This window comes from Aythya fuligula, chromosome 4 (genome assembly GCF_009819795.1).
Source record: "Aythya fuligula isolate bAytFul2 chromosome 4, bAytFul2.pri, whole genome shotgun sequence".
In the NCBI taxonomy this organism is placed as follows: domain Eukaryota; kingdom Metazoa; phylum Chordata; class Aves; order Anseriformes; family Anatidae; genus Aythya; species Aythya fuligula.
The window spans coordinates 48,744,143-48,816,019 of NC_045562.1; the positions used below are offsets into that span (position 1 = coordinate 48,744,143).

Consider the following 71,877-nt stretch of genomic DNA (forward strand, 5'->3'; position numbering starts at 1 on the left):
GATTTGTCTCTGCTCTTTTCCTGCCTCTTCTAATTAGCCTAAAACATACATTTTTTTCTTCCCATATCTCTATTCCCCTCTCTCTCTTCTCTCTCCCCCTCTCTCTCTCTTTTTTTTTTTTATTTTTTTTTTATTTTTTATTTTCCACCCTCTAAGAAGCAAATAGTGAAAGCAACCATACATTTCAAATTCCTGAAAGTACCACTTTTAAACCAGGGTGGCGACTTGTGTCCTGGAAAGAGTTTGAGGTCCCACTCCTCTGCTGCTCCTCATTTTTGAAGACCCCCGCAGCCTTGCTGACAGCTTCCATGCACAGACATGGGGTTGCTGTAGGGAAAAAAATAAATAAAAAAAGGACAAACCACCCCCCTTCCCAGCTGTGTATTCACATACACAGGCAAATCCTGCTGGGAAGTAACAAGGAGCAGCGAGAGGAAATGGATCTCTGAGATACTAAACGCTCATTGCCGCCTCCCCAGGAATGGATGGGATGGAAGAGGAAGTGTCAAATCCCAAACAGACCCCGCGTGTACACCTGTGGCTGTGTACACATGGCCGTTTGAACCTGCAGGAGACAAAAAGCAGGCGAACAGCTCAACTTGATAAGGCAATCTGGATATTTACGTTACTGCATGCTAATGACTGCACATAAGCCAGAGCACAAACCTGGCCTCTGTGAAAATGGAGGAGATAAATAGGAGTTAATCATAGTTTTCCTGCAGTTGTGTTTTAGGAATGTGAATGCTTGAAGGCAGTGTCTGGATATCTTATTTAGCATAGTCCTTGAGCTTCAGTTTAAGTCAAATTACTGCTAATTATTAAAGCTCATCGAGGCAAACTGCAGTATTGTTTAGCAACACCTCTCAAGGAGATACTACTAAACTGAAAAAAAAGATGAGAGGAAGGAATATTTTTTCCTGTCAAAACAAGTAGCCATGCACAAAATACCACAAAGTCAGCAGAATATTGGTGCTTTTCCCAGAGAACTATGTTCTGGAGAAGGAGCCCCAAAATCTTCAGTGAACCCCTGTGGCGCTCCTGTGCTGTCAGCAGAGCCAGGCTGGTGACATGCTGGGCTGCCAGGGCAGAGTGCTGGATCAGGCTGCTCTGCCATGACTTTAAGATGGATGGTGTGGCCCCAGCTGCTGGAATCACACCTTTTCCACTGTCATTTGTGCACAGTGCATTGCTCACTCTTGTAGATTCAGATACACGTCATACTGTGAAGCAAGAACAACTCGAAAGTTCACCAGATGGAAGTGAAACAACCCATCATGGTTTGCCTCATCGTTAAACCATGCCTTGTACAGCAGTACTTCATTTTTTACCTGAGTACCTTAATCTTTTGCCCCCCTAGACAGCTACAAGGGCATACCTTCAGCCAGCAAGGAGTACGTTGCACACTATGTAAACAAGACAGGCTCTGAGTCAAAATCTTTCTCCTCCAGCAGGAATCTTTCCAAACTTGTACCAGAAGATATATAGGGATGAAACAGTGCAACGACATTTTTCATAACTCTTTGGTAATATACTAGAAGCAGAGACAGGAGCAGACCTTCATTTACAAAGGGCTGAGGAGTCATGGATTCAAGATCTGCAGATGGTAGCATGGAGCTTGTGCATCTTTCCTGTTTATTGTTCATACACTACTATTTTTTCCTGATTTTTATTTCTCTTCTTCAATGGCAGCCTTTACATATATATACAAATATTTATTTTTTTTAAGAGTGGACATATCTATGATCCCGGACAGTCACTTACATGCATGTCCCTTCAAAATCCATAGGTTTAAAACCTAAGACCAAGCTGTGATTCAAAGTTTTGCAGTGAGCATAGAGCAAAACATCTGTGTCCTCCAGAGCAACGTGAATGAGTCACAGCACCTGCAGGGAGGGAAGAAGGAGTCAAACTGATTTTCCAAAGTACTGACCACTGACATATCATAGGGGCGATGTGGCCTTCAGTGAGGGGAAAGACAAGAAAGGAGAATGGCATAGCTTTTCTGTGTCTTCCTTAATGAGATGTTTGCAGAATAAAGAGTGAGGGAAGTAGGAAATGCAAGTATTTATCATCTGCCATTTTCAGTTTGTTGCATGCTATAGGACTTTTCTGCTACTCTCTTTACCAAATAAATAAATAAATAAATAAATAAATAAATAAATAAATCTTAAGGCTTGTACTGGAAACAGAACACACTGATGGCAGAGCACAGACAAGCACAGTCACTCCACAGATAGTTCTGCTCCCTCTGCTCCCCCTTGGACCCTTTTATTTCCTAGTACCCCTTGCTTCTACTAATCCATCTAAAGCAATAATTTATTCTCATTTCCATGAGAAGTTTTCTCTCCAGAGAGAAACTGTGGCCCTTTCAGAAGGAGTTGAGCAGATGTATAGTTGCACATCTATGCATTTAGCAGAACCCGTTCTACAGAACTACATACAACAGAGGTTGCATGCAAAGGGTGATATGCTGACTAAGTCTAGATTTTAGACAAAATTTCAACAAATCTTTTTGATGTAGTCATGTTAACATACTGAAAAGTTCAGAATGTGTATAACTTTTGCAATAAGGAAATATTCTTTCATGATTTCAAGTATTAGTACTAAAGTTCAGTCTTTGAGCACTTCCAATCACAGAACTACTAAAACCAGAAGAATTCAGATGGTTAGCAAAAATGGTATGTCTTCAAGATGTGTCTCCTGTACTAAAATGATTTGATCTCAGCTTTGGCTCTGAGTCAGATAAGATAGGTAATATTTGTTTTCCAATTGCTGTTGTTAAAATGTTTTATGTAAAGCATTTTTTCACTAAATTAAACTTCTTCTTCCATCTTTTCACACTGTTTTTCCAGATTCATTTAAAACAAACAAAATTTCTGAACATTTCAAAAACTTTTTGGTAGGTATTTTAATGGGGAAAAAAAGGCAAAAAGATGCAGAGTGTATATTTCAATGTACAAGATGCCCAATATCTGGAGTGCTTGATCATTCAAAGACAGGAGAAGATACAGTTCTGTACATGTTTTCAGAAATATAAACAACTTAATCTCATGTCACCACATCAGTTTCAACAAGGTAAGAATATAACAACTCCATAATTTGTCAGGATTTTAGCTCCTGCTTGGCTTCTTGACATAAAACTCAAGCTAAATGGAAGAATGGGTAGGTTTGGGTGTTGATAGGAAGATCACTTTTCAGCTGCTCAAGTTCAGCCCAGGTGGCCAAGAGAAACAATGACAGTAATGGAACCACCATCACTATTACACCTGACAGCTGCTTGGCTTATGTGAAATGAGGCAGTGGACTAATTTGAAATTTTTAGGTTAACCGTCACTCCGGTATCCAGGCAGTATCCTTACCGTACCGTACCGTACCGTACCGTACCATACCATACCATACCATACCATACCATACCATACCATACCATACCATACCATACCATCCCCTAAAAGAGAGGGGTCAATGCACAGATACCAGTGAGGGTGTCTTTAGTGATGGTGAACACACCTCACACTCAGAAACATCTAAGACAGAACCAAAAAACCCTCTGAGCTCCAGAGGAGCCTCTTTCTGAGCAGGCCTGGGACAAAGTGGCTGCTTTTACAGTTTTCTGGAGTTCTGGTGATTTCCTCAAGGCCCAATGCTCAGTTGTCCCTGGGTTCCTCTAGGTGGTCCAGAAACATCACATTTTGGCCAGATCCTTCTGCTGTGCTCCCATGTGAATGAGAACAGAGCTGTTTTGTCCTAGATCATAGTGACAGGGTCTGGTTCTTGCTGGGACGTAGAATGTGTTATAGGATGACATTTATCCCATGACAGTGCTTATTCCCACGGTCTATTTCCCCTCCCACCACATTCACCCATACGGGGGTTTATCTTCCATCCCTTGCCCACCCCCAGGTCCAAACTGCTCCCCCTCGCCTCCCCATAGAGACATCAACATTTTTTTGGGAAGCTGTCAGGATAACGTATCCTGATCAATATTCCCTGTGGCTGAGCCTCTAGCAGCTGTGCCTGTGACAGGTTCCTGTAGCAGCGCAGTCTCGGTCTCAGCGCAAGGTGTCGAAACAGGCGAACAGCTCAGCACAGGAGGTGGGAAGGGGGCCTCTTCTGGAGGGAGGGGGGAAGAGTGGATTACAACGGGGGAAAAAAAAAAGGCAAGCTTTCTGTCTACGCTTTCCATAGCAAGCATGGCATTTTCAGGAGAAAATCTGAATACCAAAATACTCGAGCCAAAATATAAAGTTTTTGAATTTTGGCAGCTCAGGACAGGTTTGGGCTGCTCAGTTTTTGACAGTAAAGCAACATATATTCGCACCATTTTTTTTCTTCTTCTTTTACAGAATGCTGACATTTCCAAACCCATTTTCTCTCGAAACGCATCTTCACTGAACATTTTCAACAACGCTCCTCATGGTATTTAGTTCTGAGGGTTTCTCACTCCTGGGAGTGACTTCGAGCAGTGTTTGGCCTCCTGTGGACCCTGCCTCTGCCAAACAGCAGAAAAAGCAGAATAAGCCATGGCCCAGCATCTTCTCGGCAGCAGAGCCAAGGCTTAAGCCAGACACCTTGCAGCTCTCCCATCCAGCCTGTGGGGTGACAATAGCCCCCGTGCTTGCAGCCAAAGGCAGAGGTGCAAACCTCTCTGCTGCTACAAACCTATGTTGTAGCTGGGATTGGTGTAACAAGTGCCCTCTGTCCAGTCCTGCTGTTCCATATGTAAAGGACAAAGGCAGGCAGCTGTCACCAAAGCCCTGTGCATACATAGACCAGACACAGAGCTCTGCCCTGTGCCTCCTGCGTGGGCTCACCAGCAGCATCCCTCCTGCTCTGCTCAGAGAAGCACAGCTCAGAAAAGCCTGAGAAGCTCCTGGGAAAGAGAGAGAAAACCTTCATGTTTAACTGACTTCACCTATGACAAAAACACCACACCGTTTTTATTTTTGGCTACAGGCACCCTTCTTTTTTCAGGCCAGCCTGCCTCCTTTAACTTCCAGCCAGAGGAGCTCCTGTTGCGTACACAGAGCATCAGAGTACACACATAGCCAAAACAGCCAAAGACAGAAATGAGGAACTAAACTGAAAGTGATGGAAATGTGTTGACGAAATCCCACTCCCTGGCTCACCCAGCCGATCAGGCTTGGGATGGTGGCTAACGGCTTCCTGAGCTCCTCTGAGCAAACAGCACAGAAATGTAAGTCGTGGTTTGGTGCATGCCCAGCGTGCTGAACTAATAACATTTGTCTCACATGTAAGCAGCTGCAAAACCTGATATTTACACAAGGATTCACAGAGATGAGAAAAGACTGTTTTTTTTTGCCTTTTTTTTTTTTTTTTTTTTTTATATTCTTTTTTTAGTCTCTGGTTCAGATGGGAATTAATTTGGGAAAACCCTCTGGTCTGTGTCATACAGCATGCCAGGTTAAATGACGACAGCAGACTTTTTTTTATCATTGAAGATTGGCTTTAAATCATTGCCATCATTCCCACATCTATACAGCAGTGTTTTTACCTACCAAAGCACCCAGCATTTTGCATGCCAAATAGATTGTGAGCAAAACAAAATTCTACCTTTTAAAGCAACCAGCCAAAGACCTCACAAAAGGCACTTTGTATAAATACAAACACACATAAATGTGAAAAGAAAATGCTGTGAAGGTCTGGGAATGTCTTTTGTTAGCCCAATTAGCAGAGCTGGAAAATACGTTCCAGCTTTAGATGGTCAGGCCCTACCTCAGGTCCTGACACAAGTTACTTCTCTCTTTTTTTTTTTTTTTTTTTTTTTTTTTTCCAGCTCTATCAGCTGGTCTAATAAATCACATCCCTCTTTTTACAAACCTTGTGTCATTTCCATGGAGAAATGATAGAGCAGGTGAAGCTCCTGCTGGCAGACCGCAGCAGTGCTAATGGCAGGGTGGAGATTGAAATGTGTGATACATGAGATTGCTGCAGGATTTAAAATTGTTTGCAAACTCAAAACACTTGAACATGGATGCCTGCTGAGGGGTTAGACCCTGGGGGTTCTGGCTCTGTGCATTAGACTGGTTCCACCAGTTTGTTTTAATTTCATTTAATTTAATTATTATTTTTTGAAGTAAAAATCAGAGTGCCCAACAAAGCCATCAGGGCAACAGGTTAGCATGGCAGTTGACAAAGAAGTTTCCAGCTTTGCAGAGAACTGTGGTTATATGTTCTAACACAAAGTGTATAATTTTGGCCCAAATACATCCCGTGCAATTCCTTCTCTTCCATAATGCTGTTTCAGTTTTTCCTTTGGTATGAATAGACTTGAGTACATGTATTACTCTTAGACAGGAACTTCTTCCACAGTTCTTACCCTATAGAAAAATACGGCTATCATACCCAGGTTAAAAGTCCTTCAAAACAAAACATTTGGAGCTGAGGGACAACAAATGTGTTCCTTTACCTCCTATTTCTCTAAAGGCTCCAGCTGCTCTGCCTCTCTAGTGGCAGCACATCTGTGCTGCTGTTGAAACCAACCAAAAGGGAAAAAAAAGATGAGGAAAAGAGGAACTATTTAACAGATTTTTGTCTGATGCTTCCATCTTGTGGCCAACTCAGAAAAGAAAACTTTTGCTCATTATTTCAGTAAAGGTAAAGCTAATGCAAGGAAACATCAGAACTTTTAAAGGTGTCTCCTCCAGTTATGTGGATGGGGATGAACTTAAATTAAGTTCTCCATTTGGAGGGCACCAACAATAAATACTGTCAGAGGAAGGGACGGGGTGCCTCCTTTATCACCCACTGTGTTTTGGACTAATGAAGGCTGGCCGTGCTGAAGGGTGAGGGACAGAGGGCTGATGAGCCCATGGGTGCTAAGCCTTTGCCTTGCTGTGGTCATCAGTGCCAGGACTCCTGTCATGTATGGGCTTTTTTTCACCTCATGTCTTTATGGGATAGCCCAATTCCGCAATATGGCTTTCCTTCTTCATCATGTATGAGCATATGAAAGGCTAACCTTTCATTTTCTCTGATCTCTCCCAGGGGTAACCCCAACACACAGCTCCCACACCACCAGGTGATGGGATGTGGCCACCTCACTGGGACAGCTGCGAGCTCACCCTGCCTCAGTTGCCACCAGGAGCTTTCCAGGATGGCTGGGTGACCGCTGTTCCTCAAGGAACTGCTGTTCCCTTTTAGCACAGCAAGCCAGAAGGTTAGCCAAATGCCTTTTCACCTGCATACACTGAAGTCTCCCACCTAGGGTCCATGTAAAAGGCTTCTCCCTACCTTTCCCATCCCATTCTGGCCAGGAACCCACTCTTCTTCTGTCTCCAGGAGCCCACCCAGCTCCTGTCTCCTTGGCAAACATCTCTTCCGCAGGCCAGCAAGCTCCCTTGGTGGATTTTCAGCCAAATACATGCAGAGATCTTGAGAGAGGGAGTGGGAACATTAGCATAACTGCTGGAGAAACCTTGGCTGTGGTCTCCAGTGCAGCAAGAGTCTGGGCTTTTGTGCAGGATGGGTCTACTTCAGCAGGAGTGCTCCCAGCGTGAACACAAGAATGCAGTCATACTTGACACAGTGGTGAGTGTGTTCCTGCTCTGCAATGGGAAAGAAGGGGGCAGAAAGGGATTTGTGCATCACCCCCTTAATGGGGCATCAGGATTAATAAGTGTGTCACTCCCCATGCCTCACACAGATGCTGGCGTTGCAGACCAGCAAGCACACAGCTGAGAAGGACAGAAGATGTAAGGTCACAGCACTGCCATGACTCTCTCCCCATCCCCTGATGTGGTGACAACTGTTGTGTGTCCACACAGTGCTGTGGGATAAAGAATCCTCTTTGGCAAGAGTGCAAAAAAGAAGTAATCTGCTGAGCCTAAGGCAAGGGCTCAGGCTGCTGCACCCTGCTTGATGTGAGGAGGAGCTTTGCTTTGTGAGGAACTGGTGAAGGAGGAGATATTAGATGGAGGGTTCACCTCAAAGAGTGTTTGAACAAAAGTGACTGCTCCCTGGACAGGAGGCTGCTAATGTGCCCCTTCTCAGGGCTTCCCCACTGCAAGCCTTTCCCAGCTCCTGCTGGCAAACAGGGACAGTTTCCAGAGCAGGGAGCTCATCAGATGAGTTTAATTCTGTTTTCAAGCTGATATCATGTGATTCTTCCCAAATTCTCATTCAGTTATATTAATTCCTGTGGTAGCTCACCATCACAGAGCAAAATTTGTTTGGATTCGTAAGGAAGATTTGCTCAGGTTTAAAAAAATATGTACATCCATGGCTAGAGGAAGAGAAACCATGGCCATGTAAAAACAGGATCATCTAATCCTCTACATTCATCAAGAGCTTCAGACAAAAGAAAAAACAAACAAACAAAAAAAGAAAGACTGACTCCTTATAACCACCTTTCAATAAGTGAATATAGACCCCTCACATATCCTTAAATTATATATCATTTATTGAAATATAGAGATCTTAATTTACAGGATTTTTTTTTTTTTCAAAGACAAAATATCAACAGGGGCATTTTGTAATACATTTTGTGCCTACCATCACTCAGGCCAGTTTGCCCTTTTTCAAACATTTCACAACAGCCACCATTTTGGAAACACTTCCTTTTTTATTATTCTAAAATATAACTTTTGGACATTCAAAGTGCAACAGTTAACGTGCCTGTGGAATATATCACAGTAAAAAAAAAATATAAACAAAGGCAGTGATATAGCTGTCATAAATGTTTTGGCAGTATTCTAAAAGTCTATATAAAAATACTTATATACATATTGATGTATAACATCACCATATCTCACGTCCTTCATCATGAAATAGGACCTTTTTGTACAAGTTGAAGACCACACTGTAAGGAATTGGTTGGCCATTCCAAATCAAAAGCTGTGTTTCATAGGCTAACGCTGATTGTCATTATACAATTACCCTAGAAAAAGGTTTGGGAATATCTCTTCCAGTGGCTTCTCAAAAATTAAGCCATAAAAGAAAAAGTCGGTAGTACTGAAAATGTTGTAAAACTAAAGGAATCATCCTTCACGTCTCATTCTAGTTTCCAGGCCAGCTTATCTGATTCCACTCTGAAGTGAGCTGGGTTTGGCTAGACCTCTGCCACAGATGAAATTAATGTACACAATATTCATGAGAGAATGGAAAATTGTCATTCCCAGGCATTGGAAAGTGAGCTGGCTCTGGTTCGCATCCACCGTTTGGGTCTAGCCCCAAGATGTGTTGTGTGGTACGGAATGAAACCAGTGAGGGGAAGGGGAGACTACTTGAAAATGTCCTTTGTATTCCAGTAACTGGTAAATAAAACGTGCTGGGCCTGATTTTCAAACCCTGAAGATCACTAGGCCATGTGCAAAAATGCAGGTGAAATTGCTTGCCTAATTTGAGCATGTAGTTGTAACGATTACACATGCAAATTAAGGCACTTGTGTGGTCTCAAGTGGCCATTCAGATATCTGGGATATCCAATAGACAATTTGTGTTTCCTCAATTCATAGTTCATAGCTGGAGGGGGGCTTTACATCACCTTGTGTGTCCTGGCTATATTAAGAGTCTTTATATTTCACAGTTGTCCCCATACAGAGCTCAGTGGCGTGTTTGGCTAAAGCACAGCTCCCAGAAAGATGCTCGGTCTTGATCTGTTGACTGCAGGAAATGGAAGATGCACCATTGCTCTTGGTTCACTCTGATTGTCAGCCATCACCACGGCTGGAAATGCAGGTGCCTTGCTTCAGGTTGTGTTTCCACATTTGCAGAGCATTTGTATGTGGCCTCAGCCAGGTGACATTTTGAAACCCAGATCCAGAATTATTTTCCTGTAACACTGACAATATTAAATTTGCTTTCATTTGATCCACAACCATTCACTAGTGAAGCCAAGGGGAGTAGTGTAGCTTTCCTTAGAGCCATTTCAAGTTAAACTTTAGTTGTTCAGATCCAGGTAGCATGTGCTGTAGTTACTGCTGGTCCATCTTCATACTTCCTAGGAAAAATACTGCAACACAGGGATGAACTTACACCACGTTTGCATTGATTGTGTAATGCCAGATGCTGAGCGCTCCTGCGAGGTGCTCATCACACTGAATTAGGGTTAAGTTTGAAAGCTGAGCACCAGAAAGTATGGGGCCCTTTGCAGTGATGTACCTTTTTTCACATGTAAGTCTTCCAAAACATCATATATCAATAACACATTGTATAGTGATAGCAGTAATCATAATACTTTGTTCATATAAGTGGTGTCAAAAATAACTATTGGAGGCTGAGATCAGGTTCATTTTCATGCACCTTCTTCCAAAAAGCACACTTGGAAGCAATTACCATTTGTAATTAGTCTGCAAAGATAATAAGTCAGAGATTTCTGCTCTTGTTTAAACCTGAAAACTAAGACAAGGATACTTGTTGCAGAATTATTTCTGCTTATTTAATCTGAAGCTTGAGGCTGGGAGAGATGTCTTTGTTCCTTGAGCAGTTCAAATATCAAATTGATTCTTCACAGCTAAACCCAGGGTAAGATTTCTTTTGAGTCCAAATGAAATACTAAACAATGTGATGTTGCTGGTGGTTTACGATAATTTCCATCCTAGAAATCTGACATAAATTTAAATTAAAAAAAAAAAAATAACTTCACTTAATTGCAGGACAATAACTGCTTCTAGTACATCTGATTAGAAAAGCTACTCTGTCCGTGATAAAAAACTAAATCTTAGTGTATTATAAGATCCAAATTTTTCTCCGTATTAAAGTAGTTTTAGCTAATCAGAGCAATTACCATACTCTGCACAGCCAGATAAAAGGATTATTTCTTAAAATTTTTCAGGTCAGATTTTTTTTATCGCACTTTATATAATTTCTTGAGACTGTGCTTTTACTGAAGGACAATGAATTATAAAATATACACTTAGTGTTACTGAAAACAGTAGTAGTATTATCATGAAAACAGCTATCTTCTATAGTTAATAAAGACTTGCTAGGTTTCTAACACCTATTATAGACTGTTTTTTATTAATTATTATTATTATTATTATTCCCCTTGCATTAATGGTTAAAAGTAACATGTTTTTTTAGTACCGGTCAGTTTTTTTGTGGTTTCAGACCCTTTTGGTCCAAAAGTGGTTTTTGCATGTTCTTCAATTCACATGATAGTTCAACAGCAGCTGACATTGAGATTGAGGGAGGAAGTACACAAAATTCATGAGCAATCTCTTCTAAAATCCATGGAGTGTGTTCAATGTGCACCTCAGAAGATCCTTGAGTAGACAGTTATTTACATAATTACAATGGTGAAGTATTGCTGCAGTGGAAATTCTATACATCAAAGTCATAGGAATGCCCTTGAAACACGAAACTGGTCTGTTTGTGGCCTTTTCTTTCTCCCTCCTATCAGTTTGAATGGCAAACAACACTGAGATGCTAATGAAGTACTGCAAGAAGCAACACTAAAAAAATCCATCTTCAACACGTCTCTCTCATTCACACTCAGGTTGATTCCCGTGCCCATCACTGGGATTTCTCTGTACAAATCCATCTTCTCTTCACATCCTTGACATTGCAATAAAGTGGTTTTCTCTGTGGAGCAGAAGTCTGTAGACAGCACGGCAAGCTTCCCCATGTGCAGAACTAGAAGGTGTCCGTGGGGTTACAGGAAGCTGTCCTCTACCAGGTCTGAGGAGTCAATCCCGATGTCATCCATCATGTCAATGTCCTCAATGGTTTCATCCTCTCTCTTGATAAAAGTAGAGCTACTGGAACCAGTTTCAATGGCACTTTCTTCAGATGTCTGGGAACTGGAAGAGACAAACATCTCAGAGTTAAAACGTGCAACAAATGTGGCCAGGTAAGTGCCCCAATTTCTAGCAGAATTGAACACTACCTCCCCATGTGCTTTCTGATGCATGACACAATCTTAGGTGGTTCTGACCACCTGTTTCCTAGGTTGTGACACACCTTATATCTCAAGAGTAATGAACCACCTTGGTATTCAATGGAGGAGGTTGTTAGTATGCTCCTCCAAGCACTTTCTCTCTCGTTATGAAAATATCATTATGATGGTGCTGGGACAGTTAGGTAAATCTAGAGAGGCTGAGTGAGAATGAGATAATAATAATAATAAATAGATTAATACAGAGTATAAATGATGGACTTAATAAATCTTAATCTCATTGGCACTTATTAGAGACTTCATTTGCCCTGTTACTGAAAACAGTGCAAAGATGTCTAAAAAATAAGTTTCTAGGTTGCTAATTCTGTATGCAATGCTGCTGAAAAGGCAGTGGTGCATTAAGTTACTGCCATTCACAGTAGGGGTTAGACAATGCTGTGCTTTAGTGGAGTCATTCGTATACATGCGTTAGGAAGCAGTAAAAGGTCCTGGACAGACTGCTGTCAATGAAAAAATATTGTAAAAAAAAAAAAAAAAAAAAGACAAAAAAATCTGAATTTTGGAGTTGGTCTCACAGAGAACTAACCAGTCCCTTGAGACCTGAAAGGCAGCTCCAAAACATTGAGTTGTAAGGACAAAAATGTGCCCACAGAGCACTCAGACAGCTGCTGTGACTTGGCCAAGCTAACAAGAGAGTCCCAGTGACACACAGGAGCACCCTGTGTCCCTGGCAATCACAAAAGCATCAAAATAAGGTATTTCCCATTGAAGATATTGTGGCTAGTCATATTGCCATAGTTACAAGGGACATTCCTAGACAGTAACTCCAACAGAGCCAATGAAACTATTTATGGAACAGGTTGCTAAAAAGCATTAATGCACATCACCAAAGAGGACCCAGAATGGTGACAATGGGCCACCTGATCTGAAAATCACACCCACCTGTGCCGGTTCCTCTTGCCAAGCTCATCTTCAGAAACAGGGTCAATATCAGGCAGGGGGATGATGTACCCGCTGTCAGCACTCAGCCTCTGCTCATCAAATCCACTCTCCCTGTCCTTTAACTTGTCTTCGTTCTTGTAGGTGACACCGATGTAAGCATTGTCACAGTCCCCTCTCATGCGTGTGACAGCTGGGTGATCACTTTTCAGGAAGTCCAGGTGAATCTTCTCATAGCTCTGAAAATATTCATTTCAAACCCCTCATTAGATGTTATTCACTAAGACTGCTTTTCTTCAGCTGGGTAACAGTGATTCATTAACCCATTCATTAATTCATTATTTGCACTTTGAGCCTGCAACACCATATGGAGAAGCCCAGCCTCTTTAAGTGACTGGGATTTTGAAGTGACAATTTGGCTTTAGAAGATGCCGGAGTGAGTGTGGCAGAACAAAGCAGTCAAGTAGGTGTGACAGAGGGGTAGGGAGAGAGGGAACGTTTGGGAAATGAAATTAGGAAATGAAGCACTAAATGATGGAGGAGGAAAAGCTTTTACAGAGGTGTTAGGAGATTGAGAGGAAAACCTGGTGGTGAATGGAGGCAGGGTCCAAAGAGGGAGAGAGTAAGATTGTACATATGAGCCAAGTAATTCCTTTTCTGGAATACTTTCACTGCCTGGAAAATCCCATGAAAATACGTGAAAAAAATCCTCCACTAAAAACCTTGAGTCAGTAGGATTTCATTGGAAATAGAGAGTTCTGCTTCCCACCTAAAACTGTAGAATTGCTTCTTTTGGTAACCTCAGCTTCACGTCCCCAGGACATGCAATGCCCCTGCCTGATTCATGTAATTCGTGCAGGTTAGGATGTGTCAGTCCAGTGGTTCTGATGGCTGAACAACAGTCACAACTCCCTCTAAAAATGTATGCAGAAAAAAAAAAAAAACAAACCTTTTTGTACTCTCCAGGCAACAAGCTCTCCACGATTTCACTCAAGTGGTAAAAAGAGGGTCTTTTCTCTGGTTCACTGTTCCAGCATTTCACCATGATCTCATACCTGCAGATAAGATGGAAAACAAATTAACTGGGAGGGAAAATGAGTTATCAAGTGAAAACTGAAACCAAAACTGTCCAGTCTGTCCAGGCATGGGAAAGCCAAACACACACTTACACTTCATTGGTAGCATGATCTGGTTTTGCCATTCGGTAGCCACTCTTTATCTTATTGTAGAAAGTAGAATCAACCATCATGCCCGGATATGGTGTGCCACCTGCAGATAAAACAGAAGAAACAATACTATTCTACATTGTGCTAATACTTGCAACCTTGCAATAAATCGCAGCTTATGATATTAAAAATGTTCACAAATCCACAAATACCAATTAGCGGGTGTTTGCTGAACTATATAAAGATGCTGACTTGGGGAAAACCACACAATTCATTTGTCTGGTTAATACTCCACTAGGGTGTATTTTAAATTTTAGAGAGTTCTGAGGACACACAAGAGTTTAGATGAGTGAGAGCAGCTTGGTTTTAAAGGCTTTTTAAGAACTGCTCAGAGGCCAATATATCTATTCCAGTTATTGATCATTTTATGTTTTGTGATGTGAGATCAGAACTGTTAATAAAAATTATAGTTAACAAGCCTGGAAGCTGTGTGCAGGCTTGTGTGCCTACATGTGCAAAATATTCTTTCCTCTCTGCAAGGGTGTGATTGCATAGAACTGAAGCTTTTTAATTCATTACTTGCAATGTTAAGTGGCTCTAAAGTGGAACCTGCTTATAGAACTGAAACATTGACCTTTTCTCTAAATACTGACTTGCTGCTCAGGCCAAAAAGTGTTAATGCCATGGTTTGACGTGCCATTAAAATTAATGAAAGTAAACTGAAGTAGACAAAAAAAGAATAACTGAAGTACATTGTGTTGCATCAGCTGCAATTTCTTTCTGAAATGGTCTGATGTGAAACATTGGCTGGGAAATTTTGAAGTGGGAACCACTTTAAAAAAATACCTTTGCAGTGTTTCTAAAGTGTATTGACTGGGCATAGAGTCTGGATGACACCCAGATTGGGTCATCAGCCTGCATTTGACAGACCTAAGGTCACTGCTCTGCTCTGCTGCTGGCTTTCTGTGTGACTTTGGACAAGTCCCTTGCCTGTGACTGTGTTTTGCTTTCCAAGAAAGAACAACTTTCTTGGGTGCAGGCATGCATGCTGTAATATTTCCTCCAAAGACCTCATCCCTTTCAAAAGCAAGGTTTTTACCTCAAACTAGGCTTCAGACCCTACCTTACAAGCAGGACAATGAAGCACAGACAAATGTGCCTCAGTTCCCCATCTATACAGTGGCACTTCTGTGTTTCCTAGGGATGCTGGTGAATGGATAGTACAATGCCCAGAGATTACAGTAATTAATACCATAAGTAGTGGTGCAATTGCTGTGTTGTTTTGTTATTTTTTGTTGGTGGTGTTTGTTTGCTTTTTTTTGAGAAGCAGCTACATGACAGCTTATTCTAGAAAATAGCATTAAGCTTGGGGTTGCCATGGGGCAGTAGTAGATACCATACAGGCATGATTAATTCTGCTCTGAGTAAATCTGGGCAAAGCACACTTGCTGAAGCAGGCCAGCCACCCACCCGGGAGGCTAATTAATCAGCCTGAGTCAAGAGCCAGGCTGTTCCCAGCTGGGAACTGTACATTGTCTCTAACTGCTATATGTTGTCATAACCACTTTACACTGCCATAAACCAACTGTGTGAACAGTGCTGACCTGGAAATGAGAAATCAGTGTCCCAGAAGATTGACATTTGTTTTTGTTCAGTAATGGGGCTAAGACAGGATCTTTTGAAACATATATGAAGAGACTGCTTCAAAACAGCCACTCGGCTGGGATGCAGCCGAGTCTCCCCGACACATGGGGAAAGCTTGTTCCTCTGTGTTTTGGCCGGAAATTTCATCTTGGCCTGGAGACACCAATATTTTTCCACAAAAGCTTTCCAGTCAGTGCTTTCAGTTTTCTAGCAAAAAATGTTAAAATGTATCTTGAAAAAAAAAATAATAGAGAAAGCACTTCTTACTTCACACCTAATTCTGGGACCTGAAACCCCATATAGAAGAATAATTAAAAGTTGATTTCATGCATATATTTCTACTGTAGAATTGGAAGTGTTTTATGTGGAACAGCTTGGACTGAAAAAACTTAATTATGGCACAAAAGAAAGTGTTCACAGTACATACCAAGAGAAAATATTTCCCACAGCAGAATGCCATAAGACCAGACATCACTTAATGTTGTGTACAGATTGTCAAAAATGCTTTCAGGTGCCATCCATTTTACTGGGAGAAAAGTCTGTAGCAAAAAGAAATAGACCCCAAAGCACACAGGTTAGTTATTAAAGAAATACTTCCCATTACAGTTGTTGTTTGATAGCCAGGATTAGTTCATTGTTTTTAAGAAAATTTGTGTTAACATGGCTAGTATTTATTTTTAATTCCATGTCACACAGAGGTGCTAGGATTAGAAGCAATTAGAGCTACTCTTTGCTCCCCAAAAGAACTGATTAAGCTGTAACTGTATTCATGTTACTAGCAAATGACTAGGCTGATTGGAGATACAGTGCATAGGGTGGCACTGATGATCTAGATTTGATATGTCATTGACTGATGTATTACTACTTTACATATCACAGTAACAGTTCCTTAATCTACTCAGTCACAAAACTTGCCAGTTAAAATTTAAGCCTGTGAAGCACTAAGTGTGGCCAAGAGCTTTCCAGCTTTCAAGCAGACTTAGGAAAATTCTGTGAATTAATGAACTGAAGAAAAATTGTTCTCAGGAGTGCTCATCGCAACAGTCAATTAGTGTAACCACCACTGCTAACCAACATTTAAGGCTGACACTTCGCATTGCCATTAAAACAGAGCTCAGGAGATTAAGAAGTACATACGCTGCCCTTGGAGACATAGTTGGAATCATGCATGATGTCTCTAGCCAACCCAAAGTCACAGATCTTCACGATTTTTCCTTGAGCCAGAAGGACATTACGAGCTGCCAAGTCACGGTGTACGCACTGCATGGAGAGAAATTAAGTAGTTGAAGGACGTGATAATTCCAGGAGGGCCACTTCCCCTGCAGAGCCCTCTGAAAACATCCAGTTCTGTTGGCTTTCTGGGCACAGTCTTTACAAGATCTTCTAATGTACAGCCACCAGTCCTGCCCTCTAACAGGGGCATGGAGGCACGAGTCCCCAGAGACAGCAGGGGCTCGAAGTGGGGTTACTGCAGTGAGGAGGATGCCACTGTTTCCCCCTCCACCCATCATGTGCTAGTGATATGTCTGTGCTTCTAAGCATGCTGGCCTGTGGCTGGACGGACCCTCCACCCAGTCTCTACCTAGGTCCCCCACCTTCTCCAGGACTCTGACTCCACAAATGCCACAGGCTACAAAGGAGAAAGAAGATGCTGCTTTGATTTTTCTAACCATGGTGATCTCAATTTCCAGGTGAGTGAGAGAGCTGCCCAGAACCCCAGAAGAATATTATACTGTGTCATGTTTTCAGAATCTAAACTGAAACTCACAGCTGAAGACATTTTGACACTTTCTTACATGTTTTATTTACTTACATTTTTAGAAGCCAAGAATTCCATTCCCCGTGCGACCTGGTAGGTGAAGCTCAGCAAATCCAGTAGGCTGAGGCCCTCCGAACTGTCATCTGAAAGAAGGTTTTTGACTTCTGATTCTATTGAAAAAGAGAGAAAAAAATATGTTTGTGCTGTAGAGTGTGAAAGCAACATTCATTTTCCCCTACCTATCATGATTCTGAGCTGATGACTTTAACAGAGTACCATGACCAAAGGCTTTTTATAATAACTAAACACTTTTAACATCTTCATCAGCCACTCACACACTGCACTGTGTTAAATATAGGGTTTGTTTTTTCTCCTGTCTGCATTTTTTCCACCACAGAATGGCAGAAAAGGGAGAAATTAAAAAGGCCCAACAAAGTGTTATACAAGTTGTTTGCAATACTGAGTGTGTGGTTCAAAAATATTTATTTAGAGGTGGTACCTCTGTCAGGTTTTTGTGTATGCACGTACTTTCTTATCCATGTACTGTCGCTGAACACTGTTATGTTTTCCAGAAAGTATTCACTGGGACAAATCCAATACCAGCAAAATGGGTCAGGAATTTTATGGCAACAAATTTATTTTTTTATGAAAGATGTCAGCAAAAAAAAACAGTCAAAACTTAGTGATTCATTTATCCCTACTGTCCGAGAGCACAATATGAGTGCATTAGTCTGCCCGGTAAATCTGGGACTGGATATGCTTCAGTTCCTAAGGCCTAGGGCCAGAAGTGACTGTGCCTATTTTTAAAGCAAAGCATATTTAGTTTCTGAGAACAGGGACAGGGAATGGGATGCATTCATTATCTTCATTACATAATTCAGGAAAATATTTGGGAGTGTTCTGCATTCAGTAAGTGTCAGCTAATGTGAAATGTAAGTGGAAACAGAGCGATATAAATTACTATTATTATTGTTCATTCCTATTGCTCAAAATCTTTCAGACTAATGAAATCATTGCCTCCAAAGACTGTCTATAGCCCTGCTGCAGAACACGTCCCCTCTGCAATTCAGCACAGAAGGAAATTTGCAGCTCTACCCTTCTGCCCCAGGAGCATGCGCTCCTGCCACCAACACTGACAGTCTTACCACCAGCTTTTAGCTTACAGCTGATACTCACATGCTTACAGAACACAGCTGAGTGCTTTACGTCCATATCATAAATGGCAAAAATAAGACACGTTTATGCAAAAGTTGTTTAACAGTGCATTCAGAAGGAACAATTCTACATTACCTGACAAAGATTTCTTCTTATACGAAGCTGGTCGATCATACACAGATCTCTGAATATCAGAATATTTAGACCCCTCCTTCCTTTCCAGCATTGGCACATACTGGGTAGTATCAGCTTGTTTCATGTCCATGTATTCTCCAGTGTTTTCAAATGATAAAATCACATAACTGAAATTTAAATAATAATAATAATAATAATAATAATAATAATAATAATAATAATAATAATAATAATAATAATACAGTTGTAACAGTTAGTATTGCCCAGTCTTCCCACCAGATCCTATCCATCTGACAGTTCTTATGGCATACACTTTATTGCTGTGAAATACAAGGGTGTAAGAGCTGACTTCTTGATAGATAATACGTAGGGATCCTGTATTACAACACAGCCATGTATTGCCACACATGCATTACCATATATTACTTATCACGTTACCATGGATTACAGTAGTGAAACAAAAGTGCCTCAAACTTATCCTTTTGTCAACAGTCAGGTATGCAAACATATATTGTCTAACTTCCAAAAATCCCACTGAATTCATCTATTACTGCCTCAGTTGTTTAGTTCAAGGATTTCCAAAGGATAGATGTAGTTAATTCACTCAGTTTGCATCAAATCCAATCCAGCTGAGCAACCCCATGCTCAGATTAATGTTTCTGGCTACATTTGGCTACCAAGTCAGTTGGTCTATTTGCCTGCATGATTTTTTGAGGGAATCTTCTACACCTTCTAAATCTTCTACACCTTCTAAATCCTGGCTAATGTTATGACATTGCTTGATTGTTGAAAGTACAATGACAAGCTTCCTCCACCGTCGTCTGGAAAAATCTATTGGAAATTATTGAGACTAGCTGGGCCTTTGGTAGGTAAAGGATAATACCTGGAGAGCAAACTCTGCCAGGTTGTTTGAAGGGAAGGAGTTTTAGACAGTGGAAATTCCACAAACAAGGAAACAAACCAAGTAGTGGTGCTTTACTTCAAAAACTTGGATGTGTAGAGGCAAAAGAACATCTATAGGGAAAGAAGGAACACTGGACCATGCTTTCTTAATGGAGATGTTCTTTGGGACCTCAGGATCAGGTAGGGAAGAGAGAATGGGTCTTGAGGAGACAGGAGACTGACTGCGATACTCCAGAGACAATGCTGTAACAAGGCAGGTATGAGACTGCTGGGGACTTGTAAGGATGTTGGCTGTTTCTCTAGATCCATATATCTCTCACACTACCTTGGGCACAGCAGAACTTGTTTAAAAGGTTTGCAAAATCTGTACGTTGTGCTCTCCCTTGAGTATATGGAAGGCTCTAAGTTGCTGGTGTCTGTGGAGAACCCACAGCAAATATGAATCTCGGATGCATGTCAGGGAAGCCAAAGAAAAGGTGCTGAAACCTTCCCAGATCTATGAAAACTGATAAATGAAAATCCATTGAGAAGAATTAGGGAGAACACTGAGTCATGAAATAAGAGGAAAGGAATAAGGGTTAGTAATCACATTCCCTTATGTTGCAGGTCATACATTTCTCCCCCTTTTTCCTACCTTCTTGTGCTTTCATCAGCTGGATTCATCCCAAAGATATCCAAATCTTTCTTGGGCTTCTCTGGATGGCGGCTCAGGAAGTTGTCCCTGTTCTTGTGCAGATAGTTCACCAAATCACCATAAAAGCAGTATTCAGTGATGATATAAATAGGACCTGATGAAATAAGGCAAATTAATGCATTTGGGGTCTTTCAAAAATGAAAGATTTCAAAGACAGCAAAAAATCCATTTTAACATAAAAAGTACTGGGAGTTAAGGCATTTCAATTTACTAAGTTATGATGTAACTTCTGCCAAATAACAAGTAGGTTTATGAAAATTTTCATTTATTTATATTTTATGTTAAAGTCCTTTACTTGACATTGGTGCATTTTTTTTACAGAGCAGAAAAACCTCTGCTCTGTCAGCCAAACTCACCTGATTTTGTACAAGCTCCAAGCAGGTTCACAATATTCAGGTGGGGCCCGAGATGTGTCATTATCTTCAGTTCAGACATGAGCGCCTGTTTTTCACTGGATCTAGCTGTAGCTGTTGAAAGAGCACACCAACCCCTTAGCAAGAACAGTCACCTTCTTCACAATAACAACCCATCTTTCTTTGCTTGCCTTAGTAGGGCATTTCTCCCATGGTGTCTTGAAGAAGACTGTGTACTTTGCTTGACAAGGAGATCCCTTAAGACTTGGAGAAGAGTCATAAATCACTAATAAAGGATTCATTTGATCCATCTCAAGAGCTGACCCAGTCTGTTTGCCCTTTTCCAGGGGTACAGTGGATTGCCTGGGTGGCACAGAGGCACTTTACAAGCTGCTCTTTTCAACACAAGAAAGCTCCTCCTGGTTCCTGGGCAAGTTATCGAAACCATCTCTACCCACACTGTAGGTAGATTTGCAGCTTCAGATGTGGAGGAACTATTTATATACAAGCAGCGTTTAAATAACCCCATAGGAACATGCACTGCCTAGCATGGGAAATGAAACAGTGATAACTTACGTTTCAGCATTTTCACAGCTACTTTCATCACCGGTTGAGAACGGCTCAATCCATATGCAGTCCCTTCAACCACTTTTCCAAATGCACCGGAACCAAGGATTCGACCTGAACACAAGGGAAACAATTATTTATTCCAGAGCAAAACAGCAATTAGCCTCTTTTCCTGCTGCCGTTCCACTTTGGGCTGTGATTCTTATGTGGAATGAGCACACTCACTTAGCCAGACCACTGGCATTATTATTATCAGCCTTGTTAAGCAGAAAAGGCAAAAGTATTTTTAAAGAAATGTTGTAATTAAGAACAATTCCTAAATGAAAGCAAGCAAGCAAGCATCAGGACCACATCTGTACATGGGCACTTTTAGGAAAGGAACTCTGAGGAATTTCATTTCATTCAAACTTGTCTCCTAACCTGCCCTGCCACCCTCACTTTACCCTTTCTAAACATTGAACTTCCAATGTCTAAGCTGACTTCCTTGCCTCAGTCAGTATCTGACTACAATACAATTGTGCTTTTTACTTCAAATCTGAACTAGACTCTCTAGCTGTAGTTTCAGGCTGCTATATCAGTGCTGAATACATCTAGCAGCAAGACAGGCTGAAGAGAATCAGCAGCACATTTAGGAATAGACATGCAGGGCCATCAGTGATCTGAAAGAAACTGAAATACATGTTGATCACATATGAGGGGAAACTCCTCTGAAGTTTAATGTACAAGTGTGCTTCACATGTTTGAATAAATTTTATTGCAAATTTCCAAATGCTATAATGAAACAGCTAATGTTTATACACACTTTACTCTTCCCGCAAATCATTTTAGACCAAAATTTTGGATTATCATATCCTGTCTTCTGTTATGGATATAGTGTGCAGAAGAATTGTGTACAGATTGAGCAAGATTTTAGAGAAATATAAACTGCACAAACATGATCCAAAATACTATATTTCATAGCTTCCATATTGGACAGCAAGCTCATTAAGGCAACGTTTATTCAGTGAACAAACCCGTATATGAACTCCAGATGACAGGACATTTTAATATTCCCAGTGAGCTTGCTGTTTCATTTCATGTTATTTTTTAACTTCCAACACTGGCAGACTAAGTAGTGGCTTTTACTATGGAGATATATGGCATCTTGTCTTTGACGTTCACTTGCAGTTTGAACTTGCCGCCTTTTACACTTCTGAAGGTGTTATCTGGCATGCAATACCATATGTTTCTGTTATCCTGTGGCTACAGCCCACACTTTTATTGTATACACACTTTTAGAAGAAAGTTTTTGGCCAAAAATAACATTAAATATCAACATCATTAACAAGCAGGAGAAATGGTTAAAGCATGAGTTACCACTGAAGAACTTCTCCAAGATCATGACAGTGTAGTTTGTCATGCACACAAAAACTATCCAATTTCTTTTCAAAATTCCTGTGCTCCAAAGGTTATTTTTCCCAGTCAGGATGTGAGAAAGCTTCCCACTAAATTTCAAACTAATTCAAACAACCTGAGTCTGAAATTTGGCCCCTGAAATTTTTCAGCCCAAAGGTCTGGGAGCCACATGGCAGGATGCAGCCCTTCAGAAAGTGATGGCACTCACTGATGCTCCTTGATCTTCTTGTCTTCACAAGCCAATTCCTCCCCAGACCATATTGTCGACTGAGCACGAGACACACATCTCCCTCCCCTGCACCTCGGCTGAGCCTGAGCACATGTGGAGTCAGTGAGAGCGCTTCTGGAGCGGCAGGGAGCTATTGCTGTTATTTCCCCTTTTCACCCCTTTCCATATACGTCCCATGTGTCTTACACTTGGAACTTGGAGCCAGGTGGGATCTGACTGCTTACGAGTTGGCAGCATCTGTAATGCAACCAGCCCCGTCACTTTCTGGATGCCAAGGCCTGCACTGGAGCCCAAAATTATATCGTGGATTTATTTTCTTAGTATAAAGGCATGACAGGGATCTGCCCACTGGAGGAACAGGAATACTTCCCTGCAACAGAGGAATTGTGCAGACAGCAGCAGCTCAAGGCTCTGCAGACTGGTGGAGGAACAGTACTTGGGGGTGAGAGCTAACTTCAGTTCAACCTCTGCACCCACTCACAGAGCTCATCTGCTGAGACCAGTGGAGAGGTGCCACGTTCTGCTCTAGGGGACACGACTACAAAGGTGAAGTCCCAGACACAGCCCTGGGCTCCCCTTTGGCTGAAATTGGACTGGAAGGATCATCTCACCCCAAATTGAACCATTACTTTCTTGGCATATACAAAAAGCCAAAGGACAAGCTTTATAATCTATATCCAGCTTCTAGACTCATAAGAAACTAGGTACCACATCCCTAAGTGCTGAAAAACTTGAGCCTTAACTTGTTTTTTGCAAGCTGCAAGTGGGGATGGGTCTGATTCTACATGTCAGACCAGCATTCCATTTATTAACTCCCCAGCGTCAAATGGGTGGGCTTTGGGGAAGCAATGGGAGCAACTCTGCAACCTCTACAGCCATCCCAAAATCCTGAGATCCAGCAGCACTCAAAGCACTCTCTTTTAAGGACCCTGCCCTCTACCATCTCAGGATGTCCTGCAAGGACAGCTTCTCAGCAGTGCCAAGAGAAAACTGGCGCACAAGCAGCTCACTGTGTTATCCAATTTCTCATTCTGTTGCTCATCCCCTAGTCTTGTGCTGGCTGCTGGCTGCTTTAAACAGAACACTACCCATACTGTGGAGAGGGGATCACAAAGGGAAATGTGCAGTGTAACCCAAATTTATCAATTGAAACTCCAGCCAGCAAACGTTCAGAGTTGGCATTTAACATAGTTCTGCACTCCAGGCATTACTAGCTCAGGAAAAAAAAAGAAAAAAAAAAAGAGAGAGAGAGAAAAAAAAATGAATGCCAGCTGGCTTACTCAGCTAGGGCGGGAAGTGCTCATCTGAATGAGCCAAAAAGTTTTTGCATCCTCTTTCAGAGCCTCCCTGAGCTAAAGGTGCAATTCCTTTGCTGCCATCTCCTACTTCAATAAGAGAAAACACACAGACTGGAATTATCAGGCCCAGGAACAAAACGGTCCATGTCAGCCGGAGAGGAAGCATTTAATATGGCAAAACGGCCAGCAGGGAAACGTTAACTGTGTCAAGAAGAATGCTTTGCGCAATCCTGTTTGCTAAAAGAACATGTAGCACCCGTGTTTAAAGCGCTGACTGTCGTGAATGTACTTGTAAACAGGAAAGCACTGAAGTAGACTGGCGCTCATGAGTCAGAGGGAGACAAAGTCACAGTGGTGGTCTGTTAACTCAGATCTGACAAATCCTATTTGGGCATATAATTAGAGTCGGGGCTGTTATAAAATAATTCCATTAAATATCCACCCTCGCCTAATTTTCAATTAGCAAGATGAATTTAATTAAAGGATATCATTCCTGAACCAGAAATTTTTTGTGCCTCTTCTTTCAAGAATTAGTATCAATTCTTTTCCCACAGTGGGGGTAGAAGAACTACACCGGGGAATGCATTCCTTGAACAGTATCAAACAAAACAAAACAAAACAAAACACCTTTCAGTTTTCTTCTGAATTTTTGTATACAGCTTGGTGCACTGATACATCCAAGAAAGGGATGCCTTGTGCATTTAAAGCAGTACCTGGGCAGAATATTAAAGTTGTTTATAATCACTACAATTTCAACTGATATAAATGACAAATTGGGCCAGCCCTGAAGAAGTAATTGCTAATTGAATTCTGTATGAATGCCAATGCAGGGAAAACACAGCAAGAAAGCAAAGGGGGAAGGAAGAAGGGCAGTAGCCACAAAAATAAGTTATGCAGTTACTCAGCAATGATATATGCACATCATGGATTAATAATTTGAAAAATATTTTAATAAAACTACATAACTACTTGCAGGTTTCCCTTGGCCTCTCCACATAAATATATAAATGTCTTGCAAATTAAAACTGCTGATTTGCTCCTTGTGAATGCCTTAGCAGAAGTGACTGTTGGAACTGGAATTTAATGCTGGCGGGGACCACTTAAGCCACACTGAGGTGGGCATTGCACACAGAAGATGCAGAGCTGGAATGAAGGCGTGGGAGACACTAACATGAGTTGCTTGAGGCTAACACCACTGCAGGAGAAGAGGATGTGGAAGGAGAATTAAAGAGAGCAGATAAAGAAAGATTCTGGAGTTCATGGCCATGAATTACATCACAAATGCTGGTATTAGAGACCTTAAAGTTGTCCTTAATTGTCCTTTTCCCAGGAGAAGGACTGGGTTAGCCCCATAGAGGAAACTTACCAAGCACTAACCCGTCTCGAGGAAACTCCCATCTGGAGTCATAAGGCAGTTGCATTGGGTCCACGTAAATGTATTCATGGCCATCGGGGCTGATAGACTCAATGACTCTCCATCTTATCTCATACCTTGGCTTCTGCAGAACATATTGAAGGCAAAACCAATCATTAGTCCTGTGCCTGACTTGAGATCAAAACCCAGCAGGGCTTAGCGTCCAAAGTGAAATATTTCTTTCTAGGTTACCTGTTTCCAGATGATGACCAGAACAATCAGTGAAATTATCACAATCACTAGCAGTACTAGGACTGCAGCAGCCACCGTCAGTTCTGATCGCAAGGCTGTGGAGTAACAAAACAGACCATATTTTCCTCCTGAGACATGAGGAACATGACACATGCACAAGACAACCATCTCCCGCACCGCCACAGTTCCCATGTCCTGCAGATGTGGCAGGAGCACTCCCTGGGGCTGGTGACTGTAAAGCCTTTCCAAGCCCAGAGCTACACTGCCTTCCTGTTTCAAGACCAAATGTGAAGATTGTCTGGAATAACATCCCATAACCAGTGGTAATAAAATGATTAAATGAATCGCGGAACCATGTAATAAGTGAAAAACAGATGCACCATAAAGACCTGTAAAATGCCTCATCCTCAGATGTCCCAGGGTGAATAAAATCTATTTTCATTTATCTTTATTTGCAGTCATTTATGTTTTTATCTGTTAAGCATTTTTCCAAACTGAACTGATGTGTGTTAGAGTTCAGACTGGCTGCTGTAATCTCTCAGAAGGACAAAGCAAACTCACTGGGAGCCACAAGTTTCAGTTCCCGAGTAACAGCACCGAGGTCATTTCTTGCCACGCATCGCACAGCCAGGGTTTCCTCTACTTTCTGGAAGGTCACCTGGCTTTCCACCATGTTCTTCTCATCCAGATGGGCTTCCATGTGTATATCGGAGATATTGTTAGTCAGAAGAGTCCATGAAGTGTCATTGCTGCATCTGCAGAGAAGAATAACAGTGGAAACGGGGGCTGGGTGTAGGTGTGGATAAAGAAGAGTGAACACAACAGGAATCACCTTTCCCTATAATCTTCTTCTGGCAATGATCATTTTAAAGACCAGAAGTACTTAAGACCACCTCAGTGAAAAGCCTGCATCTTTCCTCCATCAGAATAATTGGCCTTCTGATCCTCATTACTGCTGCAACTTTGAAGGCCTGATAATGCAGCCCAGCAGGTCCGGTGTAGATAGATCCTGGTGCTGCTAAGTATCATGCATAGTTATAGTAGTGGATGGATCTCTACTTCTCCCCGAATCCTTCATGGCTTACAAGGCTTCTTGGGGCAGGGCTGAGAGGACAACCATCCCATGAGGCAGGAGGAGACTTTACCACAAGGAGAGCAGAGCACAGCTGGGCTGTGCCCAGTGCTCCTAGCCTCCTTCCACGTGTGGTCTCCTTCTGCCTGGTGTACAACCTCCCAGGAACAGCCTGGGAGGAACAACACTTATTGAACACAAAGATTTTATCAGAGCTAATTCAAGGCATCACGTATTCTACAGGATATGATCACTAGGAAAGATATGGACAACCTGTCAAAATATAAGCAATATGTCTCTGAAAAGATAAATCAGATTTACAGCTTACTGGGCCTTGATGAGGAAAGTGTGGTATAGTAACTAGCAATGTTAAGCTAGTCAGCGAGAAAAACAGACATATTTTAGATCACAAAGCACCCCTTCTTACTTTTTAATGTCCTTGCAAACCAGCCATTCCACATCAGGAAGTGGGGTCCCCTCTGCCAAGCACCTCACTGTCTGTCCCCCTGCAGAGCCATGGTGGTCATCCACAAGGTCTAAGATCAAGGCTGGAACTAGAAAGGAGTCATGAGTTTGTTAAAATATTAAGCAAGGTCTAGAAAACAGTTTAAAATCTCAAATAAAGCAGGACAGGTATTATTTGGCCAACAGTTTAGTGGCAGCTAGAGACTAGGACTTGGCCAGGAGTTCCTTGTCTCCTGAAGAGCAGAAGGGATCCTAGGCTAAAGCCACGAAAAGGAAGTGCAGTGGGTATGCCACGTCCTCATGTCATGCTAAATGAGCTATCGTCCCTGCTGTCAGCTGGAATAACTTAGGAGGGAGGATAAAGTTTCTTTCTGGCACAATGCCAGTGCAGAAGTCAAAGCCAGGATCAGTGTACAAGAGCTCCAAGGACTCGGCATGCACGCACTCCTCTGGACACCCTAATTCATGCTTTTCTTATCTCAATAGTCCAGGCAATCCAGTGCTCAGTTTTGACCCTGTGTGTAAGTGGATCAAATCTTTGCTGTGGGTCACCAGTTGCGGTAAGCTAGGTTTTGGGACTCCTTACCTTGTATTAGCAGTGAGAAGGTGTATCTTTTAATCTCATCTTCATTTTCAGCAACCAGAGTATAATATCCACTATCTTCTTCCTTGGCCCGGATCAATTTTAGTATACTTTGAAACCTGCAGAAATGGGAGGTGTGGTTTGTAATTTTCTGTTTGTATTTTGTTTGTATTTTTAAAGGAGGCATAAAAAAAAATGTGCTTCTATGCAACATGTAATCTCGGTATATGGAGATTATAATGTGCTGACATTTGGCATGTCTAGCATGCCTTTGCACTAAAATCATTTTTCAAACAACAAATATCTACCAAAATACAACTGAGTAACATGTGGACATTATTATATTCTGCATGGCTCTGACAAAGACTCTGATATTATTGGAAGTAGCTAGAGATTACTGGAGTGAAGATTTCCTGGAGGGACTGAAGAGGGCTAGTGCCCAGAAACCAAGGTTTGTATGTTTTGGAGATATTAATGTTATCAAGGGAACAAAAAAAGGCAGACTAGGCATCACCCTTTAGAGTAGATAATAAAGGCTTTTTAAACATTACTTTAGAAGAAGCAACAAACTGAAGTAGATAGAGCAGGAGTAGTTCTCAAGTTTCTAAGGGAGATGGCAAAGTAAGATTCATGAGAGTATTTTTACCTTGTTTCCTGGACTCTGCTTGAACTAGTAACAATTTCAGTAAGGTTTTCAATCAGAGTCACATTATCCTTTAACCAGTACATTTTTGGAGCTGGGTACGCCTGTACATCTACGACAAAATTTTTGACTTCATGTAGATTGACAGCTTCCAAAGGGCTGAACTGAGGCTCTAGATGAATGAACCCTTTGTCTGCAAATGAAAAAGCCATGCGTGAACAATGCTGTGCAGCATTTTTCAAGAGTAGTGTTTTTGAACACATTAATAATTTTTGGACACTGAAATCAGACTATACCATGAACTGTAATGACTACTTTCTTATTTTCCTTAACCTCCTTGGTTGCATGCCGAGCAGTACATTCATAATCCCCTGTGTCTTTCACTGATGCCTCAGGAATGGTCAAGGTGTAAACCAGCTTCTGCGATGGGACTTTGATATCATCAAGTTTTATCACACCTTTTTCTTTCTGTAGTTTGGAGAAGGAAAAAAAAACCTTACTTAAGTAACTAAGCTGAAAGTAGACCGTTGAGGATTTATGATGCCACTGGAATGAGAGTAACCATCTAAACCCTGTATGGCAGAAGACTTGTTTATTCAGTTAAGGATATATTTTCAAGCCACAGGCACAAAAGATGTGTCTATAAAAATACATCCTTCTGGGGGCAGTCACAGAAGGGTGAGGAGATTTAGAGCTCATATTTTGTTCACTTGAAACAAAATGCCATTCAAAACTTGGGTAAGCAGTCTGAAAGTGCATTTCACTGCTTATACTACCTTCTCCTCAGACAGAAAACCTCTGGGGTTTTATTTTGAATTTTCTTTGTTTAGTTCCCATGAAGTATAGGGTGAATTTTTATCCCCTCCACCAAAGAAAAAGTAACCGGTTACTACATGATTTGTTCTGTGTGCTCTAAAACAAGAATAATTTATCAGCAAGGAGAAGACTCTTGCAAAAGTAAGGATGGTGAGAATGGTCAACCATGTTATAAGAAGCTGGAATAAAAAATACGTTGGAGATAGTTTGGAAAGATGGCATATAGCAGGGGCTTTAATGCATAAAATGGAAAATAGAACAAAATCTCAAATCATTTTTTCTCTTGGGGTCTTAATTTACTTAAATAAAAGCTGCAATATGGGGTCACAATTGGGCAGTCATTTAACTACTCCATGCCCTCAGTTACCAGGCATTTTAGATGGGATATTCTGAAATTCTGTTTTGTCAGGATGCTAACTTATTTTCACTGATTTTATTTTATTTTATTTTATTTTATTTTATTTTATTTTATTTTATTTTATTTTATTTTATTTTATTTTATTTTATTTTATTTTATTTTATTTTATTTTATTTTATTTTTACTGCAGAAGGATGTTATGCAGGTTTGAAAAGTTCTGAGGTTCTCTGAAAGTTTTAAGGTTTTCTTACAACTTTTTTTTTTTCTTATATGTTCTTTTTTTTTTTTGCTTTCATGTTCTCATTAGTGAATAATTATACTGACTGCAAGAGTCACTTTAATTTACACCTGCACATCTAGGAACAACTAAGACTCTGAACCTCATTCTCCATCATCCTTTATTATACCCAAGAAGCCAGGGTTTGAGAGCCATCTTTGAGGTTCATACCCTCAGCAGTAGCTATGCTGAGCACTATGCGCAGATGTCCAACACATTCCTAGATCTTTCTATTTCCACAGCATTTCTTTTTTTGAACTGGCACAAGACCTGAGAGGCAGCATTCCTCCCTCAGTGCATGGACTCCCAGTCACACCTCACCTTCCTCTCATGCTTTGCATACTTACTAACAACAAAGTCTAACTTTTGGTACTGACTTTCTTTTGTGATACCTTAGAAGTAAAAGAAATTACTTTGTTTTCTCTCCTCAGCTGTCCTCATTCAGAGAAGAGATGAATATTTCACAACCCCACCTTCTTCCCCAACAAATAACTACAAACATGCAGACTGAGAAAAAGAGAGAGAGATTTACCACTTTCCCAGGATAATTCCACTGTAAATTAACCACCTCGTTGTCAAAGACCACACAAGTTACTACGATGGTCTCGCCTGTTTTGTAGACAGTTTTAAGAGCTTCAATTTCAACTGGCAGCTGTGAAGTAGCTAAAGAGAGAGAGAGAGAGAGAGAGAAAGAGTACAGATTTAGTTTAAAACTGTATGCGATTTTCACATTGTGTAATTTCAGGGGGAGATTTCTATTTCATTTCCTTTGTTGAGGAATTACCTGGAAAATTCAGTGAAAGTATTGCTGATTTATAGTGATGTAAACATTATGTATTTAAAGGATGAAGTGTGCAGGCATTGAGTTTAATCAATTCAATTAAGAAAAGATCCAACCATAAAATTTCAATTAACAGTTCCTAACTCAAATGCCCCTATGAGATATTTTACTCACTGCACTTGGGATAAAAGTAATTATCCATTTTGCTAATCAGTGGCTGTCTTTGAAAATCCACTAGTGGTCAATACAACTTTGTTCTCAAAATATTTGAATTGTGTTGTTTTTTCCAACTAACCAAAGTTCTATCATTTGAGTCCACTGGGGAACACCAGGCTTTTAAGTTCTGTTTCAACAAACAGGATGAAAACAAATGGATTACAAAAGACTTTTGCAACCATTTGAGAGAGGAGGTAAAGTTAAGGGCATTTTATTCTCATCAAAATTGTATACAAGATAGTTTGCTAGGCAAATTAGCAACTAAGTGACTAGTAATATTGCCACAGGATCAAGGAGCTCATCATTGGGGTAATATCTGTAATATTGTGGGGTATAACCCCATGATGCTGGTGCTAATATGACTCTACAGTGTGAGAAAAGAACTGGGCTGCACATTACTGCTTTTTTTTTATTATTATTATTATGAAAATAAATAAATACCTCTTAAAATATAGATGAGGAACACATCAGACTTGAACTCCACACCTTTAACCGTTGTTTTGCATGTGTATGATCCCGCAGGGAAGTTTCCTATGAAACCTCGTTTGTTGTCATAGGCAGCATAGACAGCCTTGTCTAAACTGTTAATTAAAGTCACTTGAGCATTTGGGTCACTTGTCCGACATGGGATAGTGGTGGAATCACCTTCTTCTACTAGGATGAACTGGTCTTCTGGTATGGAAGGAACAAAAGGCACGTCTGCGTCTGTAAAAAACAAGAGGTACATTTATACTACCTTGTTTGTTGGATGTCCATATGCAAGAACTGGATATCAATGACCACCTACAGGTCTTAACTGAAATCAGTAAAGTTCATGACTCCGCTTGTTCAGGGACTGCAGGTGAGGCATGCTAACAGCATCTCAGTTTTGCTTTCTGGTGTGTCATGTAGTGAGACATTTGACCTAAGCACAAAAGAGGAAAGGTCTCGGGCTCCTTCCTGAAAATTCAGGATGCAGAATTGGAAATGCAAAGGACTCCAAGAGAAAAAAAGCTAATTATTATTCTTCCCATTAGACCTGGTTCTGATATATTCCTACAGTTAGGGCAAAAGGCTATTAAGTGACACAAAGCATGAAAAATAACTAATGGGTATGAGAACATTTATGCAGTTTCTGGGGATTAAATTAAAGATGACTTCTCTTTCTCTGTCATAAACAACTCTATCAAAACATATATACAATGATGAATCTGGACTTACACATCTAATTTTTAGGAAAAAAGATTTTGTGCTCAAGTGTAACTTTCACTGCAATAAAAAGAACTGTAATAAAAATAAAGTAAAATTAATGTGTCAACAATATTTTATTGGAACAAATCACTCATCTTTTTCAGTTGGATTTTTTCTTTCTGTAATAGTAGCTGCCCCATAACCAATACACAAAGAAAAGAAAAAAGAAAAAAAAAGAAAAAAGAAAAAAAAACACTCTTAATAGCAAAAAGTAGAAATCAATTTTGGTGTTGCTTATGGCTAACACCATTAAAGCCACATTTCATCAAAAATACTTCAGGATACTTATCTTTATGCATATCTAACTTGTCCAACATTGCAGTTATGAGACATAGTTAATTATGGTCATAGCATGTGGTTTCCAGACTATGGTATTTGACCATAAAAAAGCAAACAAACACCTGGTAGTTTTAGTTCTTCAAAGTCAACAAAATGCTTGCCAACTTTCCTATCCAGCCAATCCAAAGTCTGAGTTCAAAACATAATTGCATAACATATCAAACATAAAAAGCAAAGCCCTTAAATTATCTACACTTGGCCATTCAGAATAAACAAATAATCTCTGCTAGCCTGAAGCTTCTGTGCAAAGCTTTATAATGAAATTTAATAAATAGCAATACAAATCCCTCCAACAATAGAATTTATGCTGCACTGGCAGGCTCTTTGTAGCAATAGTCCAAACACAGCCCTCTCTCCCAAACACACTGCCAACTCCATGTATTCATTTTCTCGATGTAATTTAAAACAGAAATGGGATTCACCTAGTTTGGTTTTCTCTGTGCTTTTAGTGAAACTGGGATATTGCATGAAGTCTCAGAGTAACCCTCCTTGGCCAAAGTGGGTTGCTGCCACCCATTGCCCTCCTAATTCATTGCAGGAAAAACAATTGTAAAGACAAAATTTATAGTGGAAACAGAAACATTCTCTATAATTTGGAGAAAAGGATATGTTTCTGCATTTATGACATCCTAATGTTCACTGAGTGGAAAAAATTACAGGGTGTCTCTGCTTTGCAAATGTGGTAGGCTGAAATCTAGAGGCATTTCAAAATCAAAACAAAATGCCCGCTTCTTGAAGAAATCTTCTGTCTTTTGCCCTTCTATCCTTTTACTGACTGAGTTACAAGCACACTTAACAGCAAGAAAATCTTTTGGTGATTTGGCTAAAGCTGGTTGGAAATTGAGATACATGTGCCAAACCCCGCAGCCTCTGCTGAAACCTCTTAGTGCTTCAAGAATGAATACAAATGCATTAAGTTTGTTGTGGGAAATGTAGAGAAAGTCTTGGAAGAATCGCTGCACTTGAATCACACATCATGAACTGCAAAGAATTAATAACACTGTAAAATAGCCTTTAAAAAGCCTCATTAGTCCTTCCTGCCCTTTTCCCCTTCCACAATCCTCCTTGCAGTTTCAGACATCATCTCCTTCACAATTTATTTTAGTTTTGCAGGACGATTTACAATCCCTTCTTTTCTCCTTCATTTCCTGCTCAGACTATTTACTGCAAATGTCATGGCTTGGTCTTCTCTGGCCCTGCTGTTCTGCCACTTATCCTCTGAACACCAAGGAAACATCCAGACAGCACTTTGCCAACGCAGCCAGCTGTGGCTCAGTCTGTGGTGCCTATTTCAGCCACAGAAAAATAAATAAATAAATATCTTGATCGATAACATGGGAATCCTTTAAAGGAATTGTCAGCCAGAACAAGGGGGTGGGAGGGCAAAGCTGGTGATAGGAACTTCTGAAGAGAAGGGATATCATTTCTTCTGTGTCCAGCAGATTTTCCACCACTACAGAGAAAGGTGGCACGAGGACTGGGAAGGCTGTGTTTACTTTGAAAATTATAGGGCACTGCAAGAAATGCTGTGTAGAAACACCATATTTTTAATCTTGCCTCAGACTGGTCAGCAGTAGCATTTCTCATTTCATCCTCCCTTGTAACAACTCCTTGTAACAGGACAACTCTGCTGCTTCCTGGGCCCTCTGCATATGTGAGCTTTTCCCCTTTCTCTTTAAATCAGGTTAAAAACAAGACCTGGCCTTCCCCACCTGGCGACTGTTTTAGTGTCAGATGTGGCACTGGTTTGGGCAACACGTGTCCCAAAATACAGTCACCTTGGAAAGTGGGTCAGTCACCCTGTGGCACCCCCACTTACCAGGCACATAGATGTAGATGTTCCTCCCCTCCACTTCCCCATCCTCCACTTGCGTGTGGTTGTAATAGCAAACATACAGGCCCGTGTGAGAGGCTGAGGCATTTCCTACTTCCAGCACTGTCACGAAGAGGCCACTGTTGTTCTCTTCATGTCTGATGTCTATCCTGTGGCTTCCCTCGGTCACTGGGTACTGCCAGCTCACTTCGCTGTCTCCGGAGCATTTGAGTGTGAAATTGGAATTGAGCTGTACAACCATTTCATTTCTGTTGGGAACAATAGTCGGCAGAGGAAGCTGGCAAAATGTTAGGAGCGGGCCTGGAAAAAGACACAAATAAAGAGCACATGAACACACAGCCCCTCCTCAGCACAGGGATGGGAGAGGGTGCAGAGTGGATCCAGAGCAGGCATCTTTATGGCCATTTCAGACGTGCTGACATCCCAGGAAATTTACCCTTGTTAAAAGCCAGAGCTGTTCCCTGTGGTGGGCAAATGGCCTCCCTTTGAAATGCTAAGCAGAGGAGTGTTTGCTCGCTGAGCCCTGTTTGACAACTCCAGAGGTGAAAGACAGAGGTGAAGTTAGGGATGGCTCCCAATCCACACCTCAGCTTCGCAGCCCCAAGTCCCAGCCCCAGTCCCTGACTCCCAGTTCGTGGGTACCCTACAAGCTGCGCTGCAGGTCCTTGCAGCAATGGTCAGGAAATCAGCAGGCCCATCAATTTGCAAGGAAGCCCACCGCTGAAAGTTGGAAACCACTTCCCAAGGCCAACACCTGCACTTTACATCTGGCTTCTATTTCGGCAAAGGGCCGGGGAAGGGGCCTACATCCAAAATTTGTGCATTGGGTCTACCTCTGGCCAAAATGTACAGAAAGTTTATAGCCAAATAAAACTGTAATTCACTGAACTAGATGTTGTAGATGGCACCACTTTTCAGATGCAATCTACATTTATGGGGTCAGATTTGCAAGCCTAGGTAATTTGTAGGTGGGCTGGTGCAGGTCCAAGTCCCAGAAGGAAAATGAGAGGGCCCACACCCTAGGCTCCTGAAGAAGAAAATGGGGAATTCACCAGGAAAACAGTGTGAAAGTGGGCCCTGCACGACAAAACAGCAGTAGGAGCCCAGGCTTTCTTTGAAACCAGTTTCTCACGTCTGCACGTGTTATCTCAACCCGCAGGGCCCTTTCTATATTTGGCAGCCCTGTGGCAAACCCTGCCCTCCCCTCCCAGCGCCATTCGCTCTGCAGATGTGGGCAGTGTGGTTATGTGGTGGGAAGGGGGAGGATGCTGGAGCCCACACAGGCAGCCCGGCTTGCTCCACGCTGCTGGAGGTGCTCCAGCATGCCAAGGGTGGGACAGCTGTAGGTAGACCTTGTCTTGGCATACCAAAGTGAAGGACAGAAAAAATAGAGGCTGGAGGCAGCAGTTTGTTATTGTGGACACAATGAAAGGAAACTTAAATACAGGTTTGTGAAGGAGCAGGGATGGGGAGGCTTAGAGGACTGAGGAATATTACCTGTGAGGAAACATCCCAGGATCAGGAATGTCCTTGGGGAAGTGCCCATCGCTACCAACAACTGAAACAGAAAGAGGGCAACACGGAGCCAGTTAATAAGCTGACAACAGATACAAGAGCTCACAGGACCACTGTCCAACAGTGCCCTTTGCTTGTACCCTCCCGAGGGCAGGAGTACCCCCAGGACCCCATCTCACACCCTCTTCCTGGTGAGACACCCGCCCACACCACCCACATGGCACGTGGAGCCGCAGGCAGACCACCAGCACGGGGAACACAGCCAAAGGTCCACAACCTCTTCTCCTCGCTAAGTTCTGGCCCACCCAGCTTTTGAATTTTGGAAATTACGCAGAGCACAAAGCTGGCACTTGCAGCAAAGAGCCTGCAAACAGCCCTGGTGCCCACTGCAGCACACAAAACTGAGCCCATGCTCCTACTTGGATGCTGCATTGAATTCAGTGGGGATGCAATGGCTATATGCAGTAAATTCTGACCTTTTAGTGGCTTGCAGCTTTTTTGGGGGGGGAGGAGGGGGGGAGAAACAGCATATTTAAAAGCTACTTTTATTATACATCACACAATTGTGAGTGATATTTTTGTTTTGCCATTGTACGTATGTATATATATAGCTTACTGAGCACAATACAATACAATAGTGTTTATTGCTTATTTAGCAAGAATTCCCTTGATCAAGAGACATGCTATTTAAAACATATGCTGAAATTTTCTAATGGAATAAATACATGACAGACTGCAGGCCAGCCATGCCATTAACTGAGAGCCTCTTCTCGCCAATAGTGTGAAAATCACAAGCTATTTGTGATAATTTCAGCTTTCAAACAAATAATCAGAAGGCATCAGTTGTGAAGAGGCAACAATGGCAACAACTCTGAATCTTTATGCTATCTAATCACATTTCTACTTAAACCCCTCAAGCAGCCTGCTAGGTAATTTCCAAAAGAGGAGCTCCTACAACCTCTGCTCCCATTGAGATCAATGGACATTTTTTGTTGACTTTAATAGCAACTGGATTTGGCCCAGAGCCAACATAGACTAAAAAAGGACCATACAGAAGAACCCGTAATCTGAAACACAGGCTAAAGAGTAAAATAAAGAATGATGTGCCAAAACAGAGACTAGTTTTTCAAAGGTTCTGGAGAATTTCTATTCACCCTCTGCTCCTGATTCTGAGATAGGAAAGCACGTAGGTGCATCCAGTTATGAAGACTATGCCGATGCCATATGGGAGCTAAATGATTACAACATGCCATGGGGTGCTTCTGAACCTGTCCCTCTTTCCTCCTGCGATGTGTGGAACAGACAGTGCTCTTTTGCAAAGCAAAAAGTATTTGATACTCCAATCAAACAAAAGGTCTCAGAAGCAGGATTAGAAGACTTACAAACTACCAGCCCCAAAACTTGTACAAACAACCTTGGAAATTCAGCTGACAACTTTCCAGCAGAGACAAACCATTTTGCCTGATTCTTCAATTAGCAATAATTGCCACGTGTTTATGTATCTGTCTCCTGTTGATAACAGACTCTCAAACATCAAAGAAGTCCATTTGTTTCAGCCTCCTTATTCATTTTTATCACATTTATATCCTGCAATATTTTTTTCTGATAAAGTGACCCACACTGTATATCTTTAAAGAATTTCCATCATCTGAATCCTAAGCTCCCAAGATCCACAAGACAATGTTACCCCACTGCCCACCAAATTTCCTTCAGCCTTTTCCATTTGAAAATAGGGTCTCTACCCCTACTGTGTTGTTTTCCAGACTATTCAATGCAAGTGATGCAACACAGAAAGAGAAAACACAAAGCTAATATCTTTTACACACCAGACTGCAGAAGGTCTGCTGAAGCGAACTTACACTGCTACAAAACTGTGTGAGGACTGAAGCCTGGTGAATAAACTGATGTAAATAGAGGTGATGGCATTTCCAAAGTGGTATTTGGAATTTGTTGCCTTAGTTGGGCTGCCATAGCAATCAGTAAGAACTGAGTGCCTCAGTCTACCCTTGCAGTTTAAAAAATCACAAGGATTTTCTAAATCTGCATTTCCCAACTGCCTACTCTTTCAGACTCCATAGCTTTGATCTTTCCTCAAGGACCTGTTAATCTCAGCAAGACCCAGAGCAACATTTACGCACTGTGAAAAACAGAATAATGTACTAAGGACTCATCATCATTCATACTCAAAATCTGTTTGAACTGGATTTAATTACATCATGCATCTGACTTTGGCATGCTGGAGTCAAGGTTTAACACAGAATTTAACACCTCTGTTCTGGGCAAAAGATAGTTTACTCATTCCCAAAACACCAAGCGTTTGCTGTTTATTTACCATCACTTTTTTTTTTTTTTTAAATACACTTATTTTGCTTTTTAACCTTCTTTGTGGCAGAGGAGCACTCTTTTTGTCCTAAAACACCCACATCTCAGCCCTGAATAAATACAGCAGGTTCAGTTTCTAGCATCACTACATTAAACCGAAAATTGGTGTAACCTTTGTGAAGCCAGTAGATTTATGCAAGTATTGGTAGCACGCATACAACGTAAGTTGGAGCCAACCTTAATTCCTTGCATACCTTGAACAGTGCTAGTTAAAATAGAAACATGGGAGTGCATAGTGAAAGCTAGATGATGCCACAGGGGTGTTGCCAAACTCTCTGCAGTGGAGGTTGATTGCCCAGGGTAAAACAATCATCACATCTGCTCTAATCACTGGGTTTTGAAAGGAACTGACTGAAAATTTGGTATCTCTGTTGTGTGCTTTAATGATAAAAAGAATCGGGAAAAGAACATCAGAAGAACTTTTATCAGCAAGGAGCCAATCTTCCAAACACTCACTGCCAAGTGCTGGCTTCCAACCAAGAGGGGTTTCATTGACTGCAGAGCAGAAGAGACAAAGTAAAATCAATATCCAAAAAACTGATGGAAATGTGTGTTTAGAAGATATTCCTAGGCGATTGCATGACCTAGACAGAAAGCATGGTGGCGGGGTAAAAAGAGCCATCCGTATATGTTTTTCATACTGCTGTAAATCAAACAAAAAACTCTTTCAAGATAGAAAACCGTCCCATCTACCAGCAGCCTGGAGACTGACAAACTCGTTTCCTGCCAAAGTAGTCACTGCACTTCATGCTCTTGGCCACAGGATGGCAATGTTGATCCACAGCAATAAGCCAGCTCTCTTGTCCAGCAGAAGGAAAGGCTGGTCTCCAGCGCGGCAGCTGGAAACTAAGCTAGGTCTTCTAAATCAACTTAAAATTAAATTTCTTATGTCTTAACTTCATGCGAATTTTCTGGGTTTTCTTCTTTGGAGAAAAAAGAAAAAAAAAGTAAAAAAAGTCCCTATTGCTCTGTATTTATATAAATTATATGATAGTAGGTGGATTGCAAATCTTGGCACGTAATGATGTGATTATCCTTGTTATGAGAGGGCTGGATAATTTCAGTGGAGGTTTTGTCTGAGTGGCAATCCGTCCTTCTGGGAAAACTGATCTTTTCCAGCAAGAGCAAAGGCTAGCCCAAGAGCAGAGAACAACTTTTCTTCATTGTGGTACATGTTACCGGCTGAATACAAAGGTTCAGTCAGGACCTCCTGAAACATTTCTTGGTTTGCAGTTCCCAAATTACAAACTTAGTTCTCCACAAAAACAAAGCAAACAGGAGAGCGTCTGATGGTTTCGCTGGGGAAAGGCATAAGTGACACAAGAAAATTTCTTCTTTGAAAAGTCCAGCATAAATGTTCTCCTAAAGAGTGGTTTGTTCCATGTCCCTTTGAGAGTGTTTGCATCTAGCATAGCCTGTGCATCTCTTCTGGGCTGTGCGGGAATAACTACACAGCAAGCTGAGTCTGTCTGGGGCTCCTGCAGCGGCTTCAGGCTCTGCAGGACACCTAGTGATGGCTGCCACAAGTCCGCCTTCCAGTCAGCTCCAATTCTTCAGCTTAAACCATCAGGACAAACCATAGGACTAGGAAACAGAGGTAGAGGGCAATTTACAAAGTCTAAATTTACTTAAACGACTTTCTGGTCTATCCCAGCAGATAGACAACACAACAGATACTTCCAAGGGTACATCTCACTTAGGTTCTCAGGATCAGGTCAGGAACTTCAGAGAACACCTCAAATCCCAACTTAGGTGCTCAGAAGTGGTGGATGGAAAAAACCACTCCATTTCTGTTGACCGCAGGAGTTAGGAAGCTCAGCCATTGCAATCTGTTCCCTTGGGTGTCTACGTGAAGCTTTATTGACTTGAAAGAGATGAGTCAAGCAGGAGAGCAAGGCAAGAGGGAGAGAAAGGATCGCTTGCTTACTTGCTTCCTTCTTTCAAATTATCAGCAATTCTTGCCAGCACCAAAAAAAAATGACCTTTCAGAAATCATTCTAGTTTTTAAAACGAGTGAAGCAAACATGTTCTAACAGAATTTTCAGCGTTCCCAGGCAAGAGTAACACCACTGCAGCCATCATGATGTAAGGATACAAGCAAGGCGAAGTTTCTATAGGGTTATCCATTTCACCCCTTTTCAGACCAATTGCTGCTGTTGGAAATAACCAACAGTAGGTCGGTTACAAAAAAAATAAATAAATAAAGGTTTGTGCAAGTCTTTTCTCTCTATATGAATTGGACTCAAATCCTAGCTTGATACTGCAGTACTGCAGAGAGGTATTTTATTAAAATATTTATTACTTCCTGCTTTCTTGAAACCTAATACCTATGTATTTGTCTCCCAGCCACATGAAGATCCCCCATACATCAAGGAGCAAATAAAAGCAGAGATGCCCATCGCAGTCCTGCTGGCACACCTTCTGCCATCCCCGCCTGGGGAGGAGTACCAGAACAAGGGGGCTCATTTCTAGGCAGCAGGAGACTGCCTGCAGGCTGGGAGAGCTGCTTTGCTTGCAGACTCCTGTGTCCCAGTGCTTTGTGCGGTCTCATTTTTCTTCAAACTTTTTTTTCCCCCCAAGCTTTGAGGTTGGCTAAACTGCTGTTTATCTGAGGGCTTCACAATGCTCTTTGTTAAGTGGAAACTGAAAATGAAGAGCCTTGCTGCAAGATCTTCCTCTATCTCATCTAGAAGTAAAAGGCAGATATCCGCAGCTCAGAGTTTGAGCCGCTGATGGCGGAGGGACCTTTGACGCCTCTCTCCTTGCTTTGATCCTGTCTCTGGCCCCGTCCGGGAACACTGAGTTAATGCAGCCTAGCTGGGCCCCCGGCCCTGGGAGATGCTGAGGGCAGCACCCCCGGCATCCCCCTGCTGGCTGCCCCCGCCTCACCTCTCCCCCGGGCAGCAAAAACCAGCGTGGGAGCATTAGCAAAAGGAGGCACAGCGGCGACCCCGTCGGGGATGCAGTGGGGACCCCATAACCAGACGGGACATGGGTGGGGATGGAGGGAGAGAAGAGGGGCACGTTGCCACTCTCCAGCCCCCATCCTCGGGGTTTTCCTCCCTGCTGCAGGGTGCCCAAGTGGGTGGCCCCGAAGGAGAAGGAAGAGGGGCGACCCCGAAGCCCCATCCAGCTCGGTTTATGTCTGTTAGAGCCGCTGCGGATCAGAGGCTGCCCGGGACACCGAGCAAACCTAGCAGAGACGGCAGCTCCCAGCCACTCCGCTGTTTGTCTAGGAAACAATAGAAAAGCCTTTGCCAAGCTGGAGCATTTTTTTTTTTAAACGCGAGGTAACCAAAAAAAAAAAAAAAAAAAAAAAAAAAAAAAAAAAGCGGGATGGGAGGGGATGGGGCAAAGCAAAGCCGTGTTTCTCTCCCGGGCTGCTCCCCGACGTGAGCTCCGGGCTTCTTCTCCTGCCCGCTCCACCGGGAGAGGCACGGAGCGCTCTGTGCCCCCCCGAGGGGGCGGCCACCCGCGGGGGGACAGGAGCTGTGCCCCGTCCGGGGCTGTGACAGCGACGTGCCCGTAGCCCTGGGGACGGCTCCGTCTGTCCCAAATACCCCGGGCGTGTGGTTTCGGGTCCCGGAGGCTCGCCGGGAAGCCGGAGCGTTTGCGAGATGCCGAACTGCCGTCGAGGGGCGCTGGGTGCGTGCCCCCGGCGAGGGAGGGGGCCGGGGCAGCGGCCCCTGCAGCCCGTCGGGACGCCCCCGGGGGCGGCAGCTGCTGCCTCGCTGGATCCGCCGCTGCTCGCACAGAAAAAAGCTGTCCAAGTCCTGTTCTCTGGAACGGCTCCTGGGCCGCTGGGTCCCCGTCCAAAAATGTTGAGCAATGCCGCAGCCAGCCAAAAAGCCATTTCCTACTTGCTCCTAGGACTTTTCCAGGGGACTCCAGCCTGGCAGAGGCTGGCGAGTTTGCAGCCTCCGCTCTTGACCAAATCCAAACGGTGGCCGCGAAGACTTCAGCCCCCCTCCGGGGGGCGAGGCGGCGGGCTCCAGCCGTCCGGCGGGGCGGGCGGCGCTCCCGGTGCGAGAAGGGGGCTGTAAGCTGGAGAGGCTCCAGGTACCAGTCCTGCCCGAGTTCAGCATCTTCACTTTCCGCTGAGACGTGGAAATAAAGCAAAAGAGCGGGGGGAAGGGGGGGGGGCGCAGGGATGGAGATGGGGTCGCCCGCGCAAAGAGGGGGTCGTGCGTGTCCCGCCTGGGCTCCCGGGGGGGGTGTTAAGGTGGGGAAGGGGACCTGAAAAAGGGAAGGTGGCGAAAAACAAAGGGTGGGGGAAGGGAGCGGAGAGCGGCGGGGTGAAGGAAGCGAGGGCAGAAGGTGGGGATGCGAGAAGAGGGGGAGCCGCCGGGTGCTACCCTGCCCTGCTTCCCATCCTCGCTGCGCGTCCCCCCCGCGCCCACCGGGCGGGCACCGGCGCTGCCATCGGAGCCCCGGCGGGGCAGGAATGCGGCACGGTGGCCCCCGCGGTCCCAATGTGTTTGTCATTAGCGCTGCCCGAGCTGCTGCCCGCTGCCGCCGCCGCCGCCGCCGCGCCCCGACGGCCCGCGGAGAGCCCGGTCCCAGCTCCCCGCCGCCCCCGGGGGCCGCCAGCCCCCGGCACCCCCGCGGGAAGGCGCCCCCGGAGCGGCTCAGCCGAGGAAAAAAAAAAAAAAAAAAAAAAAAAAAAAGGAAAGAAAAAGAAAAGAAATACCAACAAATGGATAAAGGGAGGGAAAAATAAAAAAAAAAATGGGAAAAGAAAAAAAAATGAGAAAAATGGGAAAAAGAAACGGGGGAAAAGGAAGGAAAAAAAATGGGGAAAGTGCCCCTCACCTCTTACCTTCTCCTCTCCAATCCGCAGCTATAGTCCCGCAGATCGTAAAATATCCAAAATATGTCCACGTCTTTTGTGACTTTCCCCGCTCAGCCGCGCTCCTTCCCTCCCGCTCGCCCTCCCTCCAGACCCGACTGCAGCGGGCTCACAACCCGCGCCCCGTAATTGATTCAATGTTATAGTCCATCCTTCCAAAACTAATCATTTGCTTTAAGTAAATAGCTGTCAGGAAATGAAGCCCCCCTCCGGCCCCTTCGCAATAAGAGCCGCCCTGGCTCGCCCGGCGCCCCCAGCCCCGCGGCCGGAGGCGGGCGCAGGAGGGAGGCTCTTACGGAGGCAGGGGGGCCAGTCTCAGCCTCCAGATTTCAGCAGCCTCGCAGGGGAGGGGGAGGCTGGCCATATGGCAGGGGGGGAGGAAAAGGGGGGAATCGGAGAGTTTTGCACTGCGGGGGCAAGGAAAAAAAATATAAAGGGGAAAAAAAAAAAAAAAAAAAAAAACTTTGGTGAAAAGTCAGAGGGCTCCCAATTTCGTGAATGAGCCTCCTCCCTCAGCCCCACCAGGACGGTGGGTCACGGTGTGGGGTTACGGACGGGGAGATGGAGCTGGAAACGAATTGGCGGCTTCCTCGTGTCCTTTGTGCGCTCCTGAGCGCGGGCACGGGGCGCAGAGCAGCACGGAGGGCTGCGAGGCAGCCAGAAGCAGGAGGCACCGGGCGAGAGGGGCAGAGCCGCACCGCTCGGGTTTATGAATGAAAGCCACAACGAAAGGCAGCCGTCGCCGGGAGCCGGCCGCCCCAAACCCTGCTGCTGTGCCGGGAACGGGGAAGCTCTTCTCATCCTCTGTGCCCTCGGCCCGGCCCGTCTGAGCTCGCCCGGAGCCCCGACGGCTTTAGCCGGGGACCTCCGCCTCGCCGTGGCGCCCAGCGGTGGCCGGGGAGGTGGCGGGGGCTGCCCCCGTCGCCTCGCTGCGGGGTCCCGGAGCCGAGCCCGGCGAGCGGGGCGATGCTGCGGCCGCGGGAGAGGGGGCAGTGCAGCCCCAGGAACCGAGCGGGGATGGAGGCCCCTGCCTCCCGGGAGGGCTCCGGCCTCGGAGCCGAGCCCCCGGGCTTCTCCCCGCTTCCTCCCTTCCCGCTCTGGCCCGCCTCCCTCTTTTTTTTTTTTTTTTCGTCTTTATTATTATTTTTTTCCGTTTAGCGCCAAACAAAAGTTTTGTCCTCAAAGTCAAGCGGCAGGATGCGGTGGTTTTTCTCTCTCCCCAAACCAAGGAGAGCTAAGCCTCCGGAGCGAAGATGCCCCGAAGGGAGTGGGGGCAGGCAGGAGAAGAACAGCGTGCTCAGGCTGAGGGCCCTGTGGCGAGGCTCGCAGGGTCCCCAGCCTTTTTGCACGCTCTCCACTAGTGCATCCTCAGCTCGGGTGAGTGCACAACCCCGCTATTGCTTCCACATGTTCCTGCAGGAAACCAGCGGAGTCAGATCCCTGGTCGGAATGCTAACAGGATACCGTAATGCTTGTGAATAAACAACAGGCTGCGAGTGAGTCAAAAGCACAATGAGGAAAAAAATAATAATAATAAAAAAAAAAATGAGTACACCCGGGTGTTCTCCACCTGGGGGGCGAGCACAGGCAGCAGCCCGGCCCCCCGAGGTTGTGCAGGACGAGCCCCGACGGGACGGGAGGGCTCCGGGCAGGGTTCAGCTCCGCGAAGATGTGCGGGAGCCGAAAATGCGTGAGCTTGAGGCCGTGCGGGACTCGGGCTGGCACCCAGGAGCCTGCTTTGACGGGTTTAAGGATGGAGGTGATGCCTGGCGAGGGACCGCCAGCATCAGCCGTGGCGCCCGCTCAAGGAAAAGAGCAAAAGGAAGGGGAGAAGGCGCTCTCTGTTTGCAATTACCTGCCTCATTTGAATAATGCCTTCGTAGTGATCATTATCGAGCATTCGTTAACGGCTTCCACGTGGGATCTCACAAAAACGAGCACAGAATAAAACCAAATCGCGGAGTCGGGACGGGAAAAAAGCTGCGGGCGGGGACCCCGGCGGCTCCTGCGGGGCCGGGCCGGGGGCAGCGGGGCCGCTTTCCCCGACGTGGCTCCCCCTTCCCCGCCCCGACGGCAGGGGACGAGGGGCCCCCTGCCCGCGGGAGGAGCCCTGGAGCCTTCTCGGGGCCGGTCCCCCCCTCCCGGTGCCGGCGGTGCCTGGGGGGTGTTTGAAATAACCCCCCCGGGACGGCTCCCGAGCGCTGCCCCCGCCCCGTGTGGCGCAGGGGGGTCCCGTCCAGGGGCTTGGGGTTAGCGAGAGGACAGGCTGGGGGTGGGGGGATTTACACCACGGCAGCCCCCTCCCCTCCCAGCCCCTCTCCCCTCCCCCGGAGTGCTGCAGCATAAGGCATCCTGCATGTTTATGTGGCAACAGATGGAAGCCGCACGTCTTAAACAACCCGGGCTGGAGCCTCTGCCGCCTGTTACTCTCCCAATCTGCAGCCCCCCAACGCCCCCCAACACCCCCGGGGGGGCGGTCGCGGTCCCGGCTCCCTCCCCGGTTCTGCAGCGCCCGCAGGCTCCGGGCGGCGGGCACCGACGGGGCGGCTCGCTCCGGTCCCGGGAGCTTGCGGGGGGGGGCTGGGAGCTGAGATTTTGGGCTGGGAGGGAAGGCAGGGATGGGGCTGAGAGCCGTCAGCCACGTTTTAGGGATGCCCGGTGCCGGCTGAGCTCTCCCGTAGGCACAGCGCCGCTCAGGAGGACTGCGACACCCCTGGATGCACACCTCTCCGCTCATTAGTATTTTTCTATTTTTCTAAAATTTTAATTTATTTTTTAAATTTATTTTTCTAAATATCCATTCAATGCATAGCTCTCGGGCCCGGCCGTTTCCCGAGCAAAACACCGGCCTAAGCCACGACCATCGAGAAGGGCAGCTCCGGCCAGGAGCAGAGCCCCGACAAACCCCGAGAGAGGGGGAATACCGAGCGGGCTCTCCTTGCTTATGTCTGTAAATCTGTGCCCCGTCTGTCGCGGAGGGAGGAGAACACAGCAGCGGGACAGACGGGGACAGACGGGGGGCACAGCCGGGCTCCGCCGAGCCCAGCCCCGCCGAGGGAGATGCTCGGCCCTTGCAGACGTGTCGCGTTTACAGCCATGGCGGGGATTTTTTGATTTTTCTCTTTTTCCACAACTCCCTCGTTCTGTTTGTCCAACATCGGCTGTCCCCGAGTAGCAGGGATCCCGTGTCGGTGGGCGAGCAGGGAGCCAGACAAAAGAAATAAACCTCTGCTCCCCGCCACCAGCCTCCCCTCCCGTCCCTTTATTTTCATTCACCCCGGGGTGGCTTAAGGCAGTGCCCCGTGCCCGTCGGGTTCCCTCTAAGGCCTCTGCTGCTTCGACGTCGAATTGTTTTGCTTTCACCGTCACATTTGGCTTTTGACGTTCAAAGATGGCAGAACAAGCATGGCAGCCTTATTCTTTGCGGTGGATCAAAAAAAAAAAGAAAAAGAAAAAGAAAAAGAAAAAAAAAAAGCTTTGTTTTCCCTGCTTTTTTTTTTTTTTTTTTTTTTTTTTGTCTTATTCTTTTTTGGGAGGGATTGGGGCAGCACAACCAGGCTGCTCCGGTCCTAACTCGGTTTAAGGGTGGGGTAATGGGCCGGGAGCGGAGGCAGCGGGCGGGACGCTAGAGGGCACCGCAGCCCGCGGGAGGAGCGGCCGGGCAGCGCCAGCCACCGGGGGCACACGGCTCCCCCCCTGCACCGGAGGAGCGCTCCTTACACAGATTCCCCCCCAAAAAAATAATAGTTAGCAGCCGCCCTCCCCGTTAGCCCACAGGAGAGGGCAGCGCTGGGTGCGCGCCTGTGTCTTGCAGGCGGGGGGGTGGGGGGATGGTTTTCTTTCCTAAATATAACCCGCGAGCCCTAGGAGGAGTTCAGTGGGGCACGGCACGCCCCGCAGACGCTTGGTTTCGCTGTTCGCAGTTAAAGAATCGGCAGGGTTTTGGCGATGGGGAAGCGAGGATCCGAGCATTGCATCCCTGCGGGTCCAGCAGCAGCCCCGCGGCGAGCAGAGCTGCGAGAGCAGGTCCTCCCTGCCACAGACGTGGGGTTTTCCCCCCAGAAAATCAAAGGACCTCCTCCTCCTCCTCCTCCAGCCCAGGTTTGATTTCGATCCGTAACTCCTTAGGCCATTATCTTTGCCTTTGTTCTTTCAAACCGCAGCAATTAATGGATTACAGCAGGACACAGACACAGCCAAGCCAGGCGGCTCTGTTTCTCTGTCTAGTTACTGTTGGTGCCAGCTTTACCCCTTCGGGCTGGTGTCCTGAGATCTGCACAGGACAGCTGGCTGGTCCCTGGGCCGCCCAGGACACAGAGGTCACCATCCCCAGTGGTGTGGTAAGCACAGCCAGCCCAGGTCCATGCCAATGTCAGTCCCCACATATGCACGGGCTGACCATGTGCACAACACATCACTGCCATGGGCAAGGAAGAGCCAAGGTAGGCTGAGCATCAGGAGGTGCCCAGCTCTGGAGGGACCCCACAGGTCTGTCCAGTGACTTGAATCACCCATGCAGTAGACACAGGTTGTCATATTTCTGCTTCATCCTGTGATAGGTTTTCCTCTGGTGCTTAATGTTTTGACAACACATCCCTTTGGAACAATGTGCTGTAGAATAACTGAAGCTAAGGACAAGGTTTTGGAGATATAATTGACTTTACAAAAGGATTCATCTCTTCCCTGGATGTTTTTTGCTCTGAAATACCATGACAACAAAGCACTCTCCCTCTGTTTTCGTAGCACGTAGAGATCCTGAGCAGGGGTCTCACTCATCCCGCGATTCAACTCGTGTCATCAGTTGCTTTCTTTAGTCGGGAGATAGGAGGGACCGACACACTGAACAGCCAGGGGAAATTGTTCTTCTCTTTTCTGTCGCTTCTATAAATGACTAATTGGGCTTTTCCTTTTGTCTGAGGTCAACAGGTTTTAGCCTGTACCTCATCTCATTCTCCAGGGAGTACTTGCTGCTTCAGTTACATGTTTATTTGCCTGTCCATTGTCGAGAGTCCTTTAGGGTACTCAGTTATTTGCACTTCACTTGAGTGGGGTGGCCGCAGAGGGAGAAACGAGAAAGTGAAATGAGAGGAAAATACAGGCACAGGTCAGTTCCCGGCAGCTGTGGACAAGAAATGACGGCTCAGGCTCGGCTCATACCGGGGAGATCCAGCATGACTCAAGAACAGGGCTCATGGGGTGGGTTTGGGTCCTTGGACCGCTGGCTGTTGTACTCAGACAGCCCTGGTCTTAACCTAAATTATCTTACAAAAAAAAAGGGTCTAATGTGGAAACCGGGACAGATTCTGCATCATGTAAATCTGGTGTAATTCCAACTTCAAGGGAAATATTCCAGATTGAATCTGGTATAATTAAGATTAAAAATTGGCTCTGGAAGTCTTTTCTTTGGCAATAAAGTTAGAGAAGTACTGTGAAGAAAAATAATTCAAACCAGAACATTGTTTCAGTGCTCTTTTAAATAACATATGCTATAGGCGCTTTGAAGGCATTTGTTCTCCATGGCAGCAGTATTTTAAAACTTTCACTTTGGCTCCACTAACCGAGTTAACCCTTGAGAAACAAGTGTGTTTAAAATAGGCTACATACAGAGACACCATTTTGCAGAACATTCTCCAAATAACAGTAATTTTAAAATATCTTTTAGAGTGATATGATTGCTGCTGTGGCAATGGCAAGCTTCCTAGTGAGGATGAAACCATGCATTCACAAAGCAGGCAATGCAATGAGTCTGTATTTATACCTTACTTGTCATAGTGTTGTTTTTTCTTCTTTCCTGGTGAAAACGTTGCTATCTGAATGCTAAACTCAACACACCAAGAAGGAGCAATTTCAGAAGGCAGTTGTTTAGTGTCTCTGGGAAGCAAACTCTGAACGGAGTCCCTAAAGGAATAGAGGAAAACTGAAGACCCATAAATTACTCGGCATTTTTCTAGCTCCCATGAATAAGATGACAAGCTCTCCTCTAATAGTCACTGTGTCCAGTGCCACTTCATTTGTGGGGCCTGTGTCCCCTGTAGAAGTGATTTCACCATAACTTTATTGCAATTGCTGAGGAGGTGCTGGTGCTTGCTTTGTGTAGCTGGGCAATTTTTCCAGGTCTGGCATTCAGCCCCAATGGAATCACGAGGTCTGTCATTCCTATAGTGGTCCCAGATTTTCACCACAGGTTAATCAGATCTTTCTTCAGGGTGTGGAAAAAAAAAAAAAAAAAGAGGGGAAAAATAAGAATCAGCTGTGTCTGTCTTTGATTCCTTGTGGCATATAAATAATATGTCTTTGGAAAACGTGTTTTCCACTTTTTAAGTGGGGTGGGGAAGTAGGAGGGGTTAAATCTTTCAAAAGCACAGGAACACTGAGCCTTGTCACCCCTGTTTTTTTGCCAGAGGACCCCTTGTTGAACCAGCAAACGAGGATCTCACAATAACACTGACTCTTTCTCTGGGCAATTTTTCAAACCACTTGATGAGCAGGTTCATAGGGCTAGGGAGCAGAGAGACATGTCCTGCCCCAAACCTGCTGCTGCAAGGAACTGAGCAGCCGTCCTCCCACCACCCTGCATGGGTGCCCCGGAGGGAGGCAGGGAGATGGAAAACAAGCACAGAAGAGACCAGACACAGCCCCGAATGGACCTGCAGATGGGGCCCATCTGAGGTTTCTTTCAGAGAAAGTGAATTGTGGGATAATCCCTCACCTTTCTGGCCCCTACTCCCGTCCGTGTTTTGCTTCCTTTGTCTCAAGATAACAGGCTAAGTGCTGAAGGAATAGTGGTAAGGACACAAAAAAAATGCCTAAATCAGAGCAGTGCTCTTTGCTGGCTCTTTTTGCCAGTTGAGGACACCACAGAAAAGGAGTAGGGTAGGAGCAGGTCACTTCACCCCTATTTTCTACTTTCACGGTCAAAGGGAATAGAAACGTGCTCTCCTCAGTGTCAAGAGAATTCAGAATTTCCTCTCCCTCTCGTTTTGTGATGGGAAAAAACATTTGTGCAGCCAAAGTAAATCCAAATAAATTCTTGCAATTCCTATCCGTCACCAAACTTCTATTTTCTCTTCTTAGTTATTTTTCTCCCAATGTTCTCTACACTACTATAAGAAAAAGGTGTCATTTAAATCCACACCTCTATGAAACCTTGTGGGGATCACCTCATTAAGAAAGCCGCAAGCAGAGTCTCAGGAGGTCCAAATGAATCTATGATGCCTGCTACGATTACTCTTTTCCGAAACATAGTAGGGTTTAGTCAACTTGACAATGTGAAGGGTTCGAGGAAATGCTTTCCTCCAGAAACATCAGCAGCTGTACAGCTGGGGGCTGATCAAAACAGCACTCGGAAGTGTCACTGCAGCCTCTGCCGTGAACGGGAAAGTCAGAGGCACGCAGTTCTGCTTACGGGAGGTTAAAATATATAGGTAGTTAGACAGCTTGGGTGGACAGAAGCCATTGTAAATATCTGAGGAGTCGAGTGCCTTTTTTTTTTCTGGGAGACAAATGGTCCCACAGCCCACTTAGCACCTGCCAGTGCCCCTCAGCTGCCCTTTGCCCCGTGGGGCTGCTTGTTCTGACGGCTTCTAAAGCTCTCCCGGCTTCAAATTCCTTCTCCGTATGTTGGCTTTTTTCATTGCTGCCTATCCCAATATTGACTTAGGAAAGAAGGGGAGTTAAAAGTAGCCAGCTCCTGTGCTGCCTACAAGACCTTCTGCCTAGCTTTGCTTTAGGCCCCTGAATCACAAACATTGGCTTAAGCTACCATTAGCATCTGAATGGAGATAAAGGTCGCAGGAGAAGCTAGGGTAGGCAGCTACCTCGTGCAAGCATCACCCCTCAATTATTTTGAGGAGTAGAAGAGAAGCAGGATCACAGCAGAGAATGTTTGCATCCCATTTCAGCAGCAAGGGATTATTTGGAATTAAGGAAGTAACAAATTTGCTTTAAAAAAAAAAAAAAAAAAGTTGCATTCCTGAAGGAGACCACTGGAGCCTGAGCGAAGCCTGCTGTTGGTGACGGGTAGCTTCAGCTCCTCGCTTCTCCTTGTCCTTGCCCCTGTGCTGCTGTGCCTGGCCAATGGGAGTAAAGGGAGATGTGGGGCATGCACGGGTGGCACAGGTTTACGAAGGTCAGTAAACTTGGGCTCCATCAGACCACCAGAGAGAGTGGGTTTCCCAGCTGGAAACACTCAAACATGTGGCCCTGCATGGAAAAACACCCTCGCTCCAGCCTCCAGGAATGCATCTCTGCCACGGTTAGTAAAAGTGTCCCAGAATATCTCAGCGTCGCAGCGTTACACAAGAAGACAGCCAGACTCCGCGTTCAGATTCAGGATTAAAAACAACTGCTGGATTCCCACCCAGAAGCAAAAATAAAACAAGTGGAGGCTGAGAGCACAGGCACCGTGGGCTCCCTCAGCTCAGCTCCGCAGCTTCTGTGGCATCTGCTGGAACCACAGCAGAAAGGAGACACGGCAAAAGCCAAACCCAAAGTAGGCTGCAGTGACGTGTCCTCCAGGCAGCCAAGTTTTTGGATCTCTACAAAGACTAAAACACGCCAGGAATGTTTGTTTTGACCCTGCTTTGATTCTAAGAGCAGGTGGTGGATCCCAAAATATCCTGGTGCTGTGGCTTTCTTTGGCAAGGCGTCAGCACCAAGAGAGATCTGATGTCATCTTGATGTCAGAGCTTGAGTGTGATACATGGATATGTCAACACGATGACCCACTCCCTGGGACGTGGGCCTCTCTCATTTGCAAAGGAGAGCTGAGGACCAGCCCGGCCACGCAGTGAGCCCGCAGAGGTGGCCATGGAGGGAGGACAGTGACAGGCTCAGGGATGTGCTTGTGGCATACCCTGGCAGCAGATGGGCAGTTCCTGAGGAAACACACAAATGGAAGGCATGCAGCCATCAAACATACCCTGTAACCAGAGGGACATCTCCAAAGGCTAGCTCTGGTGGGGAAGACCTGGGCACAGTCTGTGCTCCTGACTCCAGGAATTACATAGGTTCCTGGAACCTGAACAGGACCACAAGAGATTCTGTGTGCTGAGGTTACAAGCAGAACTTGTATGGTCTGAGTGGTAAAGACCACTTGTTTGGTTTTCACGGTGGTGGTGACAGGTCCCCAGACTTATTAAAATGTGTCGTCAGTCCTCAAGTTCTTTGGACAGGTGGGGGGTAGTTTTGCTGACAATTAGAGAAAACACAGTGATCAGGTCCGCGTTAGGAGGAGGATTTTGTCAGGGGCAGAGAAAACTGAGGGTAGAAGGAAGGGTTAAGCCTATGAGGAAAGCATAGGCAGAGGCTTGGGTTCTCTTTCAGGGATTCAAGTTAATTATGCACTCAGTAATTTGCTAAAGCAGCTACAAGGCTACAAAGGTGCAAATTTAGACTACCTGCTGTTGTGTTCATAGTAGGCTAGAAAACCTTCAGCTGGCTGAGAGTTCAGGAGACTGGGTCTGACCAACTAGATGAAATCAATCAGCTAACTATGTAGGGAAAAGAAGACCACATGCTCCAAAAATGCAGTGAATTCACTATGATGTGTAAATGAGGGGCAACTGTTGAAATCTACAGCATTACAGTGTTGTGTTACAGGGACAAGAACTGCACCAAGAAGATTAATGTTTTCCTTGAGGCCACCGTGATCACCAATGATGTTTGTCACATTTGGAAAATGAAAGAAAACATAAAATCCTTAAGGATAATATTACGTGCAACAAACTGTTATCTGCAGGAGTCTGCTAGATGTCTCTGAGAAAAATCTGTATCCAAAAGGTGGAATTCTAAGGAAAGTTTCTAGTGTTTTCATTTCACTCATTCGATCTACACCACTGAAAGGGCTTTGCTTTGGAAACACAGAAAATAGAGCCAACTTTCCACTTCCAGCATCTCCCATTCAGAAGGAATGTGCAGAAGACCTTGATATGATATGAATTAAAATGATTATGTCTTTGCCAGCCCTAAATTCCAGGAAGTGAAGCACACCATCCTCATCTGCCGTTCCAGGCAACATTTGCTTTTACTCTAGCCTAAATACCAGACTGTTTTCTAAATCCCCAGAAGCTGACCGTTTGCTCAGATTCCTCAAGCTCTCCCAGCAGAGCAGCGTGCTCTCCAGGCATTTCAGGCACTCTTGCATGCCATCCAAAATCATCTCCTGCCCCCCGGGGTTTTAGAGACGCCTTTGGAAGAAAAACAATGGGCTTCCATGGCACGTGGGTCTGGTAGGACACACTGCCTGCACAGAAGCCCCTTGGTGGTACCTCCTGATAGTGCCAGGAGAGCATTTGCTCTTTGAACCCATGCTAGTTTGCAAACCTGTAGGGGAGTGGGTTTCATAAAGGAGATTCAGAGCTTCATGAAACCTTTCCATAGGATAACTGTGCTGTTATTGCTTCTTTGATTCCTCTCTGGCATCTTCCATTACACTACTTTCTGTGAATAGGCAGTGGGTATCTTATCCCCCAGCCCATGTCCTCCCAAAGAGATGCAGAAATCCTCTGGCCTTGAGTAGACATTTCCTGTGTAGATTTGGGTGCTTGGCCACCTCTGTGACACCATGGATGCCTCACCTTCAAATCTTACTTCTTGGTCCAGGGAACCTGTAGGGAAGATGATAGGCATTGGAAGGACTGAAGCAAAGTGATAAGGTTTGTAGAAAATGAGAAAAAGCATGTCTCATCTGACTCCCATAGTAACCATGCAACATGAGCATCCCAGGAGGATCTTCTTTTCCTCAAAACCCCAGGAAATCTCTGTGTAGAGGCAGGACAATCTCTCAGCACACACTCCTACTATGCTTCACCTGGCCAGGGAGTCAGGAAGGGGAAGGGTGACAAGGTTCTGGGGTTAGCCCCAGGGGTATGAAGCTCTGTCACAGACAAAGCAACAGATTTGATGAAATGACCCATTTTGGGATTTCCTCTTTCCCAGCCCTCAGCCCTGGTGGGTATTGCCTAGCCAGTCCCTGGCTCTGCAGAGGAACTGGGCTGATGTTTTCCGAGTGTGGAACGCATCATGCCAGCAACATCTGACGCTCTTCAAAGAGATTACAGACTACATCTGGCGGAGGCGCTGGATTTGCTGCTGTCATGTAGAGGAAGGATGCAGATAGAGAGGCTCATGCAGTAGCCAGACAGCTATTAAAATGTACAGATTTTGATCCAGGGGACAATAAGGTCAATCAAAACCTTAAATTTGTTGGGATTCCTATGCCTGCTGTATGCTGGTAAATCACCACTTGGCCTGCTTCCCCCTCCTGTCACCAAAATCTGCTGACTTTGGTGTCCCAGAAGTGCAGGGCTGTAGCAGAGCAAACAGCAAAGCATGACAAAGGGTGTGGGGTTCCTACTAGTTTCTACTGAATTAAGATTAAAAAAAAAATACAGAAAGCTGCAGCATTAAGTACTTTACTAGGTATTTTCTGAAGTTTCTGAGGGATTTATGTACTGAATAACCAATGATATCACTCAGGGGTAGTATAGTAGCTTTTAATCTTGAAAAAATAATTAATTAGACACAATAGCATATTTTGACAAGCACTGTTCTTTCCAAAATACAAAAATAATGTTATTATTGCACTAACTACATAAGAAATAATCAAGGACTCGGTATGCATTTGGTCAAAAACTGTCCCTCTGTATATAGTAAATAAAAGTTTTTCCATAAAAGACCATACTGCTTGGGTTAATATCCATGTTCCCAAATTCTGTATAAGGTGATTAAAAAAATTTCAGCATGGTATACGTATATGTACATCACCTCATGTCAGAGGTCCTCTTTCTGCATCACACTGGGAGGAACTCAGGACAGGGAGTGCAGCTGAGCAGGGCGGCTTCAGCCCAACATCCCTCTGCAGCCAAGCATCACGAAATCACTGCTCAAAGCGGGCTCCTGGCAGCTGCTAATGCAAATGGAAAAACGTCAACTAACCAAAACAGGTCACTGCTTTCTCCTGGAGATTTATAAAAAGACTTTAGTAGGAGTTTTTAGTTTTCTCTGAGAAATCTCTCTTTTCCCCTGAACATACAGAAAAAGAAGGAAAAACAACAAAGAATGACAGAAGTCCCCCCGGAGGTGTGACTCTCCCCACAAATGCCAGGGTGATCCAAGCCCCGTGCTCTGGCTGTGCCTGTTTACTTCTTTGTGCAGCAATGAAGTCCTGCTGGCTCACCTTCCAGCTGTTGCAACAGACAGCCACATCCTGAGACTCTTCCTCTGTCCGTCTTACTTTGGAGTGAAGCACTTTCCCACTTACTGAAGTGGGGACAGAGGAAAACTGGGTCAAGAGAAAGTGCAGAGGCTTCAAGCTGTGCTGGCGACATGGGCGGACCAAATGCTGGGTGTAGCTCTGGACTGAGGCAGGGGTATACACCCAAGGGAGAAGGAGATCATGATGGGTTTGGTCAATATACAGGTCCAAGACTTCTCTAAGCAGTTTTGAAAACAGAAAATGGTGAAACAGGGATGAGGCCAAAGAAATGCAAGTAGCTCCTTTCCAGCTCCTCTTTCTTCTGACACCCCCTCGTCTGGTTAAATTCAATGTGTAGGACAAGGCTTCAACAGGCAGTGACTGTAATCCTCAGTATTTTTAAGGTGCATCAAAAGAGAGGAGAATTTGAAAAACAACAACAACACACATAATTTCATTAAAATATTGAGGAGTGCATGGTATGCTGTCTCAAGAAAATGAGATATGCAGTATTTCCAGTAAATCAGATAATATTCATACAAGAACAAGAATGTGACTACACTAGATATTTAGGCTGATTTTTACTATATTTGACAACTGCTTTGAAGAGAAATCAGCATTTTAGAAAGATTTTTCATTTCCTATATGCATAGCAAAAGGATTTGGAGGTGCAGAGGTCAGTCATTTTTTTAAAGGGTATGGTTCTATAGATCAAAATATTATACCATGGCATTAAATTTGTTTCATTACAAACTTTAATCACTATCAGGTTGTTATGATTACTGAAGAAAAACTTTGAAAAATAAACCAAGTCCTGATAGCACAGTTTTGAAACACTGTCTCTGGCATTACTTTTGCAATCCTTTTGAAATTTATTTTATTTTATTTTATTTTTGTCACATTATTTGCTTTTACTAGCTTGTTTCCCTAATCTGTGAGTTTTACATTATAATCAGTGTCTTCTTGGCAAAGAAAAATCTGAATAGCTTCCTCAGAGAAAATAATACACCAAGTTTGTATAGCATACTATATACTGCTTGTCACTCTGCTGATGACATGTTTTGCAGGCACAGGTATAATTTCAAGTTGGCAGTGCAACCTTAAACTTCAATTTCAAGAATGCTACTTAATTAGCATGACCTGCCAGATTCCCATAAACTAGTAATGTTGTGCAATGCTTCTCCCATGCTGCCATCCCTTAGCACAGATCTATTTTCTTTCCTTTTTTTTTTTTTTTTTTTTTCCAGAACAGAAGAGCATTGCAGCATTACTGGGGCAGTGTAGGCAATTTTACAAAACACATCTTCTATAGAAAGATTACCGTAATCCATTATTTCCTCCTATAGCTAATCCAGGAAGTGTCAAGAGCAGCTTGATTTACTGTCTAGAACAAATGAATGTAAAAATAAAACATAGAGAACCATATGAGTAAGCTACATACAGAAGTCAGTCGTTATTGTACTTTCTGTACACTATGTGAAAGAATACTTTTCCCTACAACTTTCTTAATTTCTATATGCTTTAATTTACAATTGTTTTGTTGATTGTTTGTTTCCAACTATTGTTTGTTTGCTATTAATATTTTGTCGTTATTTTTTTTTTACTCTGGTAAGTACCAAGATTAGGGCTCTGTGGTGATGGATGCTTTGTATACACACATGGATGGATAGATAGATATCTATAGATATAGATATAGATAGATAGATGTAGATAGATAGATAGATAGAAATAGATAGATAGATATTAGATAGAGCCTGTTCCACAGCCTGCAGACACATGATCCCCCATCTCCTGTCTCAGTCCTTGGTCTCAGGAGAAGACAGCAGATCTAGGTCTGGTTCACTGTGCAGAGGTGAAGTTGCTCTGGCCCTGGATTTGGTCAAGGATTGGGTGCTGCTGGACCATGAGAATCAAGGGACTCTGGTCATGCAGTGGTGGTGGGTCTGCACCAGAGGATGCTACAAAGGACACGACAGGATTCACAAGGAGACATCTCATTTAAATGAGAAAATTTTTCAAAATGTTCAAATTAAAAAGGAATGGGAAAAGGAAAATCTGGGATTTGTGGCCAAGATAAGAATGGAAGAACAGCTGTACTGAGTCAGACCATAGGCCCATCTTGTCTTTGACCATGTCCACTAACAAGTAACAGACTAGTAAAGGCAAATATGTAAAGCTGCTTTCTCAGAGTATCAATCTAGACTTCAATGATTTGCATCTCAGAGACTGCTGGAGCCAAGGGTTTGTTTCTTCATGTTTAATAGTTCTCCATGTCCATGAATTTTTCCAGTTGCACTTTGAACCCAAGCAGTTTTTTTAGCCTCTGGCACCAAAGATTTCCCTGGACATAAGCATCAGCAGACCCTTAGGAGAGACAAATACCACTGACAACAGTATGGACACTTGCAAGGTTGGAGAGGCCCAAAGGCAAAGTCAAAATGGGGAAATCAGGCTTTAGAGATGCCACTAAGGAGAAGCATAAATTAGAGCAGGCAGTAAATAACAGGGAAATTAATAGGAAGGGTCATCATAAATTTTATAAAGTGAAGTGCAAAATGTTTAAAACAAACAGCAAGAGATTCTTCACCTAAAGAAAGAGGGTTTTGTGGAAAGAATTGGGGGCCCACTGGATCATGAGGAATGAAAAGGAATATTCAAAATAAACACACTATTGAGAAGCTGAGTACTTTTCCTTCATCTTTGTCTATCAACAGAATAGTGGAAATATGCCTGCCCTGAACTCGGTCACTTCCTTTAAGAAATATGAGATCTTCTTGGAAATTAAAATCTCAGAAGAAACCAGAGTTTGCAGGGAGTAACTTCTGCAGGAAGTTTACTTCTGTATAGAAGTAAATATCATGCACGTATTCCATGATATTTTGGCTGGTAGTCAAAAGGTTTCCAACCACCAGAAAGAAGGGTTTAGCCCTCTCAGATGGTGGGCTGGTCAAACTAGGTGACAGCCCAAGAGGTGAGGACAGAAGAACACCTAACTTTGCCATGGGAAGAAAGGACCTCTCATGGTCTTCGTCTCAAAAGACCATGCTCCATATAATCCTCAAGACCATGTATTTTACCAGAAAGCTGGGGCAGCAGAGACAACTGAACATTGGAGCTGTTATATCCTACTCCCAGCTTGTGGAACCAAGCTAAGAGACATTGGCTTCTGTTATGGGGTGGAAGCATAGCCTTCACCAGTAACATCCGCTCTATATGTGCTGGTTCTTTCCTTGATGGTGGGAACTGAAGTCTGACTTTCCAGAGCTTTTGGGTCCATGGAACAGGCAGAGATTTGGTCATACTGGGAATTAACGTTGAATTCTGACACTCCAAAAACCACTGCAGTTCAGAGAGAAAGTGATTTCTTCATTATAACATCTAAAGGTCCTGAATAAAAGGAAACCATTAATTACCCCAATGGTTCATCAGTTGGTTTGTTAGAAGTCCAGAGTTTGCTCAGGGTTTCCTAGTTTACTGGGCAGGTCATCAGAAAGACTGAGGGAAGGGGCAGAAAAAGAGCAGGATTGCAACCAAGACTGCAACCTGTTAACTTCACTGAGACCTGGCACGCTTCACCAAGAGCAGCTCAGCACGGTGTTAGGGTGTCAGCTTGTGAATCCTCCCTTCTCACCACACAACCCTCCAGAAATTGGCTAGAGATGATAGCATAACACAAAATACCTTGGCTACGTGCTGAATTGCCTTATTACGCTACCAAGAGTAAAGGGAAGACATTAAGGCATACATGTAGCTGGAAGCTGTATTTGTGAGAGTGATCTGGACCTCATGTTATTTATATCTGTAAAGTGATTAACCCTTGCACTTTTCTTTCAACACTTCAGCTCTATTTTCTTTTTAAAATGATACAGAGAACTAAGTCTGGGGGTATTTCCTAAGTAACTCTGTATGTGGCTGCCATCGTTGCTTACTCTTGGGGGTTTCTTTCTCTTCAGCACTCACATCTAAGTTTCATCAAATAAGTGCATATAGGGGCTGGGGCTGTGCCAATCTCCTCTCACTTGTGTATGCTCGCTGCCTCTTGGTTGCTGAGAGACACAGAAGTGAGATTTCCCCAAGGTGCTGGGAAATATTTCCTTCTGCTTGCTCAGACACACAGGGCAAATGCCACCCTTACTCTGTGAGTTTACCTTCTTGTCTCTGCATCCTTTTTCCCTGCTGCTTCCACAAATCAAAACATTTTATCCTGAACTTTTTGCTATCCACTGTTACTTCTTGCAAATGCTGTAAGGGAAATGCCTGTTTTTCTTTTCTCTAGCAATCAGCCAAATTATTTTTTTTATAAAGCTTTGGTACCTGGACTGGGATGCTGGTTCACATTTGTGGGTGTGTGTTCACCCCCCCCAAATCTGGGGAGACAGTCTGTGGTTCAGGGGGCACAGACCTGTATTTTGAAGCTGAAGGAAGAGATGATTTCTAAACCTCAGTTCTGTGGGGTTTAGAAATAATTTATGTTAACTGTGTCCTCAGTCTGTGCCGCATGGCTCTGCTAACACCCCCCAAAATCTATTAGAAAAATACACTGGTTGATTGCATCAATTTAAAATGTTGCATGTTTCCTGTGGAGTGACAAATTCCAGCATGAACCAATGGAAAATGAGGTCTCTGTATCAGCACACATGGAGGCAGGAGGGGATTAGAGTCCTTTCAATAATCAAAAATGTATAAAGTTGGGGCTTGGTTCAAAGCCTGAATCAGAACCTATTGAATTGGCTGGAACGTTTCCAAAGGCTGCACTCAGCTTTGGACCAATTCCAGGCTGCAGAAAATAAATAGGTGAAATGTAATATCCCAAGATATATGGGAGCACACTTTGGATGAGTTTGTAATTTCATTTTGGACTTCATCTCTGTGCTTCTTGTCAAGTCTGGGGCTTTTTTAGCCACTTAAAAACAGCTCTAGCATGAAGAAAACACAAAGTAGACATCTACACTAAGCAGCAGGGCATGATACAGGGATCCCAGAGCCACTGCTGCCTGCACGCCGTCCCTTCAGCTGCATGGCACTGTGCCCAGGCTAATAAGACCTGCTGAGCAACAGAATTTGTTAGCATCAGAGTAGCTTGGCCTTTAGAGCTTCTCATCTCCTCTGCTCCTTGCACCCATCTCCACATGGCCACTCCATTAGTTTCTGTCCTGTCTGCTGAGCTGCTTGTAGGGTTCTGATTTTTCTCACAAATTGGGCCAGGTTAGCAAAAATATTGTTCTATAAATCAATTAAGTTAACCTGGTCCACCTCTGCCAACTACAAAAAGGGAAGGGTTTTGTGGCAACAGCTCCAGGGACAGACACAAGAAGCAGGGAGATGGTGGGAGGGTAAGAACAAAAGCTGCACCAAGACTTCTTCAGTCACCCTGATGCCACCAAAGTGTTGACCCCAAAGAGAGTACCCAGAAAGAATTACTGTGGTCGGTTGTCTGAAAATGTCTGTGCCTTTTACTCGTTCAAAAACACTATCCCAAAACTTAAATATCTTATTCTATAACTCTTATATCTATTACCTTTACTGAATTCTTGTTATTCTTAACCTTTTACAGGAGAGAGAGCAAATGTAGAAGGAGAATAGCATTGTTCCACCTGTTACTGGTTTTAAAAGTAAAACTTCCCTACCATCATAAACACACAGACAATAACACATTTTCCCCAGACTTCTGTTTGTCGAGAGCCTTATTCCCTCTTGAGACAGTTCATTATGTTTCCATAAAAAAAAAAAAAAAAAAGGGCTATGACTGCATCATTTCTGCTAGTGTTGCACATTCTAAATATTAAAAGCCAGCAGTGGCAATCTCACTCTGCAAGGAGATGTGGTATGTAAGATTTTCCCATCATACATTAAAGCTGCTTTTAAAGGGGAGCGAATCAGCACTGTTTTCCAAATTATGCCAGAAAGAGACTATAACTCTTAAGAACTCTGGAGGAATGGAAAAAACAGTTGGTCTTTTTACTGAAGAAAACAGTATTACTCCAATAATGAATCATTTGAAACATTCGCACAGCCTATTATAACAATATTTTAAATCAAGTTGTAAGGGAGTTAACCCCATAAATCTGAAAACGGGGTAAGCCCTCTGGGAACTACATTACTGTCTTGATAGGCCAGATTCTGCACGACTGAAAGCAAGAAATAGTTTTACTTCCCTGGGAAAAAAAAGATATGAAGAATTTATGTTGTGGAAGTTTACCCTATTGTTTCAGATGGTAGCAACCCCAGCTGAACATACTGAGAATTGTATTATAGACATTTTCTCTCATCAGTCAAAATATTTTCCTGAGCAGTTTAACAAAATATTTTTCAACTCAGTATAAAGAGGCCCCACTATTACCTATGGAGGTGCAGATCAGGAGGGGTGCTGTGGCACTAGTACCACGTCAATGCATGCCCGCCGTACGAGAGGAGAATCAGATAAGAAAATGAAGCAGGTCTATATTACCTGCTATGTAACATAAACTGCTCCAAGAAATTCTTATTCATTCAAGAGACCTCTGAAAATTAACATCTGTTCACATTAATTTTATTCAGTCGTATTATATATGGTTGAAAAAAATACGAACATATATATATATTTATATGCTTGTGCATTTGGCATTTTAAAATACAATATCCTTTCCATTTAAGAAGGCACTGGTCTTTCTTAACCATCACAAGAAAGGTTCTCTCATCATTCCAGCCCTGATTTCTGGTGCACAATATGGGTTTCCCAACCCTGCAGTACTGCAGAAGTGCTACATGAATTAGCAGTGTTTAGGAAGAGGAAGCAAAGAAAGCCAAGAAATCTACCTAGTCTGGAAAATACACCAATAGGGTAACTCTAGGACCTCATACAGAAACCTACAAAGATGACCTTACACTGAGGTCAATATGAACATAAAGAAGCACTGACACTAATAAAACTGCATTTAGTATTTTATGCCCTGTGTGCTACCTCCATCTAGAGCTGCTCTGTATCATGTGAAAAGGTAAAACCTCACAGAAGTTAATGTGTAGTTATAAATATTACATTATTATGGTACTACCCCCCCTCTTTTTTCGTATAAAGCTGTCAAAGTAATATAATAGATATAAATCAAATTTCTATGGTTTTAGCCCAGTTCTGGCCTCTTTGCTGAGGCTGCTTGAGCAGTGTTCCTGCTGCAGTGCTTACTTCCTTGACAGGGTGAGCAGAAAATCCCATCTACTACTCTTCCATCACACACCTGCCATACAGCAACCTAACATAGCTGCCCTATGAACTTGCTCTGAAGCACACCCCACCTTCTGACAGACCGCAGAGGTGGGGCAGGATGGGAAGAACTGGAAAGAGCAAGGGGCTTCACCTCATATTTCCCATGTTTGCCTATGAGTGCATTTATTTTTTGTCTATACGAGGACTAATGTCAAGTTATGCCTATGCATCTGTCCAGATTTGCTATTCTTAAGTCAAAAGTATTTCTGACTTCATGTTAGAACCCCTGATTCAAAACAAAGCCCCTGTCCACTCTAAGGAATAATCTTTCCCAAGAAGAACCATAAAAAGTTAATGAGCAGAGGTGAAGATAAAGATGTGGAACAAAGTGAGGGCAGGATTAGGAATTGGGACTTCTATCCACATTAAAAAATAAATAAATAAATAAAATAAAAATCAGTCCATCCATATTTTAGAGCTATATCTAGCAAGAAGGAATTTAGAGCTGCCAGCTCAATACATCTACATGCAGGTACCCAGGCAGAGCCAGCTGCCTCTCCATCCAATGGAAAGGGAGAGGTGTCTCCAGGGAGTGATTTAGGAAAACACTTAATCAAATGCTTAACCTTTGAAGTGTGTATTGAATTCTGTAATTAAAAGCTTGGGTACTTTTCAAGTGTATAGCCACAGTGATGAGAGACAAATCAATGAACACGAAATACTAGGAGCATCAATCTAGCCTTGCCTTATGTTGTGAATTCTTTGAAGACTTCTCTTGAGAGCAAATGCATGCAGAGTTCAGCTAAACAGACTGTTTCTGGACTACTGCTGAAGTAGCAGGCAGGGCATCTCACGAAGGAGAAGCAGGATCAGGTCTGCACAGAAGAATTTAGCCCAGAAAGTCTTCTGATTCAAAGTGATGTTGGACTTGGTTCCCAAGGAGAAATCCCTGTCTACTGACGAGTGGGATTACCAACATCATCAAGCTTTCTTCTTTCAAAATGCTTCACTTAAAACACTACAAATGAGATGGCTCTTTGTGCTCCAAGCAAGAGAAATGTTCACTTATCGTGGAGTATGTGTGTGTGTGATGTCTCCCTCTCTCCCTTTTTGGAGTACTTCAAGCTGAAATCTCTATGAACCATAACAGTGGTGTTGCTCAAATAATTTGAGTACACTGCTGGGTATTCTAGGCACCTTCAAAAATAATATAGTCCTTTGGCAATGTCATATACTTGATTGCAACACCTATATATTTTATATATTATATATATATATTTAAAAGTTACTTGCAAATGTTTATATTTAATAATCATTATTTGGAGCAGAGGATGAGAGGTTGTCTTGTCTTTCCTGGGTCTCATTTTTCTGTAATCTGGGTAAATGTGAAGCAACAGGAAGCTCTGACACTCTGTAAAATACATAGCACAGCCGATTCTTGAACTTTTGTTTTCTTCTGGCCAGGGAGGGATTCATCTTGCCTTGCCTCAGGCATGCAGTCTAAGCTATTTATTTAAGTAAGCTATGATACAGTCCATGGAGGAAGATAAGTGTGCTGAAGTGGCTAGAGACTGCATTTCATATGTTATTTCACTTGTCCTTGAGATGTCATGCTTACAGTAAAATTGTTTTCAGATGTGTGTTTTAATTATTACCATTAAATATTAACCAAAAATAGTGCACATATCTTCAGCTGGAAAAAAAAAAAAAAAAAGGAAAAAAAAGTGAAAGGTGGTGGAAAGTCTGCATTACTTTCACTGTTGGGTTGCCCACAACATTGCTGATGACACGATGTAGCTGGACTATGAATACTATAGCTCCATTACCTGCAGGCAGCTAAAAGCAATGCAAGCATCAACCTCTTCAGATTTGCATTTGAGTATAAACTTCACAGAGAATTCATTTCAGTTAGACAACAAATTGACACCTCCCACCATTTTATAATCTGTGTATGGAGAATTATTTTGCCCTAATGTTGTTGAACAGCATGAATGCATTATGATCCGTTCAAATAAACAGCTGCATTTTTTTTCAGTCCGTAGCTATTCCTTTTATTCCAAATCTATTCCTTTAACCCAGAATACTGATAATAGATTGAAGATGAGATCACTGACTATACATACATGGTGGGCGGCTTCCAAATACCACACTAGCAGAAGGACAATAGGGTCCTAAAAAAGGCAGCATTTTTTGTTTATTAAGTACCAGAAAGTATTAAAAAATGCAAATGAGGGAAAATAGCTAATTCCTCTGGCATGGATAATTAAAACAGAATTATACAAATAGCTTTGAAGTTTTTTGGAAAACTTAATTAAGCCTTAAATTTGAAGCCATCACCCACCCCATTTTCTTATCTGTACTATGAATCTTTATTAAAAACAGCATATATTACTCTAGAAACTTAGTCTGGCCATATTTCCCCACAAAAGTGTCTCTCAAAGTTGTCATTTATTTAATAAATGGCACATCATGTGGGGATTCCCTAAGCACCCTGTTAAGGTGCCAAATGCACCTATAGAAATCACCTCTTTTAAACAGATTTTAACAAACTGTTTACAAATTTAAATGTGCTACAAAAATATACCATAAAGAGCTAGAAAATCACCTAACTGGAGAGCCTTGGCTTGCATCCTAGCTCCTACTTTCTCCCAGTGCTGTTCCAGTCCTATTCTGTCTTTGGCTTTGAGACTTTACAGCCCTCTAATAGTCCCCAGGAGCTTTTCCCACATGGACCTATCTGACTCTCGCTGTCACTTACTCCTGGATTCGCGTCCCACTCATCTTCCAGCTGGATGCAAAACAAGCAGGCTCTATCTACAGACCAATAAGCCCTTCCCAGTGCTTTCCCAGGAGGGTGGGAAGTGGATAACAGCATGAGATGTTCCAGGCAAATATTACCATCCTGCTTCACTTTCTACGACAATTAAAACAACATTTTCATGCTGTTTTCTGCTCCAGTTAGGCAGCGTGTGTGAGCAAACTACAGTTTTCACATACAGATCCTGCATTGCATGTGCAAACACACGGCTGCTTGGAGACTCTAGGGTTTGTTTGTTTGTTTGTGGGTACAATTGTGTTTGCACTACTCTTAGCCAAGGCACAGTTTGATGAATTTGTCCCCAGACTTTTTCTGCTGAGAATAAACACAACACATCTTAGACAAAAGTCTACTTTTTAGAGAGCTCGAAGCAACTGGAAGAGGCTGATAGAGCAAACATTTCCTTAACCACTGCCACATCACTTTCATGATGCTATAGAACAGCTCAAAGATGTTTATTGATCAGCCTCGATGTAATTACAGTGGAAACTTCTGCTCTTCAAAAATGAAGAAGTATTTGTTAACACGCTGCTCCACAGCTATGAGCATGCAGTCAGTCTAGCAAGGAAATCATCAAATTGCACAAAGTAAAGAGCCAAAGGGTGTTAGGACCACACAAGTGTACCTTTTTAAGACTACAGTGAGTCACCTGTGTGCCATTCCCGTTTTCATATACAACCATTGCCACTGGGATGTATTCATGGTGTGCCATTTGCTGTTCTGGCTACAATAAGAGTCAAGTTTTCAAATCCCCATCAATTCTCTGACTTGATGACTATTCCTCTTCCCCTTGTTATACAGCTTGGCAGCTTGAACAATAAAATTGTTAATGAATCCACATACTCCTACTTGCAGGGAAAGCTTTTGTTCTCCACTTTGTCTTCCTAGATTTCACCTTGTGCCTTCACCACACCTTCCAGAGAGGGTCTGGAGGGAACCAACACCCACCTGCCCTGCTTTAACCTTCAACACTGATCCTCTCCGGGGGTGACCTGGGCTGTGGTTGGGTTTCTCCATCAGGTGGCATTCGTTCAAGGTCCCTCTTGCATGGCCAATTGTTCCAATGGCTGCGCTCCTCACCCACATCCCCCCTGGAGCTGGCCAGACCATGGCTCCTCTCACTCTTCATCCCAGCCCTGGATGTCTCCCACCCCCAGAGCTGTAATTCTGTAATTCTTGCCAGCACCCCATGCCAAAAACTTGTCATTTGCAAATGCATACATTTTTTATGTGTAAATAATCTTTTAAAGCACACAATTTGCTGTGATTTGCTATAACTGCTTACTGGGTGTAGAAAGAACTGTGCATGCACTTCTGTGTTTAATAGAAAGCACATGTACAAAACCAACCAGTGAGCTATAAAACAAAGTGTCCAGCATTATTCTGTTTGCTTTCAAAGGGGAAAAGTGTTAAGAGATGAAGGGGAAATAAGTGCTTCCTTATCTCCTTCCTAAATGACTTCCTAAAACCCCCAAATAGCAAAAGGGAATAAAGCAAATCAGTAAAACATTTTTTTTCCCCTTGTAGAGTGCTGTTAGTCCTATGAAAGGCAGTGTTACATAGCAGAAAAGCTAGGCTATAATGCAGCCTGCTTTCTCCTGGAAAAAAAAAAAAAAATACATATTTTCTTTCTGCAAAAGGTGACCTAGGGGATTCTCAAGTTCCCTCAAGATAAACTGAAATGGGAAGTCCAAGGTGTGTGAAGACAGACAGACGTGCTGGCGAGGAGTGCAGCTTGCCACAGTGCCTGGGGAAGCTGAGTGTTTAAAATCAATGCAAAATAGGAATAACTCTAACATTTGTGTCTCATGTTTACTTTTTACACAGAAATTGCTCCTAAATTTCAAGCATCAGATTTCTTCATATACCCTTGAACTTGCCTTAGGGGAAAAACAAAACAAAAAAAAAAAAAAAAGAGTAGATCTCTTCCACTTCCATTCAGAGTTACAGGAAGAACTAAACACAAAGTTAACAGGGGAAAAAACAGTTATGAAAACAGCAGATCTGTGCTGTTGTTTGCTCTAAACAAGCACTGTGTTTACTTTCTCCTCTTCCTGAAGTTTTTATACAAATTTTTTATTTGCAGGTCAGAACCCCCTAGCTCTATGGGCAAAGGGCCCACAAGGTTTTTCAACTGTATGGCTTCAGGCACAGCACATATCTGCTGGTATTCCTGTACCTCCAGTGCAGTAAAAGTCTTCTTCCAGTAAAGCCTCTTACAAAAGCTGCATTAACCATGAAGATTTTTTAAGTGATTTCAACTTTGACCTAGCAATTCTGGGAGTGCAGCTTCTGCCAGCAGCTGATACTGTAAACCTCATTTTCTAGGGAGGTTAAATTTATGAGAGCAGTCTGCCCGTCCCTCCCTCCGTCTATCTGTCTCGTAGGCTTGTCCCACCCACTCAGCTCCTCAGTGAGTTCTGGATCTGTTAGCCAATATCAGGAAAGGAGCAGAAGTCTTAAGGAGATGCTGATGTTCTGTACTCCCCTGTGGGTGCAGAGCTGTAAAGAGGATGACTCGGCTGCAGCCTCTGTTTTCATGTGCTTCTCAGGAAAACAAATGAGGACAAGGGCACCAGTTTCCATAGAAAAGAAACAGGAATAAAGGATTGGACAACCCAGAGAGAAAGAGATGGGAAATGATGGGAGTCAAGAGCCATCTTTGCCAGCAACTACACTGCCTTCCTTCACAAGCCTCCAACATAAACAGCCTATGCTGCTCATGATTTACTTTCACAGGTTTGCCCTCAAAACAAGAAGTAGCATTTTCCACTTTGCTTTTCTGGACAGTGCCCTCAGGATGGGGAGCCCCAGCACTGCTGCTCCCATCTCAGCAGCATCCACATGGCCATTGAAGTCAGCCCCAGGTAGGATCCACGTGGAGACAAACATCCCTTGTCCCTGTATATACCAACAGCATATGGCATACAGATGCACTCCGAGTAGTAAGGTGACTTTCTCAGTCTTGTTCCCAGATGTTTTTAAGGACATGAAGTCAGGAATCGAGCTGTTCAAAGGACTCCATTCCCAATTTTGAAAAATCAGAACTTGAGAGCTACGTCCTGTCCAGGCAAGCACTTGTTACATTTAATAGCAGTTGTGAAAGAGGGGGGCAAAATCCCACCTTGACAACTTTACTGTAATTTGACAGCTTTTACTGAAAACCCAATGGACTGAACTGCCACAGTCTATTAAGCTGTACCTTGCCTAAAACCACTCAGTCCTGCATTAATTACAAAAGACAAATCTGACTTTGAAAAACATTCTGACAAGAAAAAACATGGCAACAAACAGAACAAAAGAAAACAACAACAAAAAAGACTTATGTCTTGTGATCTTTCCTAAAAGGCATTTTAATACAATGAGTTTAGAGACGGTGTCTTCTGTCTGTGAAAAACTTCCAAATAACAGGAGCTGTCAAAAAAAAAAAAAAAAAAAAAAAAAGAATTAGGAATTCCTGATTGCTGTCCATTCCCTCATTAAAACTTGACTTTCAGTTGACCAAATAAAACATTGCAATAAAAAAAAAATAGGAAAAGAGGAAAAAGATGACAGCAAAATGAAAATAAATGCTGTTTGCATCAACGATGATTCCTTTTCCCTGCTACTGTCCCAGCTGCCCCTTGAAGGTATTGCAGTCTTTACAGAGAAACAACTGACTCATGGTCACAGTTCACCTGAACTCGCTGGAGTCACCCATGTGTCTAAGGGCTCCACCACTACTAGTTTAACTAGAGGTAGCATAGTAACCCTGTCCATCCATTCAGGAATATGCCTCATAAGGTAGGCCTGGTCTTTTAAGGGAACTGAATTACAGAGCATCTTGTTTGCAGTACCCACTGGAGGTACCTACTTGCTTTTCTGCAGCCACTCTGAGAATCTTAAGCCATGCCTGGTCTGACCACTGCTCCAGGAGAATGGGATAATGGTGGTAGGTTAGTTAAAATCCAAGGTTACTAATGAAAATTTAGAATACCAAGTTTTCTTTCAGATGCCCCACACATGTTTTATGCTAAGTGTGCTTCTTGGCTCTATGCAATTTGCATCTTCCACATCCCTGGCTGACCATGTTCTGGCCTAAACTTCTTGCTATTTTGAGAAGAGTGGTAGCACTCGCAGCATGAAGACATCTTGAATTTTCTCCATCATTACAGCTTTCTACAGAAGAGGAGGAAAGCTCTCGGGTTTGTGGCCAGGGTTACTTTGCTGGTGTCATAAGCTAGAGTTTCTGTCGGTTACCTACAGCCTGGCAGGGCTGGGGCTGTGACACCTACATAAATAAGTAACAGGGACCGACACACACCAGCCAACCAACCCAAACCCACGTACAATCCCCAAATGCGTTAGTTGCTTTTTTTTTTAGTTGTTGTTGCATTTCCCCCCCTCTTCTCTTCTCACCGCCCCTTCGCATAATTAATATATTCGCGTTTCCTCCCATCCTCCCAATGGGCTTACCAGCTGCAGGGCCCCTGAATAGCAAGCTTAATTGTGCTTTGTCATGCAGAAGACCTCCCTTTTCTATAGCAGGTTACAAAGGGGGCCCGGCGGCGGCCGGGCGGCCCCGCACCGCGCAGGTAGCGCCCTCCGCCCGGGGACCTCCACCAGGACGCAGGATCCGACCCGGGGCCTCGCTCCTGCTCGGGAGCAAATGGGGGTGATGGGGGTTAATTGGCACCGCCCGGGCTCAAAGGGGCTTTGCCATTATAGGCTAATCAGGCGCCCTCCACCCGGTACAAATAGCAGGGGCCGGGGGGTGTAGATATTCACCGCGAATTACGGCTAATTATTATTTGGGTCCCGAGCTGCTACTTCTGCCCGTTGATTGGCACCGTTGCCTTCAGAGTATCTTCCCCCCCTCCTCTTGTTTCTTGTTTTGACAGTTTAAATCCAGGTCTACGCGACATAGAAAGCTAATAAAATCCTCATTTCATTGTTAATCTGATTTCATCGCAGCGTAGGTTTTTTACCCTCACACCTGCGTGGCAGGGTGTAATTCCATTAATAATAATAAAAAAAAAAAAAAAATCAACATATTCATTGCGTGTCTTTTCCCCGATGATATATTGTGAGCAGTGTGAGTTGAAAAAGAGCCATTTATTCTCACCGTGAATGAGTCTGCCTGGAACTGAAGACTTCACCTGCCTCCTCAGTCAATTAGGAATGTATCGAAAATTCTACCAGAAAACGAGTTAAATTAACCGTTAGCTAATTTCCTTGTGTCCCTCCTACATAATCCCCCCTTTTCAGCTTGCCCCAGAAATTACCACATGTTGCAAGGTTCAAATAGTGCCTAATGAAACAGTGACTAAATGGTGCGCTCCAACCCACAGCGAAGCCCTTTCGCTGTGCCTTCAAAGCCTGGGGGTCTGCAACGGTCGGGGGTCCCCAGCTTAAAAAAAAGACAGAGAGACTGGGAAAAAAAAAAAAAAAAAAAAAAAAAAAAAAAGGCAAAATCCTTGATTTTGGCAGAAAACCCTGCCCCGGGAGCGCTTGGGACGGGCTACAGCATCCTGGTCTGGGGATATGGGGACATGGGGAAGGTGTCGCCCCCCCGGCGGAGCGCAGCAAGGTGGGGAGCGCCGGGGGAGTCCCAGATCTGTCGCCCTGCGTGGGCACGGTCACGCGTGGCACCTGCCGGGGGGGACAGGCAGCTATGCGTGAACGCCCGGGGCTGGAAACCTCCCCCTGGGTGCTTGCGGGTCCCCTCGGGGCAATTCTTCCCCTTGTGGCACGGAGCACAGCCGGTCTTTTTTGAGCTGAGGGGCCACGAAAATGGTAAACCTGGATTTTTTTTGGAGCTTGTTTAGCTGAAAAGCAAGCCTGGAGCCCAGGAGCTCCGTGCCGGGAGTTTTGCCCCGTGGTTACGGGCTGTAGTCACTGCCCAAAGCAGCCCCAGTGAAGTGTCAGCTACTCAACCCCGGTGAATTCCGTAAAGGGAGCAGAGTCACTTATTTGAAACGGTGAGGCTAATACAAAGTCATCAAAGCACTATGGTTCTTGTCTTTAAGTGACAACCCTCTTTATTGAACTGTTTGAAATACGCCTCCCGCTTTTCAATGTCTCTCTATCCATCTTTGTCTGCCCCGCAGAAAAGCAGACAATATAAAGCAAAGCCTGGCGAGCTCCCCACGCTCTGGCTTGGGCAGTGCCAACGTTAGCCTTGAAATTGTCACTCCTTCATTAATCTGCAACTACTTTTTTTTTTTTTTTTTTTTTTTTTTTTTTTTCTTGCAGAGCACACAGCGCACGCTTCCCATCCCATCCCTCGGGGCAGCTGCCCACAGTTTTCCACGAGGGATCCCCGTGGGGCCAGGGCTCCCCATGGGGCTGGGGTCCCTCCACTGGTCTGGGGTCTCCCCACGGGGCCGGGGTCTCCCCTGGTACCTCCAGGACCGGGCTGCGAGCCCTGCCGGGGGTTTCTCCCGAGCATCTCCCCGGGGATGCAAGGAGGCTGGCGCTCCCGCTGAGCCTGAGAAACTCAACCCTTGAATTTAAACCCTTAAAACCGGACTCTTTTAGAGCAGTCTCCAAGGCTTACATAAATAATAATATATATATATATATATTTTTTTTTTTTTTCTGGCACCACTGAGCCGCCTCCCGCATCCGTGCCCACGGGGGCACCC

The 71,877-nt window shown here is 43.9% G+C and overlaps 1 protein-coding gene across 2 annotated transcripts; it reads right to left on the reverse strand.

Moving 5' to 3' along the window:
• Nucleotides 1-8,396: 8,396 nt before the first annotated feature.
• Nucleotides 8,397-43,262, reverse strand: PDGFRA (platelet derived growth factor receptor alpha). Of its 2 annotated transcripts, none has more exons than XM_032185991.1 (23): nucleotides 43,028-43,262; nucleotides 35,809-35,869; nucleotides 34,297-34,611; nucleotides 31,350-31,613; nucleotides 30,444-30,574; nucleotides 28,757-28,928; nucleotides 28,464-28,653; nucleotides 27,821-27,936; nucleotides 27,197-27,323; nucleotides 26,259-26,452; nucleotides 25,698-25,792; nucleotides 25,458-25,590; nucleotides 21,179-21,283; nucleotides 20,606-20,716; nucleotides 20,190-20,343; nucleotides 18,653-18,819; nucleotides 17,417-17,532; nucleotides 16,741-16,863; nucleotides 16,031-16,142; nucleotides 13,963-14,062; nucleotides 13,743-13,848; nucleotides 12,797-13,032; nucleotides 8,397-11,759 (listed from the first exon to the last, which is right to left on the reverse strand). In XM_032185991.1, the coding sequence occupies exons 2-23, from the start codon at nucleotides 35,855-35,857 to the stop codon at nucleotides 11,612-11,614; spliced, it is 3,264 nt and encodes a 1,087-aa protein (XP_032041882.1). In that variant the 5' UTR covers nucleotides 35,858-35,869; nucleotides 43,028-43,262; the 3' UTR covers nucleotides 8,397-11,611. The 2 variants fall into 2 exon arrangements, with proteins under 2 accessions (XP_032041882.1, XP_032041884.1); XM_032185993.1 differs by having other exon boundaries at nucleotides 43,021-43,262.
• Nucleotides 43,263-71,877: the final 28,615 nt, after the last annotated feature.

Bases quoted from the DNA above. Each gene is read 5' to 3' on its own strand.
- PDGFRA (XM_032185991.1), bottom strand. From the start codon at position 35,857: ATGGGCACTTCCCCAAGGACATTCCTGATCCTGGGATGTTTCCTCACA. The intron at 31,614-34,296 runs GTAAGTGGGGGT...TGTTTTTTACAG, and splicing joins CATCTACATCTATGTGCCTG to ACGCAGACGTGCCTTTTGTT. The intron at 11,760-12,796 runs GTGGGTGTGATT...TGTCTCTTCCAG, and splicing joins GGCAAGAGGAACCGGCACAG to TTCCCAGACATCTGAAGAAA.